Raw genomic sequence first — 70,119 nt, 5'->3', positions numbered from 1 at the left:
TGAGAGGTGTCCATGCCAGCAGCCGGAGAAGGGGCTGTGGCACAGGGGGCCGCAGGGCCGGGTGCCACAGCCTGGGGAGACTGGAGGTGGCGGTGCGTTTCCCTAGGGAACCTCAACGCTCTGCGTGACGTTCGCTAGCAGCTGTCGAGCTGGACTAGCTTCTGCCCGGGGGAGACGCGCAGCTGGAGAGACCCAGGGTCTGTGCCGGAACCTGGCGAAGAGGCCCCGGTCCGGCCATGGATATTAGACGGACGTCTATGCCGGGCTGATACTCGAGGGAGCCGTGAGGCCGGTGGGCTCGTGCACGTGGAGCTGGGGGTGTTTGCGCTGGTGCCCGGCAGGCATGCCCAGGGGCGAGGAGGAGCGGACGGGGCTCTCCGTGCCCCCGGCGAGGGGAGCGCTGCGCGGTTTGGTGGGTGCCAGCGCAGGCGCGCCTCTGTCTGGCTCAGGCTGTGTGGACTAGGAGGCAGCAGCTGGAGCGGGCCCTCCCCACGGCAAAGGCCGCCAGGCTCAAGGAAGCAGGAGCACAGCCCAAGCTGAGCTCCAGGCTGGGCCAGCCCTCAGGGAGATGTCTCATCCTGGCCATTCCCCCACGCAGAGTGCTTTGGCAGACGGCCCCCTTTGCTGAAGGTGCTGCTGAGAGCGGGCGCCTGCGCATGCCCTACAGCCCCCCCCGGCCCGAGGCAGGAGCAGTTTGGCTTTCAATGCCCTGGGCTTCTGGGGAAAGCAGGGCAGGGTTGCCCTAGCCTTACTGGCAGGAAGGTGCCTGGAGGTTTGATCGCTGCAGTTGCTACAGTGAGTGGAATATGCCGTTTGTTCTCCGAGGCCCTTCTTGCTGTGGGGTAAGCGGTGCGGTGCTTCTTGCCCACCCCTCCGGCAGCCAGCTGGGGCCCCCTTTGGAGACTCCGGCTGGGCTGGCGCCCTGCTCCCGCGCCTCTCCGTAAAGCATCAAAGTACCCAGCGGTGCTGACGGAAATGCCGCGCCTGCCCAGCTGCCCCTGGGGCTGACAGCACCGAGCGCTTCCGGGCAATGCCGCGCGCTGGCCCAGCTCCTCCTCACTGAGGATTCTGGAGCAGGGCCCAAAGCACGTGGGGCTCGGGCCCGCTCTGCCGGCGCGGACACAGAGCCCCAGCGGGGACAGCAGAGAGCGCGGCAGCGTTAGAAAGCCACCTCCCCGGGCCCTCCTTGGCGCTACCTCCGCCTTCCCTGTCTGCTGGGTGCCGCGGAAAGGCCTTGTGACCTCACAGGGCCTTTGGTGACAGCCACCTGGGGCTGATGACCTCATCCAGCCCGCACTGCGCCGATGCTCGGGGCAACCTCTCAGTGTCGGCGGTCACTGGCCGAGCTCGCTTGAGGGTGACGGCCAGCGCTTGCAGAGATTTGTCCTCGGCAGGCACCGGGACCATGCTCTGCCCGCCTCTCTCTGTGGCCCTTGCTCTGGTCACAGCCTCATTGCTCCCCGGCGGCCTGGGCCTTTGCGGCCGCCCCAGCTGGGCCCGAGTCGGGTGGGAAGTTCTCCCCGAGGAGCTGGAGCAACTGGGCACAGGCACGGCGCATCAGCGCTCCTGCCTGCCCTACCCCCTGGACCAGCTCTGGCCCTCCTGTGCCCAGCTGGAGATGACCCAGGTGACGCTGCAGGTGCTCTCTCTCTGCAGCCAAGCCCTGGGCCTGCTCGGCGCCCTTTTGCTTGCACGCTGGCTTGGGCGTAAAGCCATGAGACGCCGGAGACAGGTGAGTGCTGGAGGCGACGCAGGCGGGACGGTTGCCAGGGTGCTGGGAGCGGGGGACCGCAAAGGCCTGGGGCCAGGGCTGCTTGGAACGAGGGAGAAAAAAAAAACGGCTGGCCGAGAAAGCCTTGGCAGGACGCGGCACATCCGCTGCCTCTTGCCCTGGCCTCTTCCTACCCCCAGGTGGCAGAGGTTGGTGGCAGCCTCAGAGGGAGAAATGGGGACATAGTGCGCCAGCGGGGTTCGACCTGCCCGGCGGAAAACACACACGTGCTGCCTGAGGGCTTCTTAGCGCAACCTGCTGCCTGGAGCAGCGCCGGGAGGCTTGAGTTTCTGGAGACGAGGCCAAGCCCCGCCGGAGAGCTCTGAGCCCCGCAGGCCCCTGCCCGTTTCATCGTGCCCCTGCCCTGTCATTCCCAGGAGATGGGCCAGGCACCCGCAGCTCCTGCAGGCACCGCCTGCTGGGGCGGGAGCCCCTGCGACAGCTACGAGGTGCTCTGCCGGCTGGAGGCAAACACCGCCTTGACGGTCAAGCACCTGAGGCACCTGTGCCACCGGCACATGAAGGAAGGCGGGCTCCCGAGACCAGCCAAGGAGAGGAAGGTGGAAGATGCGGAAGCGGAGGAGAAGCTTTTCTCTGACCCCACGTACAGCCGCACCTCCAGCGTGGCTCCGGGCGTGGCGGGAGATTAAAGGGGCTGCTGCGAGCGCTGCTGTCCCTGTGCCTTGGGAGAAGGCTGCTCCGCGAGAGGAGAGGGCAGCCGTGCCTGGTCCCGCCTGCAGAGGCACGCTCTGCTCTTCTGGCTCTCTGGCTCGGGAAGGTTCTGTGCTGTGCACCCTCTCCGCCCTCCCCAGACCACGGCCCTCTGAGCTGAAACCCGAGTGGGCCCACAGCACGGGGGAAGCCCCCGGCAAGGACTTTCCGGCCCAGGCACAGCAGCCGGAAGAGCGGATGTGGCCCATCCTCTGCCAGCAGGCTGCCCCCTGTGAGGCGGCTTAGCAGAGCAAAGCTGCTCTTGGAGGAATGCAGTCTCAAGTAAAGGGAGTAACGGAGATGGTGCGTCCTGAGTTTATCTGTCTCGCGGGCGCAGGGCAGTTTTGCACAGGGCGAGAAATGAACCTGCCCCAATTCCCCGGGACAAACTCTAGCTTCTGAGAGAAGTCTGAGGCATGAGAGCTTGCAGCCCTGAAACACTTGGAGCCTAGTGCGGAGGTAATAGCAGCTCTCTCTCTGCCAGCTCCTCCTTGTGGCTTTCTTCAAACAGACTTGCTCTTCTTCTTCAACTTGGCTTCCTAGAAACGAGCCTTCTCTCATCAAGGGGTGTTTGTGTGTGTGTGTGTGTGCGCGCGCGCGCGCGCGTGTGTGTGAGAGCCCATCTAGTTCTCGTTGCGCCAAAGGCTTTTCAGGCTCCTGGGGAGGTCCGGAGGCAGCAGCCGCTGCACGTCTCTGCGGCAGCTGAACTTGGTCCTGTGCTGGTGCCGGGCTGCCCTGGGGAGAAGCCCTCGCTCTCGCTCCTGCGCCTGTGCCTGGGCAGCACCTGGGCAGAGCCGGTGCAGAGGCGAGCTGCCAAGCCACAAGGGCTGGGGCTGCTGCTTGCGCTGGTGGCACAACGAGAGGTGAGGGGAGGATCTTTTCCTTCTTTCGCAGGAGCAAAAGAAGCAGCAGAGAGCAGTGGCTAGCAGTGGCCCTCTGTGAGGCTGCTCGGCACCCTCCTAAGTCCCGGTGTTTCATTTTTCACATGTGCCTGCAAGATGGAAGACGGGAGGGATGGAGGCAGATGGGGGGAAGGACAGGAGTGGAGAAATGGAGAGGAGCCGAGTACGCCCGTCTGGCGGGGTGCCGGCCAGTGGCTGGTCCATGCGCTTGTCTGCCTGCGCCTCATTGCCGCAGTCTGCCCCATCTTCTCAGGAAAGCCGGATTTGCTACTCATTTCTGTGCAAGCTCAGTCTCTGCTCTGTGTGTGGGAGGGTGCGCTGAGAGGTGTCCATGCCAGCAGCCGGAGAAGGGGCTGTGGCACAGGGGGCCGCAGGGCCGGGTGCCACAGCCTGGGGAGACTGGAGGTGGCGGTGCGTTTCCCTAGGGAACCTCAACGCTCTGCGTGACGTTCGCTAGCAGCTGTCGAGCTGGACTAGCTTCTGCCCGGGGGAGACGCGCAGCTGGAGAGACCCAGGGTCTGTGCCGGAACCTGGCGAAGAGGCCCCGGTCCGGCCATGGATATTAGACGGACGTCTATGCCGGGCTGATACTCGAGGGAGCCGTGAGGCCGGTGGGCTCGTGCACGTGGAGCTGGGGGTGTTTGCGCTGGTGCCCGGCAGGCATGCCCAGGGGCGAGGAGGAGCGGACGGGGCTCTCCGTGCCCCCGGCGAGGGGAGCGCTGCGCGGTTTGGTGGGTGCCAGCGCAGGCGCGCCTCTGTCTGGCTCAGGCTGTGTGGACTAGGAGGCAGCAGCTGGAGCGGGCCCTCCCCACGGCAAAGGCCGCCAGGCTCAAGGAAGCAGGAGCACAGCCCAAGCTGAGCTCCAGGCTGGGCCAGCCCTCAGGGAGATGTCTCATCCTGGCCATTCCCCCACGCAGAGTGCTTTGGCAGACGGCCCCCTTTGCTGAAGGTGCTGCTGAGAGCGGGCGCCTGCGCATGCCCTACAGCCCCCCCCGGCCCGAGGCAGGAGCAGTTTGGCTTTCAATGCCCTGGGCTTCTGGGGAAAGCAGGGCAGGGTTGCCCTAGCCTTACTGGCAGGAAGGTGCCTGGAGGTTTGATCGCTGCAGTTGCTACAGTGAGTGGAATATGCCGTTTGTTCTCCGAGGCCCTTCTTGCTGTGGGGTAAGTGGTGCGGTGCTTCTTGCCCACCCCTCCGGCAGCCAGCTGGGGCCCCCTTTGGAGACTCCGGCTGGGCTGGCGCCCTGCTCCCGCGCCTCTCCGTAAAGCATCAAAGTACCCAGCGGTGCTGACGGAAATGCCGCGCCTGCCCAGCTGCCCCTGGGGCTGACAGCACCGAGCGCTTCCGGGCAATGCTGCGCGCCGGCCCAGCTCCTCCTCACTGAGGATTCTGGAGCAGGGCCCAAAGCACGTGGGGCTCGGGCCCGCTCTGCCGGCGCGGACACAGAGCCCCAGCGGGGACAGCAGAGAGCGCGGCAGCGTTAGAAAGCCACCTCCCCGGGCCCTCCTTGGCGCTACCTCCGCCTTCCCTGTCTGCTGGGTGCCGCGGAAAGGCCTTGTGACCTCACAGGGCCTTTGGTGACAGCCACCTGGGACTGATGACCTCATCCAGCCCGCACTGCGCCGATGCTCGGGGCAACCTCTCAGTGTCGGCGGTCACTGGCCGAGCTCGCTTGAGGGTGACGGCCAGCGCTTGCAGAGATTTGTCCTCGGCAGGCACCGGGACCATGCTCTGCCCGCCTCTCTCTGTGGCCCTTGCTCTGGTCACAGCCTCATTGCTCCCCGGTGGCCTGGGCCTTTGCGGCCGCCCCAGCTGGGCCCGAGTCGGGTGGGAAGTTCTCCCCGAGGAGCTGGAGCAACTGGGCACAGGCACGGCGCATCAGCGCTCCTGCCTGCCCTACCCCCTGGACCAGCTCTGGCCCTCCTGTGCCCAGCTGGAGATGACCCAGGTGACGCTGCAGGTGCTCTCTCTCTGCAGCCAAGCCCTGGGCCTGCTCGGCGCCCTTTTGCTTGCACGCTGGCTTGGGCGTAAAGCCATGAGACGCCGGAGACAGGTGAGTGCTGGAGGCGACGCAGGCGGGACGGTTGCCAGGGTGCTGGGAGCGGGGGACCGCAAAGGCCTGGGGCCAGGGCTGCTTGGAACGAGGGAGAAAAAAAAAACGGCTGGCCGAGAAAGCCTTGGCAGGACGCGGCACATCCGCTGCCTCTTGCCCTGGCCTCTTCCTACCCCCAGGTGGCAGAGGTTGGTGGCAGCCTCAGAGGGAGAAATGGGGACATAGTGCGCCAGCGGGGTTCGACCTGCCCGGCGGAAAACACACACGTGCTGCCTGAGGGCTTCTTAGCGCAACCTGCTGCCTGGAGCAGCGCCGGGAGGCTTGAGTTTCTGGAGACGAGGCCAAGCCCCGCCGGAGAGCTCTGAGCCCCGCAGGCCCCTGCCCGTTTCATCGTGCCCCTGCCCTGTCATTCCCAGGAGATGGGCCAGGCACCCGCAGCTCCTGCAGGCACCGCCTGCTGGGGCGGGAGCCCCTGCGACAGCTACGAGGTGCTCTGCCGGCTGGAGGCAAACACCGCCTTGACGGTCAAGCACCTGAGGCACCTGTGCCACCGGCACATGAAGGAAGGCGGGCTCCCGAGACCAGCCAAGGAGAGGAAGGTGGAAGATGCGGAAGCGGAGGAGAAGCTTTTCTCTGACCCCACGTACAGCCGCACCTCCAGCGTGGCTCCGGGCGTGGCGGGAGATTAAAGGGGCTGCTGCGAGCGCTGCTGTCCCTGTGCCTTGGGAGAAGGCTGCTCCGCGAGAGGAGAGGGCAGCCGTGCCTGGTCCCGCCTGCAGAGGCACGCTCTGCTCTTCTGGCTCTCTGGCTCGGGAAGGTTCTGTGCTGTGCACCCTCTCCGCCCTCCCCAGACCACGGCCCTCCGAGCTGAAACCCGAGTGGGCCCACAGCACGGGGGAAGCCCCCGGCAAGGACTTTCCGGCCCAGGCACAGCAGCCGGAAGAGCGGATGTGGCCCATCCTCTGCCAGCAGGCTGCCCCCTGTGAGGCGGCTTAGCAGAGCAAAGCTGCTCTTGGAGGAATGCAGTCTCAAGTAAAGGGAGTAACGGAGATGGTGCGTCCTGAGTTTATCTGTCTCGCGGGCGCAGGGCAGTTTTGCACAGGGCGAGAAATGAACCTGCCCCAATTCCCCGGGACAAACTCTAGCTTCTGAGAGAAGTCTGAGGCATGAGAGCTTGCAGCCCTGAAACACTTGGAGCCTAGTGCGGAGGTAATAGCAGCTCTCTCTCTGCCAGCTCCTCCTTGTGGCTTTCTTCAAACAGACTTGCTCTTCTTCTTCAACTTGGCTTCCTAGAAACGAGCCTTCTCTCATCAAGGGGTGTTTGTGTGTGTGTGTGTGTGCGCGCGCGCGCGCGCGTGTGTGTGAGAGCCCATCTAGTTCTCGTTGCGCCAAAGGCTTTTCAGGCTCCTGGGGAGGTCCGGAGGCAGCAGCCGCTGCACGTCTCTGCGGCAGCTGAACTTGGTCCTGTGCTGGTGCCGGGCTGCCCTGGGGAGAAGCCCTCGCTCTCGCTCCTGCGCCTGTGCCTGGGCAGCACCTGGGCAGAGCCGGTGCAGAGGCGAGCTGCCAAGCCACAAGGGCTGGGGCTGCTGCTTGCGCTGGTGGCACAACGAGAGGTGAGGGGAGGATCTTTTCCTTCTTTCGCAGGAGCAAAAGAAGCAGCAGAGAGCAGTGGCTAGCAGTGGCCCTCTGTGAGGCTGCTCGGCACCCTCCTAAGTCCCGGTGTTTCATTTTTCACATGTGCCTGCAAGATGGAAGACGGGAGGGATGGAGGCAGATGGGGGGAAGGACAGGAGTGGAGAAATGGAGAGGAGCCGAGTACGCCCGTCTGGCGGGGTGCCGGCCAGTGGCTGGTCCATGCGCTTGTCTGCCTGCGCCTCATTGCCGCAGTCTGCCCCATCTTCTCAGGAAAGCCGGATTTGCTACTCATTTCTGTGCAAGCTCAGTCTCTGCTCTGTGTGTGGGAGGGTGCGCTGAGAGGTGTCCATGCCAGCAGCCGGAGAAGGGGCTGTGGCACAGGGGGCCGCAGGGCCGGGTGCCACAGCCTGGGGAGACTGGAGGTGGCGGTGCGTTTCCCTAGGGAACCTCAACGCTCTGCGTGACGTTCGCTAGCAGCTGTCGAGCTGGACTAGCTTCTGCCCGGGGGAGACGCGCAGCTGGAGAGACCCAGGGTCTGTGCCGGAACCTGGCGAAGAGGCCCCGGTCCGGCCATGGATATTAGACGGACGTCTATGCCGGGCTGATACTCGAGGGAGCCGTGAGGCCGGTGGGCTCGTGCACGTGGAGCTGGGGGTGTTTGCGCTGGTGCCCGGCAGGCATGCCCAGGGGCGAGGAGGAGCGGACGGGGCTCTCCGTGCCCCCGGCGAGGGGAGCGCTGCGCGGTTTGGTGGGTGCCAGCGCAGGCGCGCCTCTGTCTGGCTCAGGCTGTGTGGACTAGGAGGCAGCAGCTGGAGCGGGCCCTCCCCACGGCAAAGGCCGCCAGGCTCAAGGAAGCAGGAGCACAGCCCAAGCTGAGCTCCAGGCTGGGCCAGCCCTCAGGGAGATGTCTCATCCTGGCCATTCCCCCACGCAGAGTGCTTTGGCAGACGGCCCCCTTTGCTGAAGGTGCTGCTGAGAGCGGGCGCCTGCGCATGCCCTACAGCCCCCCCCCGGCCCGAGGCAGGAGCAGTTTGGCTTTCAATGCCCTGGGCTTCTGGGGAAAGCAGGGCAGGGTTGCCCTAGCCTTACTGGCAGGAAGGTGCCTGGAGGTTTGATCGCTGCAGTTGCTACAGTGAGTGGAATATGCCGTTTGTTCTCCGAGGCCCTTCTTGCTGTGGGGTAAGCGGTGCGGTGCTTCTTGCCCACCCCTCCGGCAGCCAGCTGGGGCCCCCTTTGGAGACTCCGGCTGGGCTGGCGCCCTGCTCCCGCGCCTCTCCGTAAAGCATCAAAGTACCCAGCGGTGCTGACGGAAATGCCGCGCCTGCCCAGCTGCCCCTGGGGCTGACAGCACCGAGCGCTTCCGGGCAATGCCGCGCGCTGGCCCAGCTCCTCCTCACTGAGGATTCTGGAGCAGGGCCCAAAGCACGTGGGGCTCGGGCCCGCTCTGCCGGCGCGGACACAGAGCCCCAGCGGGGACAGCAGAGAGCGCGGCAGCGTTAGAAAGCCACCTCCCCGGGCCCTCCTTGGCGCTACCTCCGCCTTCCCTGTCTGCTGGGTGCCGCGGAAAGGCCTTGTGACCTCACAGGGCCTTTGGTGACAGCCACCTGGGGCTGATGACCTCATCCAGCCCGCACTGCGCCGATGCTCGGGGCAACCTCTCAGTGTCGGCGGTCACTGGCCGAGCTCGCTTGAGGGTGACGGCCAGCGCTTGCAGAGATTTGTCCTCGGCAGGCACCGGGACCATGCTCTGCCCGCCTCTCTCTGTGGCCCTTGCTCTGGTCACAGCCTCATTGCTCCCCGGCGGCCTGGGCCTTTGCGGCCGCCCCAGCTGGGCCCGAGTCGGGTGGGAAGTTCTCCCCGAGGAGCTGGAGCAACTGGGCACAGGCACGGCGCATCAGCGCTCCTGCCTGCCCTACCCCCTGGACCAGCTCTGGCCCTCCTGTGCCCAGCTGGAGATGACCCAGGTGACGCTGCAGGTGCTCTCTCTCTGCAGCCAAGCCCTGGGCCTGCTCGGCGCCCTTTTGCTTGCACGCTGGCTTGGGCGTAAAGCCATGAGACGCCGGAGACAGGTGAGTGCTGGAGGCGACGCAGGCGGGACGGTTGCCAGGGTGCTGGGAGCGGGGGACCGCAAAGGCCTGGGGCCAGGGCTGCTTGGAACGAGGGAGAAAAAAAAAACGGCTGGCCGAGAAAGCCTTGGCAGGACGCGGCACATCCGCTGCCTCTTGCCCTGGCCTCTTCCTACCCCCAGGTGGCAGAGGTTGGTGGCAGCCTCAGAGGGAGAAATGGGGACATAGTGCGCCAGCGGGGTTCGACCTGCCCGGCGGAAAACACACACGTGCTGCCTGAGGGCTTCTTAGCGCAACCTGCTGCCTGGAGCAGCGCCGGGAGGCTTGAGTTTCTGGAGACGAGGCCAAGCCCCGCCGGAGAGCTCTGAGCCCCGCAGGCCCCTGCCCGTTTCATCGTGCCCCTGCCCTGTCATTCCCAGGAGATGGGCCAGGCACCCGCAGCTCCTGCAGGCACCGCCTGCTGGGGCGGGAGCCCCTGCGACAGCTACGAGGTGCTCTGCCGGCTGGAGGCAAACACCGCCTTGACGGTCAAGCACCTGAGGCACCTGTGCCACCGGCACATGAAGGAAGGCGGGCTCCCGAGACCAGCCAAGGAGAGGAAGGTGGAAGATGCGGAAGCGGAGGAGAAGCTTTTCTCTGACCCCACGTACAGCCGCACCTCCAGCGTGGCTCCGGGCGTGGCGGGAGATTAAAGGGGCTGCTGCGAGCGCTGCTGTCCCTGTGCCTTGGGAGAAGGCTGCTCCGCGAGAGGAGAGGGCAGCCGTGCCTGGTCCCGCCTGCAGAGGCACGCTCTGCTCTTCTGGCTCTCTGGCTCGGGAAGGTTCTGTGCTGTGCACCCTCTCCGCCCTCCCCAGACCACGGCCCTCCGAGCTGAAACCCGAGTGGGCCCACAGCACGGGGGAAGCCCCCGGCAAGGACTTTCCGGCCCAGGCACAGCAGCCGGAAGAGCGGATGTGGCCCATCCTCTGCCAGCAGGCTGCCCCCTGTGAGGCGGCTTAGCAGAGCAAAGCTGCTCTTGGAGGAATGCAGTCTCAAGTAAAGGGAGTAACGGAGATGGTGCGTCCTGAGTTTATCTGTCTCGCGGGCGCAGGGCAGTTTTGCACAGGGCGAGAAATGAACCTGCCCCAATTCCCCGGGACAAACTCTAGCTTCTGAGAGAAGTCTGAGGCATGAGAGCTTGCAGCCCTGAAACACTTGGAGCCTAGTGCGGAGGTAATAGCAGCTCTCTCTCTGCCAGCTCCTCCTTGTGGCTTTCTTCAAACAGACTTGCTCTTCTTCTTCAACTTGGCTTCCTAGAAACGAGCCTTCTCTCATCAAGGGGTGTTTGTGTGTGTGTGTGTGTGCGCGCGCGCGCGCGCGTGTGTGTGAGAGCCCATCTAGTTCTCGTTGCGCCAAAGGCTTTTCAGGCTCCTGGGGAGGTCCGGAGGCAGCAGCCGCTGCACGTCTCTGCGGCAGCTGAACTTGGTCCTGTGCTGGTGCCGGGCTGCCCTGGGGAGAAGCCCTCGCTCTCGCTCCTGCGCCTGTGCCTGGGCAGCACCTGGGCAGAGCCGGTGCAGAGGCGAGCTGCCAAGCCACAAGGGCTGGGGCTGCTGCTTGCGCTGGTGGCACAACGAGAGGTGAGGGGAGGATCTTTTCCTTCTTTCGCAGGAGCAAAAGAAGCAGCAGAGAGCAGTGGCTAGCAGTGGCCCTCTGTGAGGCTGCTCGGCACCCTCCTAAGTCCCGGTGTTTCATTTTTCACATGTGCCTGCAAGATGGAAGACGGGAGGGATGGAGGCAGATGGGGGGAAGGACAGGAGTGGAGAAATGGAGAGGAGCCGAGTACGCCCGTCTGGCGGGGTGCCGGCCAGTGGCTGGTCCATGCGCTTGTCTGCCTGCGCCTCATTGCCGCAGTCTGCCCCATCTTCTCAGGAAAGCCGGATTTGCTACTCATTTCTGTGCAAGCTCAGTCTCTGCTCTGTGTGTGGGAGGGTGCGCTGAGAGGTGTCCATGCCAGCAGCCGGAGAAGGGGCTGTGGCACAGGGGGCCGCAGGGCCGGGTGCCACAGCCTGGGGAGACTGGAGGTGGCGGTGCGTTTCCCTAGGGAACCTCAACACTCTGCGTGACGTTCGCTAGCAGCTGTCGAGCTGGACTAGCTTCTGCCCGGGGGAGACGCGCAGCTGGAGAGACCCAGGGTCTGTGCCGGAACCTGGCGAAGAGGCCCCGGTCCGGCCATGGATATTAGACGGACGTCTATGCCGGGCTGATACTCGAGGGAGCCGTGAGGCCGGTGGGCTCGTGCACGTGGAGCTGGGGGTGTTTGCGCTGGTGCCCGGCAGGCATGCCCAGGGGCGAGGAGGAGCGGACGGGGCTCTCCGTGCCCCCGGCGAGGGGAGCGCTGCGCGGTTTGGTGGGTGCCAGCGCAGGCGCGCCTCTGTCTGGCTCAGGCTGTGTGGACTAGGAGGCAGCAGCTGGAGCGGGCCCTCCCCACGGCAAAGGCCGCCAGGCTCAAGGAAGCAGGAGCACAGCCCAAGCTGAGCTCCAGGCTGGGCCAGCCCTCAGGGAGATGTCTCATCCTGGCCATTCCCCCACGCAGAGTGCTTTGGCAGACGGCCCCCTTTGCTGAAGGTGCTGCTGAGAGCGGGCGCCTGCGCATGCCCTACAGCCCCCCCCGGCCCGAGGCAGGAGCAGTTTGGCTTTCAATGCCCTGGGCTTCTGGGGAAAGCAGGGCAGGGTTGCCCTAGCCTTACTGGCAGGAAGGTGCCTGGAGGTTTGATCGCTGCAGTTGCTACAGTGAGTGGAATATGCCGTTTGTTCTCCGAGGCCCTTCTTGCTGTGGGGTAAGTGGTGCGGTGCTTCTTGCCCACCCCTCCGGCAGCCAGCTGGGGCCCCCTTTGGAGACTCCGGCTGGGCTGGCGCCCTGCTCCCGCGCCTCTCCGTAAAGCATCAAAGTACCCAGCGGTGCTGACGGAAATGCCGCGCCTGCCCAGCTGCCCCTGGGGCTGACAGCACCGAGCGCTTCCGGGCAATGCTGCGCGCCGGCCCAGCTCCTCCTCACTGAGGATTCTGGAGCAGGGCCCAAAGCACGTGGGGCTCGGGCCCGCTCTGCCGGCGCGGACACAGAGCCCCAGCGGGGACAGCAGAGAGCGCGGCAGCGTTAGAAAGCCACCTCCCCGGGCCCTCCTTGGCGCTACCTCCGCCTTCCCTGTCTGCTGGGTGCCGCGGAAAGGCCTTGTGACCTCACAGGGCCTTTGGTGACAGCCACCTGGGACTGATGACCTCATCCAGCCCGCACTGCGCCGATGCTCGGGGCAACCTCTCAGTGTCGGCGGTCACTGGCCGAGCTCGCTTGAGGGTGACGGCCAGCGCTTGCAGAGATTTGTCCTCGGCAGGCACCGGGACCATGCTCTGCCCGCCTCTCTCTGTGGCCCTTGCTCTGGTCACAGCCTCATTGCTCCCCGGTGGCCTGGGCCTTTGCGGCCGCCCCAGCTGGGCCCGAGTCGGGTGGGAAGTTCTCCCCGAGGAGCTGGAGCAACTGGGCACAGGCACGGCGCATCAGCGCTCCTGCCTGCCCTACCCCCTGGACCAGCTCTGGCCCTCCTGTGCCCAGCTGGAGATGACCCAGGTGACGCTGCAGGTGCTCTCTCTCTGCAGCCAAGCCCTGGGCCTGCTCGGCGCCCTTTTGCTTGCACGCTGGCTTGGGCGTAAAGCCATGAGACGCCGGAGACAGGTGAGTGCTGGAGGCGACGCAGGCGGGACGGTTGCCAGGGTGCTGGGAGCGGGGGACCGCAAAGGCCTGGGGCCAGGGCTGCTTGGAACGAGGGAGAAAAAAAAAACGGCTGGCCGAGAAAGCCTTGGCAGGACGCGGCACATCCGCTGCCTCTTGCCCTGGCCTCTTCCTACCCCCAGGTGGCAGAGGTTGGTGGCAGCCTCAGAGGGAGAAATGGGGACATAGTGCGCCAGCGGGGTTCGACCTGCCCGGCGGAAAACACACACGTGCTGCCTGAGGGCTTCTTAGCGCAACCTGCTGCCTGGAGCAGCGCCGGGAGGCTTGAGTTTCTGGAGACGAGGCCAAGCCCCGCCGGAGAGCTCTGAGCCCCGCAGGCCCCTGCCCGTTTCATCGTGCCCCTGCCCTGTCATTCCCAGGAGATGGGCCAGGCACCCGCAGCTCCTGCAGGCACCGCCTGCTGGGGCGGGAGCCCCTGCGACAGCTACGAGGTGCTCTGCCGGCTGGAGGCAAACACCGCCTTGACGGTCAAGCACCTGAGGCACCTGTGCCACCGGCACATGAAGGAAGGCGGGCTCCCGAGACCAGCCAAGGAGAGGAAGGTGGAAGATGCGGAAGCGGAGGAGAAGCTTTTCTCTGACCCCACGTACAGCCGCACCTCCAGCGTGGCTCCGGGCGTGGCGGGAGATTAAAGGGGCTGCTGCGAGCGCTGCTGTCCCTGTGCCTTGGGAGAAGGCTGCTCCGCGAGAGGAGAGGGCAGCCGTGCCTGGTCCCGCCTGCAGAGGCACGCTCTGCTCTTCTGGCTCTCTGGCTCGGGAAGGTTCTGTGCTGTGCACCCTCTCCGCCCTCCCCAGACCACGGCCCTCCGAGCTGAAACCCGAGTGGGCCCACAGCACGGGGGAAGCCCCCGGCAAGGACTTTCCGGCCCAGGCACAGCAGCCGGAAGAGCGGATGTGGCCCATCCTCTGCCAGCAGGCTGCCCCCTGTGAGGCGGCTTAGCAGAGCAAAGCTGCTCTTGGAGGAATGCAGTCTCAAGTAAAGGGAGTAACGGAGATGCTGCGTCCTGAGTTTATCTGTCTCGCGGGCGCAGGGCAGTTTTGCACAGGGCGAGAAATGAACCTGCCCCAATTCCCCGGGACAAACTCTAGCTTCTGAGAGAAGTCTGAGGCATGAGAGCTTGCAGCCCTGAAACACTTGGAGCCTAGTGCGGAGGTAATAGCAGCTCTCTCTCTGCCAGCTCCTCCTTGTGGCTTTCTTCAAACAGACTTGCTCTTCTTCTTCAACTTGGCTTCCTAGAAACGAGCCTTCTCTCATCAAGGGGTGTTTGTGTGTGTGTGTGTGTGCGCGCGCGCGCGCACGTGTGTGTGAGAGCCCATCTAGTTCTCGTTGCGCCAAAGGCTTTTCAGGCTCCTGGGGAGGTCCGGAGGCAGCAGCCGCTGCACGTCTCTGCGGCAGCTGAACTTGGTCCTGTGCTGGTGCCGGGCTGCCCTGGGGAGAGGCCCTCGCTCTCGCTCCTGCGCCTGTGCCTGGGCAGCACCTGGGCAGAGCCGGTGCAGAGGCGAGCTGCCAAGCCACAAGGGCTGGGGCTGCTGCTTGCGCTGGTGGCACAACGAGAGGTGAGGGGAGGATCTTTTCCTTCTTTCGCAGGAGCAAAAGAAGCAGCAGAGAGCAGTGGCTAGCAGTGGCCCTCTGTGAGGCTGCTCGGCACCCTCCTAAGTCCCGGTGTTTCATTTTTCACATGTGCCTGCAAGATGGAAGACGGGAGGGATGGAGGCAGATGGGGGGAAGGACAGGAGTGGAGAAATGGAGAGGAGCCGAGTACGCCCGTCTGGCGGGGTGCCGGCCAGTGGCTGGTCCATGCGCTTGTCTGCCTGCGCCTCATTGCCGCAGTCTGCCCCATCTTCTCAGGAAAGCCGGATTTGCTACTCATTTCTGTGCAAGCTCAGTCTCTGCTCTGTGTGTGGGAGGGTGCGCTGAGAGGTGTCCATGCCAGCAGCCGGAGAAGGGGCTGTGGCACAGGGGGCCGCAGGGCCGGGTGCCACAGCCTGGGGAGACTGGAGGTGGCGGTGCGTTTCCCTAGGGAACCTCAACGCTCTGCGTGACGTTCGCTAGCAGCTGTCGAGCTGGACTAGCTTCTGCCCGGGGGAGACGCGCAGCTGGAGAGACCCAGGGTCTGTGCCGGAACCTGGCGAAGAGGCCCCGGTCCGGCCATGGATATTAGACGGACGTCTATGCCGGGCTGATACTCGAGGGAGCCGTGAGGCCGGTGGGCTCGTGCACGTGGAGCTGGGGGTGTTTGCGCTGGTGCCCGGCAGGCATGCCCAGGGGCGAGGAGGAGCGGACGGGGCTCTCCGTGCCCCCGGCGAGGGGAGCGCTGCGCGGTTTGGTGGGTGCCAGCGCAGGCGCGCCTCTGTCTGGCTCAGGCTGTGTGGACTAGGAGGCAGCAGCTGGAGCGGGCCCTCCCCACGGCAAAGGCCGCCAGGCTCAAGGAAGCAGGAGCACAGCCCAAGCTGAGCTCCAGGCTGGGCCAGCCCTCAGGGAGATGTCTCATCCTGGCCATTCCCCCACGCAGAGTGCTTTGGCAGACGGCCCCCTTTGCTGAAGGTGCTGCTGAGAGCGGGCGCCTGCGCATGCCCTACAGCCCCCCCCGGCCCGAGGCAGGAGCAGTTTGGCTTTCAATGCCCTGGGCTTCTGGGGAAAGCAGGGCAGGGTTGCCCTAGCCTTACTGGCAGGAAGGTGCCTGGAGGTTTGATCGCTGCAGTTGCTACAGTGAGTGGAATATGCCGTTTGTTCTCCGAGGCCCTTCTTGCTGTGGGGTAAGTGGTGCGGTGCTTCTTGCCCACCCCTCCGGCAGCCAGCTGGGGCCCCCTTTGGAGACTCCGGCTGGGCTGGCGCCCTGCTCCCGCGCCTCTCCGTAAAGCATCAAAGTACCCAGCGGTGCTGACGGAAATGCCGCGCCTGCCCAGCTGCCCCTGGGGCTGACAGCACCGAGCGCTTCCGGGCAATGCTGCGCGCCGGCCCAGCTCCTCCTCACTGAGGATTCTGGAGCAGGGCCCAAAGCACGTGGGGCTCGGGCCCGCTCTGCCGGCGCGGACACAGAGCCCCAGCGGGGACAGCAGAGAGCGCGGCAGCGTTAGAAAGCCACCTCCCCGGGCCCTCCTTGGCGCTACCTCCGCCTTCCCTGTCTGCTGGGTGCCGCGGAAAGGCCTTGTGACCTCACAGGGCCTTTGGTGACAGCCACCTGGGACTGATGACCTCATCCAGCCCGCACTGCGCCGATGCTCGGGGCAACCTCTCAGTGTCGGCGGTCACTGGCCGAGCTCGCTTGAGGGTGACGGCCAGCGCTTGCAGAGATTTGTCCTCGGCAGGCACCGGGACCATGCTCTGCCCGCCTCTCTCTGTGGCCCTTGCTCTGGTCACAGCCTCATTGCTCCCCGGTGGCCTGGGCCTTTGCGGCCGCCCCAGCTGGGCCCGAGTCGGGTGGGAAGTTCTCCCCGAGGAGCTGGAGCAACTGGGCACAGGCACGGCGCATCAGCGCTCCTGCCTGCCCTACCCCCTGGACCAGCTCTGGCCCTCCTGTGCCCAGCTGGAGATGACCCAGGTGACGCTGCAGGTGCTCTCTCTCTGCAGCCAAGCCCTGGGCCTGCTCGGCGCCCTTTTGCTTGCACGCTGGCTTGGGCGTAAAGCCATGAGACGCCGGAGACAGGTGAGTGCTGGAGGCGACGCAGGCGGGACGGTTGCCAGGGTGCTGGGAGCGGGGGACCGCAAAGGCCTGGGGCCAGGGCTGCTTGGAACGAGGGAGAAAAAAAAAACGGCTGGCCGAGAAAGCCTTGGCAGGACGCGGCACATCCGCTGCCTCTTGCCCTGGCCTCTTCCTACCCCCAGGTGGCAGAGGTTGGTGGCAGCCTCAGAGGGAGAAATGGGGACATAGTGCGCCAGCGGGGTTCGACCTGCCCGGCGGAAAACACACACGTGCTGCCTGAGGGCTTCTTAGCGCAACCTGCTGCCTGGAGCAGCGCCGGGAGGCTTGAGTTTCTGGAGACGAGGCCAAGCCCCGCCGGAGAGCTCTGAGCCCCGCAGGCCCCTGCCCGTTTCATCGTGCCCCTGCCCTGTCATTCCCAGGAGATGGGCCAGGCACCCGCAGCTCCTGCAGGCACCGCCTGCTGGGGCGGGAGCCCCTGCGACAGCTACGAGGTGCTCTGCCGGCTGGAGGCAAACACCGCCTTGACGGTCAAGCACCTGAGGCACCTGTGCCACCGGCACATGAAGGAAGGCGGGCTCCCGAGACCAGCCAAGGAGAGGAAGGTGGAAGATGCGGAAGCGGAGGAGAAGCTTTTCTCTGACCCCACGTACAGCCGCACCTCCAGCGTGGCTCCGGGCGTGGCGGGAGATTAAAGGGGCTGCTGCGAGCGCTGCTGTCCCTGTGCCTTGGGAGAAGGCTGCTCCGCGAGAGGAGAGGGCAGCCGTGCCTGGTCCCGCCTGCAGAGGCACGCTCTGCTCTTCTGGCTCTCTGGCTCGGGAAGGTTCTGTGCTGTGCACCCTCTCCGCCCTCCCCAGACCACGGCCCTCCGAGCTGAAACCCGAGTGGGCCCACAGCACGGGGGAAGCCCCCGGCAAGGACTTTCCGGCCCAGGCACAGCAGCCGGAAGAGCGGATGTGGCCCATCCTCTGCCAGCAGGCTGCCCCCTGTGAGGCGGCTTAGCAGAGCAAAGCTGCTCTTGGAGGAATGCAGTCTCAAGTAAAGGGAGTAACGGAGATGGTGCGTCCTGAGTTTATCTGTCTCGCGGGCGCAGGGCAGTTTTGCACAGGGCGAGAAATGAACCTGCCCCAATTCCCCGGGACAAACTCTAGCTTCTGAGAGAAGTCTGAGGCATGAGAGCTTGCAGCCCTGAAACACTTGGAGCCTAGTGCGGAGGTAATAGCAGCTCTCTCTCTGCCAGCTCCTCCTTGTGGCTTTCTTCAAACAGACTTGCTCTTCTTCTTCAACTTGGCTTCCTAGAAACGAGCCTTCTCTCATCAAGGGGTGTTTGTGTGTGTGTGTGTGTGTGTGTGCGCGCGCGCGCGCGCGTGTGTGTGAGAGCCCATCTAGTTCTCGTTGCGCCAAAGGCTTTTCAGGCTCCTGGGGAGGTCCGGAGGCAGCAGCCGCTGCACGTCTCTGCGGCAGCTGAACTTGGTCCTGTGCTGGTGCCGGGCTGCCCTGGGGAGAGGCCCTCGCTCTCGCTCCTGCGCCTGTGCCTGGGCAGCACCTGGGCAGAGCCGGTGCAGAGGCGAGCTGCCAAGCCACAAGGGCTGGGGCTGCTGCTTGCGCTGGTGGCACAACGAGAGGTGAGGGGAGGATCTTTTCCTTCTTTCGCAGGAGCAAAAGAAGCAGCAGAGAGCAGTGGCTAGCAATGGCCCTCTGTGAGGCTGCTCGGCACCCTCCTAAGTCCCGGTGTTTCATTTTTCACATGTGCCTGCAAGATGGAAGACGGGAGGGATGGAGGCAGATGGGGGGAAGGACAGGAGTGGAGAAATGGAGAGGAGCCGAGTACGCCCGTCTGGCGGGGTGCCGGCCAGTGGCTGGTCCATGCGCTTGTCTGCCTGCGCCTCATTGCCGCAGTCTGCCCCATCTTCTCAGGAAAGCCGGATTTGCTACTCATTTCTGTGCAAGCTCAGTCTCTGCTCTGTGTGTGGGAGGGTGCGCTGAGAGGTGTCCATGCCAGCAGCCGGAGAAGGGGCTGTGGCACAGGGGGCTGCAGGGCCGGGTGCCACAGCCTGGGGAGACTGGAGGTGGCGGTGCGTTTCCCCAGGGAACCTCAACGCTCTGCGTGACGTTCGCTAGCAGCTGTCGAGCTGGACTAGCTTCTGCCCGGGGGAGACGCGCAGCTGGAGAGACCCAGGGTCTGTGCCGGAGCCTGGCGAAGAGGCCCCGGTCCGGCCATGGATATTAGACGGACGTCTATGCCGGGCTGATACTCGAGGGAGCCGTGAGGCCGGTGGGCTCGTGCACGTGGAGCTGGGGGTGTTTGCGCTGGTGCCCGGCAGGCATGCCCAGGGGCGAGGAGGAGCGGACGGGGCTCTCCGTGCCCCCGGCGAGGGGAGCGCTGCGCGGTTTGGTGGGTGCCAGCGCAGGCGCGCCTCTGTCTGGCTCAGGCTGTGTGGACTAGGAGGCAGCAGCTGGAGCGGGCCCTCCCCACGGCAAAGGCCGCCAGGCTCAAGGAAGCAGGAGCACAGCCCAAGCTGAGCTCCAGGCTGGGCCAGCCCTCAGGGAGATGTCTCATCCTGGCCATTCCCCCACGCAGAGTGCTTTGGCAGACGGCCCCCTTTGCTGAAGGTGCTGCTGAGAGCGGGAGCCTGCGCATGCCCTACAGCCCCCCCCGGCCCGAGGCAGGAGCAGTTTGGCTTTCAATGCCCTGGGCTTCTGGGGAAAGCAGGGCAGGGTTGCCCTAGCCTTACTGGCAGGAAGGTGCCTGGAGGTTTGATCGCTGCAGTTGCTACAGTGAGTGGAATATGCCGTTTGTTCTCCGAGGCCCTTCTTGCTGTGGGGTAAGTGGTGCGGTGCTTCTTGCCCACCCCTCCGGCAGCCAGCTGGGGCCCCCTTTGGAGACTCCGGCTGGGCTGGCGCCCTGCTCCCGCGCCTCTCCGTAAAGCATCAAAGTACCCAGCGGTGCTGACGGAAATGCCGCGCCTGCCCAGCTGCCCCTGGGGCTGACAGCACCGAGCGCTTCCGGGCAATGCTGCGCGCTGGCCCAGCTCCTCCTCACTGAGGATTCTGGAGCAGGGCCCAAAGCACGTGGGGCTCGGGCCCGCTCTGCCGGCGCGGACACAGAGCCCCAGCGGGGACAGCAGAGAGCGCGGCAGCGTTAGAAAGCCACCTCCCCGGGCCCTCCTTGGCGCTACCTCCGCCTTCCCTGTCTGCTGGGTGCCGCGGAAAGGCCTTGTGACCTCACAGGGCCTTTGGTGACAGCCACCTGGGACTGATGACCTCATCCAGCCCGCACTGCGCCGATGCTCGGGGCAACCTCTCAGTGTCGGCGGTCACTGGCCGAGCTCGCTTGAGGGTGACGGCCAGCGCTTGCAGAGATTTGTCCTCGGCAGGCACCGGGACCATGCTCTGCCCGCCTCTCTCTGTGGCCCTTGCTCTGGTCACAGCCTCATTGCTCCCCGGCGGCCTGGGCCTTTGCGGCCGCCCCAGCTGGGCCCGAGTCGGGTGGGAAGTTCTCCCCGAGGAGCTGGAGCAACTGGGCACAGGCACGGCGCATCAGCGCTCCTGCCTGCCCTACCCCCTGGACCAGCTCTGGCCCTCCTGTGCCCAGCTGGAGATGACCCAGGTGACGCTGCAGGTGCTCTCTCTCTGCAGCCAAGCCCTGGGCCTGCTCGGCGCCCTTTTGCTTGCACGCTGGCTTGGGCGTAAAGCCATGAGACGCCGGAGACAGGTGAGTGCTGGAGGCGACGCAGGCGGGACGGTTGCCAGGGTGCTGGGAGCGGGGGACCGCAAAGGCCTGGGGCCAGGGCTGCTTGGAACGAGGGAGAAAAAAAAATGGCTGGCCGAGAAAGCCTTGGCAGGACGCGGCACATCCGCTGCCTCTTGCCCTGGCCTCTTCCTACCCCCAGGTGGCAGAGGTTGGTGGCAGCCTCAGAGGGAGAAATGGGGACATAGTGCGCCAGCGGGGTTCGACCTGCCCGGCGGAAAACACACACGTGCTGCCTGAGGGCTTCTTAGCGCAACCTGCTGCCTGGAGCAGCGCCGGGAGGCTTGAGTTTCTGGAGACGAGGCCAAGCCCCGCCGGAGAGCTCTGAGCCCCGCAGGCCCCTGCCCGTTTCATCGTGCCCCTGCCCTGTCATTCCCAGGAGATGGGCCAGGCACCCGCAGCTCCTGCAGGCACCGCCTGCTGGGGCGGGAGCCCCTGCGACAGCTACGAGGTGCTCTGCCGGCTGGAGGCAAACACCGCCTTGACGGTCAAGCACCTGAGGCACCTGTGCCACCGGCACATGAAGGAAGGCGGGCTCCCGAGACCAGCCAAGGAGAGGAAGGTGGAAGATGCGGAAGCGGAGGAGAAGCTTTTCTCTGACCCCACGTACAGCCGCACCTCCAGCGTGGCTCCGGGCGTGGCGGGAGATTAAAGGGGCTGCTGCGAGCGCTGCTGTCCCTGTGCCTTGGGAGAAGGCTGCTCCGCGAGAGGAGAGGGCAGCCGTGCCTGGTCCCGCCTGCAGAGGCACGCTCTGCTCTTCTGGCTCTCTGGCTCGGGAAGGTTCTGTGCTGTGCACCCTCTCCGCCCTCCCCAGACCACGGCCCTCCGAGCTGAAACCCGAGTGGGCCCACAGCACGGGGGAAGCCCCCGGCAAGGACTTTCCGGCCCAGGCACAGCAGCCGGAAGAGCGGATGTGGCCCATCCTCTGCCAGCAGGCTGCCCCCTGTGAGGCGGCTTAGCAGAGCAAAGCTGCTCTTGGAGGAATGCAGTCTCAAGTAAAGGGAGTAACGGAGATGGTGCGTCCTGAGTTTATCTGTCTCGCGGGCGCAGGGCAGTTTTGCACAGGGCGAGAAATGAACCTGCCCCAATTCCCCGGGACAAACTCTAGCTTCTGAGAGAAGTCTGAGGCATGAGAGCTTGCAGCCCTGAAACACTTGGAGCCTAGTGCGGAGGTAATAGCAGCTCTCTCTCTGCCAGCTCCTCCTTGTGGCTTTCTTCAAACAGACTTGCTCTTCTTCTTCAACTTGGCTTCCTAGAAACGAGCCTTCTCTCATCAAGGGGTGTTTGTGTGTGTGTGTGTGTGTGTGTGCGCGCGCACGTGTGTGTGAGAGCCCATCTAGTTCTCGTTGCGCCAAAGGCTTTTCAGGCTCCTGGGGAGGTCCGGAGGCAGCAGCCGCTGCACGTCTCTGCGGCAGCTGAACTTGGTCCTGTGCTGGTGCCGGGCTGCCCTGGGGAGAGGCCCTCGCTCTCGCTCCTGCGCCTGTGCCTGGGCAGCACCTGGGCAGAGCCGGTGCAGAGGCGAGCTGCCAAGCCACAAGGGCTGGGGCTGCTGCTTGCGCTGGTGGCACAACGAGAGGTGAGGGGAGGATCTTTTCCTTCTTTCGCAGGAGCAAAAGAAGCAGCAGAGAGCAGTGGCTAGCAGTGGCCCTCTGTGAGGCTGCTCGGCACCCTCCTAAGTCCCGGTGTTTCATTTTTCACATGTGCCTGCAAGATGGAAGACGGGAGGGATGGAGGCAGATGGGGGGAAGGACAGGAGTGGAGAAATGGAGAGGAGCCGAGTACGCCCGTCTGGCGGGGTGCCGGCCAGTGGCTGGTCCATGCGCTTGTCTGCCTGCGCCTCATTGCCGCAGTCTGCCCCATCTTCTCAGGAAAGCCGGATTTGCTACTCATTTCTGTGCAAGCTCAGTCTCTGCTCTGTGTGTGGGAGGGTGCGCTGAGAGGTGTCCATGCCAGCAGCCGGAGAAGGGGCTGTGGCACAGGGGGCCGCAGGGCCGGGTGCCACAGCCTGGGGAGACTGGAGGTGGCGGTGCGTTTCCCTAGGGAACCTCAACGCTCTGCGTGACGTTCGCTAGCAGCTGTCGAGCTGGACTAGCTTCTGCCCGGGGGAGACGCGCAGCTGGAGAGACCCAGGGTCTGTGCCGGAACCTGGCGAAGAGGCCCCGGTCCGGCCATGGATATTAGACGGACGTCTATGCCGGGCTGATACTCGAGGGAGCCGTGAGGCCGGTGGGCTCGTGCACGTGGAGCTGGGGGTGTTTGCGCTGGTGCCCGGCAGGCATGCCCAGGGGCGAGGAGGAGCGGACGGGGCTCTCCGTGCCCCCGGCGAGGGGAGCGCTGCGCGGTTTGGTGGGTGCCAGCGCAGGCGCGCCTCTGTCTGGCTCAGGCTGTGTGGACTAGGAGGCAGCAGCTGGAGCGGGCCCTCCCCACGGCAAAGGCCGCCAGGCTCAAGGAAGCAGGAGCACAGCCCAAGCTGAGCTCCAGGCTGGGCCAGCCCTCAGGGAGATGTCTCATCCTGGCCATTCCCCCACGCAGAGTGCTTTGGCAGACGGCCCCCTTTGCTGAAGGTGCTGCTGAGAGCGGGCGCCTGCGCATGCCCTACAGCCCCCCCCGGCCCGAGGCAGGAGCAGTTTGGCTTTCAATGCCCTGGGCTTCTGGGGAAAGCAGGGCAGGGTTGCCCTAGCCTTACTGGCAGGAAGGTGCCTGGAGGTTTGATCGCTGCAGTTGCTACAGTGAGTGGAATATGCCGTTTGTTCTCCGAGGCCCTTCTTGCTGTGGGGTAAGTGGTGCGGTGCTTCTTGCCCACCCCTCCGGCAGCCAGCTGGGGCCCCCTTTGGAGACTCCGGCTGGGCTGGCGCCCTGCTCCCGCGCCTCTCCGTAAAGCATCAAAGTACCCAGCGGTGCTGACGGAAATGCCGCGCCTGCCCAGCTGCCCCTGGGGCTGACAGCACCGAGCGCTTCCGGGCAATGCTGCGCGCCGGCCCAGCTCCTCCTCACTGAGGATTCTGGAGCAGGGCCCAAAGCACGTGGGGCTCGGGCCCGCTCTGCCGGCGCGGACACAGAGCCCCAGCGGGGACAGCAGAGAGCGCGGCAGCGTTAGAAAGCCACCTCCCCGGGCCCTCCTTGGCGCTACCTCCGCCTTCCCTGTCTGCTGGGTGCCGCGGAAAGGCCTTGTGACCTCACAGGGCCTTTGGTGACAGCCACCTGGGACTGATGACCTCATCCAGCCCGCACTGCGCCGATGCTCGGGGCAACCTCTCAGTGTCGGCGGTCACTGGCCGAGCTCGCTTGAGGGTGACGGCCAGCGCTTGCAGAGATTTGTCCTCGGCAGGCACCGGGACCATGCTCTGCCCGCCTCTCTCTGTGGCCCTTGCTCTGGTCACAGCCTCATTGCTCCCCGGTGGCCTGGGCCTTTGCGGCCGCCCCAGCTGGGCCCGAGTCGGGTGGGAAGTTCTCCCCGAGGAGCTGGAGCAACTGGGCACAGGCACGGCGCATCAGCGCTCCTGCCTGCCCTACCCCCTGGACCAGCTCTGGCCCTCCTGTGCCCAGCTGGAGATGACCCAGGTGACGCTGCAGGTGCTCTCTCTCTGCAGCCAAGCCCTGGGCCTGCTCGGCGCCCTTTTGCTTGCACGCTGGCTTGGGCGTAAAGCCATGAGACGCCGGAGACAGGTGAGTGCTGGAGGCGACGCAGGCGGGACGGTTGCCAGGGTGCTGGGAGCGGGGGACCGCAAAGGCCTGGGGCCAGGGCTGCTTGGAACGAGGGAGAAAAAAAAAACGGCTGGCCGAGAAAGCCTTGGCAGGACGCGGCACATCCGCTGCCTCTTGCCCTGGCCTCTTCCTACCCCCAGGTGGCAGAGGTTGGTGGCAGCCTCAGAGGGAGAAATGGGGACATAGTGCGCCAGCGGGGTTCGACCTGCCCGGCGGAAAACACACACGTGCTGCCTGAGGGCTTCTTAGCGCAACCTGCTGCCTGGAGCAGCGCCGGGAGGCTTGAGTTTCTGGAGACGAGGCCAAGCCCCGCCGGAGAGCTCTGAGCCCCGCAGGCCCCTGCCCGTTTCATCGTGCCCCTGCCCTGTCATTCCCAGGAGATGGGCCAGGCACCCGCAGCTCCTGCAGGCACCGCCTGCTGGGGCGGGAGCCCCTGCGACAGCTACGAGGTGCTCTGCCGGCTGGAGGCAAACACCGCCTTGACGGTCAAGCACCTGAGGCACCTGTGCCACCGGCACATGAAGGAAGGCGGGCTCCCGAGACCAGCCAAGGAGAGGAAGGTGGAAGATGCGGAAGCGGAGGAGAAGCTTTTCTCTGACCCCACGTACAGCCGCACCTCCAGCGTGGCTCCGGGCGTGGCGGGAGATTAAAGGGGCTGCTGCGAGCGCTGCTGTCCCTGTGCCTTGGGAGAAGGCTGCTCCGCGAGAGGAGAGGGCAGCCGTGCCTGGTCCCGCCTGCAGAGGCACGCTCTGCTCTTCTGGCTCTCTGGCTCGGGAAGGTTCTGTGCTGTGCACCCTCTCCGCCCTCCCCAGACCACGGCCCTCCGAGCTGAAACCCGAGTGGGCCCACAGCACGGGGGAAGCCCCCGGCAAGGACTTTCCGGCCCAGGCACAGCAGCCGGAAGAGCGGATGTGGCCCATCCTCTGCCAGCAGGCTGCCCCCTGTGAGGCGGCTTAGCAGAGCAAAGCTGCTCTTGGAGGAATGCAGTCTCAAGTAAAGGGAGTAACGGAGATGGTGCGTCCTGAGTTTATCTGTCTCGCGGGCGCAGGGCAGTTTTGCACAGGGCGAGAAATGAACCTGCCCCAATTCCCCGGGACAAACTCTAGCTTCTGAGAGAAGTCTGAGGCATGAGAGCTTGCAGCCCTGAAACACTTGGAGCCTAGTGCGGAGGTAATAGCAGCTCTCTCTCTGCCAGCTCCTCCTTGTGGCTTTCTTCAAACAGACTTGCTCTTCTTCTTCAACTTGGCTTCCTAGAAACGAGCCTTCTCTCATCAAGGGGTGTTTGTGTGTGTGTGTGTGTGTGTGTGCGCGCGCGCGCGCGCGTGTGTGTGAGAGCCCATCTAGTTCTCGTTGCGCCAAAGGCTTTTCAGGCTCCTGGGGAGGTCCGGAGGCAGCAGCCGCTGCACGTCTCTGCGGCAGCTGAACTTGGTCCTGTGCTGGTGCCGGGCTGCCCTGGGGAGAGGCCCTCGCTCTCGCTCCTGCGCCTGTGCCTGGGCAGCACCTGGGCAGAGCCGGTGCAGAGGCGAGCTGCCAAGCCACAAGGGCTGGGGCTGCTGCTTGCGCTGGTGGCACAACGAGAGGTGAGGGGAGGATCTTTTCCTTCTTTCGCAGGAGCAAAAGAAGCAGCAGAGAGCAGTGGCTAGCAATGGCCCTCTGTGAGGCTGCTCGGCACCCTCCTAAGTCCCGGTGTTTCATTTTTCACATGTGCCTGCAAGATGGAAGACGGGAGGGATGGAGGCAGATGGGGGGAAGGACAGGAGTGGAGAAATGGAGAGGAGCCGAGTACGCCCGTCTGGCGGGGTGCCGGCCAGTGGCTGGTCCATGCGCTTGTCTGCCTGCGCCTCATTGCCGCAGTCTGCCCCATCTTCTCAGGAAAGCCGGATTTGCTACTCATTTCTGTGCAAGCTCAGTCTCTGCTCTGTGTGTGGGAGGGTGCGCTGAGAGGTGTCCATGCCAGCAGCCGGAGAAGGGGCTGTGGCACAGGGGGCTGCAGGGCCGGGTGCCACAGCCTGGGGAGACTGGAGGTGGCGGTGCGTTTCCCCAGGGAACCTCAACGCTCTGCGTGACGTTCGCTAGCAGCTGTCGAGCTGGACTAGCTTCTGCCCGGGGGAGACGCGCAGCTGGAGAGACCCAGGGTCTGTGCCGGAGCCTGGCGAAGAGGCCCCGGTCCGGCCATGGATATTAGACGGACGTCTATGCCGGGCTGATACTCGAGGGAGCCGTGAGGCCGGTGGGCTCGTGCACGTGGAGCTGGGGGTGTTTGCGCTGGTGCCCGGCAGGCATGCCCAGGGGCGAGGAGGAGCGGACGGGGCTCTCCGTGCCCCCGGCGAGGGGAGCGCTGCGCGGTTTGGTGGGTGCCAGCGCAGGCGCGCCTCTGTCTGGCTCAGGCTGTGTGGACTAGGAGGCAGCAGCTGGAGCGGGCCCTCCCCACGGCAAAGGCCGCCAGGCTCAAGGAAGCAGGAGCACAGCCCAAGCTGAGCTCCAGGCTGGGCCAGCCCTCAGGGAGATGTCTCATCCTGGCCATTCCCCCACGCAGAGTGCTTTGGCAGACGGCCCCCTTTGCTGAAGGTGCTGCTGAGAGCGGGCGCCTGCGCATGCCCTACAGCCCCCCCCGGCCCGAGGCAGGAGCAGTTTGGCTTTCAATGCCCTGGGCTTCTGGGGAAAGCAGGGCAGGGTTGCCCTAGCCTTACTGGCAGGAAGGTGCCTGGAGGTTTGATCGCTGCAGTTGCTACAGTGAGTGGAATATGCCGTTTGTTCTCCGAGGCCCTTCTTGCTGTGGGGTAAGTGGTGCGGTGCTTCTTGCCCACCCCTCCGGCAGCCAGCTGGGGCCCCCTTTGGAGACTCCGGCTGGGCTGGCGCCCTGCTCCCGCGCCTCTCCGTAAAGCATCAAAGTACCCAGCGGTGCTGACGGAAATGCCGCGCCTGCCCAGCTGCCCCTGGGGCTGACAGCACCGAGCGCTTCCGGGCAATGCTGCGCGCTGGCCCAGCTCCTCCTCACTGAGGATTCTGGAGCAGGGCCCAAAGCACGTGGGGCTCGGGCCCGCTCTGCCGGCGCGGACACAGAGCCCCAGCGGGGACAGCAGAGAGCGCGGCAGCGTTAGAAAGCCACCTCCCCGGGCCCTCCTTGGCGCTACCTCCGCCTTCCCTGTCTGCTGGGTGCCGCGGAAAGGCCTTGTGACCTCACAGGGCCTTTGGTGACAGCCACCTGGGACTGATGACCTCATCCAGCCCGCACTGCGCCGATGCTCGGGGCAACCTCTCAGTGTCGGCGGTCACTGGCCGAGCTCGCTTGAGGGTGACGGCCAGCGCTTGCAGAGATTTGTCCTCGGCAGGCACCGGGACCATGCTCTGCCCGCCTCTCTCTGTGGCCCTTGCTCTGGTCACAGCCTCATTGCTCCCCGGCGGCCTGGGCCTTTGCGGCCGCCCCAGCTGGGCCCGAGTCGGGTGGGAAGTTCTCCCCGAGGAGCTGGAGCAACTGGGCACAGGCACGGCGCATCAGCGCTCCTGCCTGCCCTACCCCCTGGACCAGCTCTGGCCCTCCTGTGCCCAGCTGGAGATGACCCAGGTGACGCTGCAGGTGCTCTCTCTCTGCAGCCAAGCCCTGGGCCTGCTCGGCGCCCTTTTGCTTGCACGCTGGCTTGGGCGTAAAGCCATGAGACGCCGGAGACAGGTGAGTGCTGGAGGCGACGCAGGCGGGACGGTTGCCAGGGTGCTGGGAGCGGGGGACCGCAAAGGCCTGGGGCCAGGGCTGCTTGGAACGAGGGAGAAAAAAAAATGGCTGGCCGAGAAAGCCTTGGCAGGACGCGGCACATCCGCTGCCTCTTGCCCTGGCCTCTTCCTACCCCCAGGTGGCAGAGGTTGGTGGCAGCCTCAGAGGGAGAAATGGGGACATAGTGCGCCAGCGGGGTTCGACCTGCCCGGCGGAAAACACACACGTGCTGCCTGAGGGCTTCTTAGCGCAACCTGCTGCCTGGAGCAGCGCCGGGAGGCTTGAGTTTCTGGAGACGAGGCCAAGCCCCGCCGGAGAGCTCTGAGCCCCGCAGGCCCCTGCCCGTTTCATCGTGCCCCTGCCCTGTCATTCCCAGGAGATGGGCCAGGCACCCGCAGCTCCTGCAGGCACCGCCTGCTGGGGCGGGAGCCCCTGCGACAGCTACGAGGTGCTCTGCCGGCTGGAGGCAAACACCGCCTTGACGGTCAAGCACCTGAGGCACCTGTGCCACCGGCACATGAAGGAAGGCGGGCTCCCGAGACCAGCCAAGGAGAGGAAGGTGGAAGATGCGGAAGCGGAGGAGAAGCTTTTCTCTGACCCCACGTACAGCCGCACCTCCAGCGTGGCTCCGGGCGTGGCGGGAGATTAAAGGGGCTGCTGCGAGCGCTGCTGTCCCTGTGCCTTGGGAGAAGGCTGCTCCGCGAGAGGAGAGGGCAGCCGTGCCTGGTCCCGCCTGCAGAGGCACGCTCTGCTCTTCTGGCTCTCTGGCTCGGGAAGGTTCTGTGCTGTGCACCCTCTCCGCCCTCCCCAGACCACGGCCCTCCGAGCTGAAACCCGAGTGGGCCCACAGCACGGGGGAAGCCCCCGGCAAGGACTTTCCGGCCCAGGCACAGCAGCCGGAAGAGCGGATGTGGCCCATCCTCTGCCAGCAGGCTGCCCCCTGTGAGGCGGCTTAGCAGAGCAAAGCTGCTCTTGGAGGAATGCAGTCTCAAGTAAAGGGAGTAACGGAGATGCTGCGTCCTGAGTTTATCTGTCTCGCGGGCGCAGGGCAGTTTTGCACAGGGCGAGAAATGAACCTGCCCCAATTCCCCGGGACAAACTCTAGCTTCTGAGAGAAGTCTGAGGCATGAGAGCTTGCAGCCCTGAAACACTTGGAGCCTAGTGCGGAGGTAATAGCAGCTCTCTCTCTGCCAGCTCCTCCTTGTGGCTTTCTTCAAACAGACTTGCTCTTCTTCTTCAACTTGGCTTCCTAGAAACGAGCCTTCTCTCATCAAGGGGTGTTTGTGTGTGTGTGTGTGTGTGTGTGCGCGCGCGCGCGCGCGTGTGTGTGAGAGCCCATCTAGTTCTCGTTGCGCCAAAGGCTTTTCAGGCTCCTGGGGAGGTCCGGAGGCAGCAGCCGCTGCACGTCTCTGCGGCAGCTGAACTTGGTCCTGTGCTGGTGCCGGGCTGCCCTGGGGAGAGGCCCTCGCTCTCGCTCCTGCGCCTGTGCCTGGGCAGCACCTGGGCAGAGCCGGTGCAGAGGCGAGCTGCCAAGCCACAAGGGCTGGGGCTGCTGCTTGCGCTGGTGGCACAACGAGAGGTGAGGGGAGGATCTTTTCCTTCTTTCGCAGGAGCAAAAGAAGCAGCAGAGAGCAGTGGCTAGCAATGGCCCTCTGTGAGGCTGCTCGGCACCCTCCTAAGTCCCGGTGTTTCATTTTTCACATGTGCCTGCAAGATGGAAGACGGGAGGGATGGAGGCAGATGGGGGGAAGGACAGGAGTGGAGAAATGGAGAGGAGCCGAGTACGCCCGTCTGGCGGGGTGCCGGCCAGTGGCTGGTCCATGCGCTTGTCTGCCTGCGCCTCATTGCCGCAGTCTGCCCCATCTTCTCAGGAAAGCCGGATTTGCTACTCATTTCTGTGCAAGCTCAGTCTCTGCTCTGTGTGTGGGAGGGTGCGCTGAGAGGTGTCCATGCCAGCAGCCGGAGAAGGGGCTGTGGCACAGGGGGCCGCAGGGCCGGGTGCCACAGCCTGGGGAGACTGGAGGTGGCGGTGCGTTTCCCTAGGGAACCTCAACGCTCTGCGTGACGTTCGCTAGCAGCTGTCGAGCTGGACTAGCTTCTGCCCGGGGGAGACGCGCAGCTGGAGAGACCCAGGGTCTGTGCCGGAACCTGGCGAAGAGGCCCCGGTCCGGCCATGGATATTAGACGGACGTCTATGCCGGGCTGATACTCGAGGGAGCCGTGAGGCCGGTGGGCTCGTGCACGTGGAGCTGGGGGTGTTTGCGCTGGTGCCCGGCAGGCATGCCCAGGGGCGAGGAGGAGCGGACGGGGCTCTCCGTGCCCCCGGCGAGGGGAGCGCTGCGCGGTTTGGTGGGTGCCAGCGCAGGCGCGCCTCTGTCTGGCTCAGGCGGTGTGGACTAGGAGGCAGCAGCTGGAGCGGGCCCTCCCCACGGCAAAGGCCGCCAGGCTCAAGGAAGCAGGAGCACAGCCCAAGCTGAGCTCCAGGCTGGGCCAGCCCTCAGGGAGATGTCTCATCCTGGCCATTCCCCCACGCAGAGTGCTTTGGCAGACGGCCCCCTTTGCTGAAGGTGCTGCTGAGAGCGGGCGCCTGTGCATGCCCTACAGCCCCCCCGGCCCGAGGCAGGAGCAGTTTGGCTTTCAATGCCCTGGGCTTCTGGGGAAAGCAGGGCAGGGTTGCCCTAGCCTTACTGGCAGGAAGGTGCCTGGAGGTTTGATCGCTGCAGTTGCTACAGTGAGTGGAATATGCCGTTTGTTCTCCAAGGCCCTTCTTGCTGCGGGGTAAGTGGTGCGGTGCTTCTTGCCCACCCCTCCGGCAGCCAGCTGGGGCCCCCTTTGGAGACTCCGGCTGGGCTGGCGCCCTGCTCCCGCGCCTCTCCGTAAAGCATCAAAGTACCCAGCGGTGCTGACGGAAATGCCGCGCCTGCCCAGCTGCCCCTGGGGCTGACAGCACCGGGCGCTTCCGGGCAATGCCGCGCGCTGGCCCAGCTCCTCCTCACTGAGGATTCTGGAGCAGGGCCCAAAGCACGTGGGGCTCGGGCCCGCTCTGCCGGCGCGGACACAGAGCCCCAGCGGGGACAGCAGAGAGCGCGGCAGCGTTAGAAAGCCACCTCCCCGGGCCCTCCTTGGCGCTACCTCCGCCTTCCCTGTCTGCTGGGTGCCGCGGAAAGGCCTTGTGGCCTCACAGGTCAAAAGAGGATAGCGCTTTTCTGGGGCCAATTTCCTTGGGTAACTGTCTCAAAAGAAGTCTCAGCACCACACCTGCGTCTCTGACAGGGAGGCGGGAACTAGCTCTCACTGGAAACCCCGCCCCCCCAACCGCTGTCTGAGAAGGTTCGAGAACAACAGACTGCGCATGCGAAGTAATTAACATATGAGGCGGGACTGGAGGTGGGGAGTAGCCTATCGGCCAGCGGGAAAACCGCTGTCTCCGCTCGATCCCCCACGTACGTGCACAGGCTCCGTCTGCCTCACTGCCCCCTGCGATGGCAATGCAGAGATGGGGCCGGGCCTGGCTGCAGGCTGCCCCCCCGCCCACCTTCACGCCTTTCCTCCCCCCCACAGGATGGTGGAGAGACCCCCCCCCCCCAGCGGCCCCAGGGTGGCCTGGGAGGAGGAGGAGGAGAAGGCTGGACCCCCCAGGTTCCCCAGCATGGCCTGGGAAGAAGAGTAGGATGGAGCCCTCAGCTGCACCTGGGTGGCCTGGTGGCGGGAGGAGGAAGACAGCTGCCCTGGCCACCTCAGGGTGGGCTGGGAGGAGGAGGAGGAGGAGGAGGAGGAGGAGGAGGGAGCCGGCCTGAAGAGCAGCTCCCAGCTGGAGCCCCACAAGGTATGTGTGTCCCAGCCACCGCCAACGGGTGAGTGAGTGGGCACCGCTGGGCTGGGCAGGGCTGGGGGCTGCAAACCCGCCCTGCTCTGCCGTGGGCTCCCGTCTGCCCAGCCGGCTGCTCTCAGGGCTGCCAGGGCCCTGGTGCCTGAATGCCAGGGCATGCTCTGGGCTTGGGAGCCAGCCCCAGCACAGCATCATCCCCCAGGGGCAGGGGAGCAGAGGGCACTCAGCTCCTGCGTCGTGGGATGGGCAGGGAGAGGCAGCTCGGGTGGCACGAGGCAGCAATGCTGTGGGGCAGGGACCTATCCTGCCTGTCTGCAAGCAAGTTACTAGCCTGGATGTGCTTGGGGCTTTCCCCCACACGCTGTGCTCCAGCGTTGCACCCTGTCTGCTGGGCACCTCCCAGTCCTGACGAGCATGGGGCAGATGGGGTGTCCGTGCCCCATGCCAGTTCCCTGAGCCAGGGCTCACTGTGTCTGTGGAGCAGGGGTGCGCTTGGGCAGAGGGCTCGGTTCTTTCCTCTAGTCCCTCCTGTCAGCCCCTACAGCTCTGCCGGTTCTCTCTCTTTATCAGGTCCAGGCCTGGCTCCGCCAGGAGAGGAGGCGGAAGCCCTGCAGAACAAGCATACCTTTTCTTGGCTTCTGTAAAAGGCAACTGCAGCCACCCCAGCTCTGGGCTTGGCTAGTGCTTGGCTGATGCTCAGGGCAACCTCTCAGTGATCGCGGCCACTGGCCGAGCTCACCTGAGGGTGAGAGCCAGCGCTTGCAGAGATTTCTCCTCAGGAGGCACCGGGACAATGCCCGCCTCTCTCTGTGGCCCGCATCACTCCCCGGTGGCCTGGGCCTTTGTGACTGCTGCAGCTGGGCCCGAGTCGGGTGGGAAGTTCTCCCCGAGGAGCTGGAGCAACCGTGCGCAGGCACGGCGCATCAGCACTGCTGCCTGCCCTACCCCCTGGACCAGCTCTGGCCCTCCTGTGCTCAGCTGGAGATGACCCCGGTGATGCTGCAGGTGCTCTCTCTCTGCAGCCAAGCCCTGGGCCTGCTCGGCGCCCTTTTGCTTGCACGCTGGCTTGGGCGTAAAGCCATGAGACGCCGGAGACAGGTGAGTGCTGGAGGCGACGCAGGCGGGACGGTTGCCAGGGTGCTGGGAGCGGGGGACCGCAAAGGCCTGGGGCCAGGGCTGCTTGGAACGAGGGAGAAAAAAAAAACGGCTGGCCGAGAAAGCCTTGGCAGGACGCGGCACATCCGCTGCCTCTTGCCCTGGCCTCTTCCTACCCCCAGGTGGCAGAGGTTGGTGGCAGCCTCAGAGGGAGAAATGGGGACATAGTGCGCCAGCGGGGTTCGACCTGCCCGGCGGAAAACACACACGTGCTGCCTGAGGGCTTCTTAGCGCAACCTGCTGCCTGGAGCAGCGCCAGGAGACTTGTGTTTACCAGGGGCCTCAGAGAAGGAGTCTTAAAAAGCGGGAGGGAAGGGGGGGGTAACTGTTTCCAGCAGCTTCATACAAGAATGCTTATCAAATTGAACAAAATTTGAAACAAATATGAATTGTGGCTCTCTTGAGCTGAGATCATTATTTTAACAGTACCTGCAAGCCTGAGATTCCTTGTCTTCCTTTTTCTCCTTTTTGTCCCTTCAGAAAAGAAACACATCATTTTAAAATATACATTTACTTGGGAGAAATGATTAACCTATCAAAAATAATACAAATATGTAAATCCTAAAATCTCATCCTAAACCGAGCTCAATCAATCTAAATACTTATTCTTCAAGAGTTCAGAGTAGCACCTGTGCTGGCAAGATACAGTTTCTTCCCTGAACACACAGGAGACAGTTTAGCAACTTAGCAGTGACATGATACTCTCCTTTTCTTGTAGGTATGACAGTGGCTTTTAGCTAACAAGACAGATAATTTTAGAATATTTAAATTTTGGAATAATTAGATAACATCAGATAATTTTCAAATATTTTAAAATATTTAGATAATCCCACTGGTTACAATGTCACAGGTAGGCAGAGGCAGGGTGGTGTTGCTTGGGTTACGAGGGCTTATAGGTCCTCCCGTGACTGCGGGAGGCCGGCAGCCTGAGGCCAGGCCAGCCCCAGGATGGTCCCAGGTGGCCGCGCGACCCACAGCCAGAGCCCGCCCCAGTGTGGGGGCCACGCACGGGCTGCCCCGGTGCAGGCAGCAGGCTCACCCCCAGGCAGATGCACCGAGCGAGGGCGCAGCGCTGCCACCCGTCTTCAGCCACACCTTCCATCCAGCTTCATTTTTAAATTTCTCCTGAATCCACTCTTAACACATATTAATAGTGTTGGCAAATGATTTTGATTAGAAACAAAGCTGATATGCCTGGATACCACTTTCACCTTGGCTTCCTTTGTCCCCCTGTAAAATATTAGAAGAAAAGTCTCCGCTGTAACATGATTCATCTCACAGACATGTTGTCTCTGCTCTAATTTAATTCAGTAAATACAAGGGAAGTATCTAATAGCCTTTACTTATGCCGAATGAAAATAAATTACTTTTTATCCCTGTGTACACAAACAGTGAAGAAAGTACTGAGCATCATAATAAGAAGGAAATCTGTTACACAGAGAAGCAGTGATATTCATATGTCAAGTTAAAATTAAAAATAAAACATAATAAGGTGGCAAATCCAGTCGGTGTTCATCCAGTGATTGTATGAGAGTAGACAAGACACAGGGAGGAAGGGAAGAAGTTTTTGACGGATTAAATTTAGTTTGGATGTAAACCACTAAGTATGCTTGCCTTAAACAGAGAACAGCGTATAAATAATTTCTGTTACATTTACTACAAGCCCATTAAATGTGTAACTTATACATGACACAGCAAAGAAAAAAAAACAAGACTTTTTTAAACCAGAAGAAATATTCATATTTATATTTAATCAAAACTGTGCAACGACTAAGTTTCATTTTCACCCGTTCTTTTTTACTTTGATAGAGATTTTTATTGCACTTAAATCTTACTGGGGTGAATAGCAATAGAATGGTGCAAATGGTACTTAAAAGTCAGGCATCCGGGTTTATCTAGTTGTCTGAATACCATTTAATTGTCCATGGAGAGAAAAAGGCAACTCTTGAAAACAATTCATCCCAATTAATAAAAGAGCCGTAAAATATAGATACTTCCAGAAGGTGCCTATCTCTCATTATTACTGAGAAGGAAGCTTAAAGTTATGGGAGGTGACTCATGACCCAACTTTGACTCTGATAACAGACATGAATCAAAATGTTGGGTTTAAAAAACAGCAAACCATGAAACAAAAGATGGATCCATGGGGGCCATGCAAAATTGTTTTTCATAAGGAAAAGAAGCTGGGTGGAGGTTTTGTTTTGTCAGTTATCTAGTAAGAGACAAATATGTGTGTATGTGGTTTGTTTTTTGTTCTTTTTTAAGAGAGAATATTTAGTTAAATGCTAAACAGTAGCAGAGAGGAGATTTTGGCCATGGCAAATAGTTTCCTGATCAAAAATCCCTCAAGATAGGAAGGTATTTATGCCAGCTGTATTTGGGTGTATTGTACTTGAATATAAAATATTTTGTTTGGTTTCAAGTTTTAAAATCAGTTATAACTGAAGGGCTTCACTTTTATTGTCAGATGCCCAAACTGTACTTTTTGAGAGGCTGTCATACTTATGAGTTGTAACTTCAGTTAACCTGCAATACATATCCTGACTTGTTTCTCTGTATATAATGAATGTTTTTTGCAAAACAGACTTACCATCCTCAGTTTAAAATTTAAAGATGATCCATACAAAATCTCCCTTCTTAAAATCAGTATTACTGCTTTGGTACATATGCCCTACCTGACCCTTAGATATTGGAACTGAGCATAGGTTGATAATGAAACTAATTAAACTATTGTTATGATGCTGGCTCAACTCCCATCACTCTTACATTGGTTTCAGTGCATTGTGAGAGACTTAAGCCAGGAAGTCTTTGTCCTTATATACTCTAGAAATCACTGCCTCAAAAATTGTCAAAAGAATAATTTCTCCACATTTCACCTCGGAAAAGGGAACTCAGGTTGAGACACCGTCACCTAAATTTGGATTATTCTCTAGCTTCCCCTGACTGTAGTGACCAGGGACTTGCTTCAGTTGGCTTAGCATAGGCACACAGCGCTATTTAAGATGCTCCAGGCAACCTAAGGCATCCCCGTATGCATCTAGGACATTTGAAATGCTCTAGCCTAATATATCCGTACACAGCTGGCACATATGGCAGAGGACATCTGGTTGACCTGTGCCCTTCTGGAGCAGAAGCTAAAGTCTAGCAGAACAGCTCCGTGTGAGATTTTCCACAAAACCTCAAATACAACACCACTCTTCTAACTTACTGCTTCGCTCGCCCTGCTTCTTTCTATAGTAAAGTATCTGATTCAACTCGATTTCTGTAATGCCTATCACATGAAGGTCTTCACCTTCAAAAGGTGGTCCTCTATACTTCTGGTGTTTCTACACAGGCGTGTTATCATTTTTATTTTTGCGTAACTGCTTATTACTATCTGACACCTTACCTGAGCTTCCTTTGCTTTTACAGGACTTCCTGCTTATCCTGAAGTCTGTAATTTGAATATGTAATGGAGAAATCTTTGCCGTAGTTTACACTCCATTAGTCCCCAGAAAACACTGCTAAGCTTCTGACACAAGTGTCAGATACATGACCCAAACACACCTTATTTACTTTTATATAAATATTTCTACAAGCTTAAAGGTATAATTTGGGCTGATAACAAATACAGCAACATTTTTAACCTTGATAGCATGTTGCTTGAATAAATATCTAGCTTGAAAGGTTTCAGGTAGAGCTTGTTAATTATAACAAACTACATCCTAAGGAAACAAATCTGTTACATGACATCCAATCCAAAAACACAGTATAACAGTAAAAGAAGCCTCATATTCATATGCGCCAATTAAGGAACTCATTTTTACAAAAATTTTCTTTGGCCAATTTGTAATGTTTTCCCATAGAAATACAATGAAATACAGAAAGTAATAGCAGTACTCATTATCTTGGTAAACAATGAAACATTTAATTTTCAGGATATGCATATTGTTCCATGAAAGTTGTCCAGAATAAAAAAATTTTAAAACAAACACGTAATGAATACAAATCAGAACTTCAGTTACAATCAGAATTAATAGATTTGCAGCAATAGAATTATTTTGACTTAAACCAATTTTAAACCACTAGCGCTGCAAAGTCTTCAACACTGGAATTCTCTCCCCCAGTCATGTTATTGAAGATCACAGGGAACATTTTTTCCCATCTGTTTCAAAAAAACATGTAGTATTTCCTTCCCATAAATTTGCCTAAGAGCGTATGGAAAGGATAAATTCCTGAACTCTCTCTATTTCTTGGTTGAGTTATATAGAACAAAGGTGCCACCCCTGAAATAACATCATCTAGAAAATGCAGTTTTGTTAAATTCTGATAAAAATCTTTGTAGTTGCCCACAGGACATAGTGGATAGTGATTTTCAATTACTTCTAATTTTCAGCTTCTTAAATCCCATTCTGTAACTACTATACAGCTGATTTTTCCTCAAGAGAAATATTTCACACTCTAATGAGTTCTGTGAGCTACAGTAAGAGACAAAAAAGTTAGTATTTGAAAACCAGATTTATTCTAGGCCCTTTTTAGCTCCCAGTCAAACTAAAAGTACTGCCTTATTGGCTGACACAAAACTGGAACAACACATCTTGTAGAAGAAAACTTCAAAGGAAAGCACTTAATGTAATATCTTTAGATTATGCAAATTTCAAAAAAAAACCCAAAGATCTACATTGCCTATAATCTTGTCAACAAGAGACTCCTTAAAGACATGTGATTGATTGTCATAAAATCCTACATATGTACGCTTTAAAAATAAGAGTGACTATTACAAAATTCAAGCATCAATACTAAATTTTGTAATGTGTTCACAAAACAGTTCTTCAGCACTGAAGAATTTCAGTATAACCACGTCTCTAAAACTGTTTGATAGATACAATGCTGCGCCCAGAGACTGCGAGATCCTGAAGGCAAGATCTCTGCAAGAACTCAACATGCAAGAGGAAAAAACACAAGTTCTTATTTGAAAAGAAGATCCAGTTTCCAACATTGACCACAGAAGTGCAATCCATCTCACCTAATTTTTGCCATCTAAAATTTCAACATTTAATTTAGCTAATTGTCTAGGCTTCTTCTACAGTCAAAGGGGATAGTTAAGCACTTCCAGATGCATCCCATCCTAAGAAAGGCATATAATACTGATGTGAATGAATGACCCCCTGAGAAGCTCAGACTCCCTCAACTAAATATGGAGAGAACCTGGACTACTTGGTAAGATCAGATATCTAACTCTTAGTGGCTAAGGCTAACTGAGATGAATCTGTCCCAGCTGCCTACAGTTAATTGCTCCAGTTCTTAGGGGATCTCCACAAAAGACTTTGTAGAATAGACTTTGTATATACAGTACTTGCTATAAGAAGATATAATACGAAGTAAACCATAGAACATACTATTATATACTATAACTCATAATGAAAAGTCCATTAATACCTACTTCGTAACATTTTATTTTAACAGTTTCTCCCTTTTGATCATTCTCTCCTCTCTAGGAAAAGCGACTGGTTTTCTAGAGAACAAACCTTCCAAAATTTACCAACTATTGTCCTATAATAATGCTGTATTAAAGAAAAGGTTTTCCTTTAATAATGATCACTTATAGGAAAAGCATTTCCAATAAAAGCTGTAATTAATGTAAAACTAGAAAAAAACTGCTTACCTTTATACCTTGTGTGCCAGGGATACCTGGGTAGCCTGGTTCTCCTGGAGCACCTGATCCTCCTAGTTCTCCCTGAGTAATACAATAGCTCCATAAATATCAATGATGTGTTGTTGTATTGATAAATACATGTATTGCATGTTTTTCAAGATCACTTGATATGTTTTGGCTATGATATTCTGAAATTCTATAACTTAGGGTGATGAAAATGTCTGGAGAACTTGGGAAGGGATGCCGAATACAGACAAGCTGATTAATGTCACAAAAGATGCTCCTAATCCTTAATATTCAAGTACATATGCATTGTAACTAAGAAGGAAATCATGGAAAAGTAAATCAATCTCTCCTTTAACTACAGTACTTCCAGATTCATATTTACCTTGGCTCCTGATAATCCTGGTTTCCCCTGTATACCAGGTTCACCTTTAACACCCTATAAAACAACATGAGTGCAGCTGATGCATGGGCATATTTTGTCACGTGCAGTATGAACAGCAAACATAAACAGACACTGCTGGGAAATCTGCTCTTAAAAATAGTCAAGGCAAGTGACCAGAAGGCTTAAGTTCTGTCCTTGTTCTGCAAACCTGAAGTTTCAGCCCTCTTTCAGGAAAGGCATACTGGTGACAAAATAGATCTGCCTGCCTCTGCTCACCTGTCCCTCCCCATTTTCCTTGCCCAGTCATACCATATTTGTGTATACTGACTTCACATTTCCATCATCTTATTTAATAAAACTCTCAAAATCCTTGGACTTGTCTGAGCCAAAGTATGTTTATATTTTGCTTTTTATTGAAGCCTATAGAACTTGCCATGTATTTAGCATGAGGTTTTCATTAAAATCTAAGAACTATGGATTACTTTTTGATACTTTTCTGTAAGAATGAGATTTGGGGGGGGGGGAACACAGTTTATATTCTGAATGAGAGATAAATACATCTCTTTTGTACAAATGAAAGCATTTTTCTCAAATGAAAACACAACTAATTTTGGGGGGTTATTTCATAGGTGTTCAGTCTTCTTGACAAGGGCAAAATGTTGTCACCTTTAAATAGTGTTACCTCCAGCATGCAATTTTAAATAAGTATGTACTTTGGATATAAAATAATGTACGTGGAAATGGAGCTAGATGTAGATACAAAGTTTGGGAAATGGAATCTATATTCATAAATATTCTCCAGGACGTACAGTTCAGGACTTACTAGCCAAAACTCATCTCAGATTAAATTAAAAGGTTGCACTAACAGATAAGGATTTATAGTATCTGTTTTAGTTTCTGAGAGCATGGGTCAAATTAATTCTTGCTATAGCTGCAGTGCAATCAATTGTGTTACATCTGAAATACATTTGGCTCCCTGGAGGGAAAAAGCAGCACATCATAACTTTATTTAACACAATTAAAATATAAATAAATGTAACACAGGCCGAAAGTTCTGATGTATACTGAGAACTATCTGGCTTCTAGCACGGGAAAACATTTTCCAGGACTGTGCAGCTCAAACAAAATCTCACAACCATTTCTGGAGGAGTTGCAAACCTCATGAGATGACAGGCACCATTCGCTAAGCTATATTAAGCTCTCTTGAGCATAGATACTGAACTATCGTATAAGGTAATATATGGCAAACCTGTTACCGTTCTCGTTCTTACCGAGGAGGCACGGGGCCTTCTCCCCAGGCCCCGGACCATCACCACACAGACACCAATATGAGGAGTGGCAAAATGGCGTTTAATGAAGCGTGTCCTACTCTATTATAATGCTGTAAAGCCCCGCCTTCTTTTCCGGCAGCAGTGCTCCGCCCGTTACGACCTTCCCATGTTCCGCCCCGCAGTGCCTCCCTGCTCATCCTTTTTCCTCCACATCTCCCCCTCTCCCATCAACGGTGTTTCGGTAGATCGAGCGGGACGCAACAAAACACGCGGAAGTGCGGTGTGTCTCGACGGGATCGCCATCGGGTGGTTCCTTGCATCAGTAGCTTCGTGAGCGGAGCTGTGTGCTGCCTCCCCTTTTCCCGATTCTTAACGCAGGCGATGCCCTTGTCTTCGTCGTTCAGGGAAAACCTTAAAGGCATAGGCGGGATTGCTCATTTCCAACAGACTATATTCCCCCCCCCCCAAAGCCCAGCCATTCCTCCAGAATTTCTCCTTCTTGTTGTTGAGCAATCCAGACGCGGCCCGCTACTTTCAGCAAGGTTGCCTTAACACAGCTCAGTACTATACACAGGCATAAGGCTATAACTATGAGGATTAACAAAATGCGCAAGCCTTCAGCGAGCAGTCCTGTTAGCCACTGTGGTAGATTGCCAACCAGGTTAGTTAGCCATTCGTCTAAAAACCCATGGTTCTGATGGATTTTGCTGGCATGTTCCTTCAACCACTGCAATTGTTTGTGAATTGATTCACCATGATTAGACAAATTCATGCAACATATACCTTCAAAATCCTCACAACCATGGCCTTGGGCTAGTAGCAAATAATCAATTGCAGCTCTATTCTGCAGAATAGCATGTCGCAAACTACCTTGATCCTCTAATAGGCTCGCTATTATCTCAGTGGTGACGTTAGCCTGCTTCTCAGCCCAGCAAGCTAACCGGCCGATCTGGTTCAGAGCGTTGCCTGCCGCTGCTCCAGGCACGAAGAAGGCCAAAAACACTCTTTCAGTGGGACTGCGGAGGGAAACTTGATCATTACACTCAGGTGAGAGCCCTATGGCTGCTCGTTTACTGCGGACGGCAGTCTCATTCTCCGTGATATGTTTCCACCAATTTTGATCGGGTGCTAGTAATGTCAGCTTACCAAGATAACATGGACCACCCATTACCCTTTTTGGAATTCCCTGCCAGGCCCGGTCACCACATATCAAAAAGACGTCTGGTGGCAAGGCCTTTGGGGTACCATTGTTCCAAATTAAGTGCCCCTTTGTGGCCTCAGCCCCAAAGGCTCCCAGCCCCTGGCGGCTGGTGCCATTGGTGCCACAGAAGGAACCACGGTTTTGATAATCATAATAGACTGCTGTTGGAGTGACGTTCGTCCACCCTGTCCAGTTAAATAACCGGTAAGGGTGCACGCGTCCCCCAAAATATATACATGTTTGAGACCAATTGCCTGATGTGTTTCCAATTCTCATGGACCCCAACAGGTTTAACTCCTGTGGGTCCCATGGCAGCGTTCTGTTTAGGCCTGCAATGAGGGTGGCACTGCAGCTAGCAGTCGACAGACTGCCACTGCAGCTTCCCGTGCTGTACTCCTGGAAGCTGTTGACACTATAGCTGGGGACCCCTATTAAACAGGTTCTAAAAGGTTGGGTAGCGGAAGCTAGAGACAAACAGAAAGCGTGTTGCCCTGTCCTGTTCGCCCAGGTAACTCGCATATTTTGCCTGGGCTCAATCTGGTAGAGAGCCATTACCACTGGGAACAGTATCCCCAGAATCAGGATCTTCGCCGTCTTGTTCAGTAGATGAGTCATAGCGAGTCAAGACAGGCTTCACGTTCTTGCTGGGTACCTTCACTGGACCACGATCTGCAGAGACACATATATAACCTCGACCATTAAAAGCAATAGGGGCGGGCCCAATGCACCTTCCGAAGACGGGGGCAGTCCGCTGGTAGCACAGCCTATAGTTCAGGTGTCAGAGCTGTTTCGATGAGCTTCTATTTTGCGTAAAAGCGGCTTTACCCAGCGGGTGGGGACCCACCTCGCGGCCTCCGGGCCCCCTTCCGCGCTCGCGACCGCAGCATAACCTCTGCCTTGTGTTAGTAGTCTCCACCCGGTCTCCCATTCCCCCGTCGCGGGATTCTTGACCTGCACCTCGGGACCCTCCGTTGGGCTCGTCCCTCCCCAATGCTTTGCTACCGGTTCATGACTATTCTCCCCTCGGAGGTGATGGTTTAGGGCGTACAGTGCTTTTTGTAAAATTTCAGTTTGTTTCTCTCTGGGGATGACTGAGTGCTCAGGGATGCCCTCCCCCTCTCCCAACACATCAATTTTCTGTTTAAGAGTTCTGTTGGCTCTCTCGACTATGGCCTGCCCCGTGCTATTGTACGGTATGCCGTGGATTATTTTGATTCCCCATCGCTGCGCCCACCCTTCGGTGCTCGCCGATGTGAATGCGGATCCATTATCGGTTTTGATGGTCTGAGGTAGCCCCAGCACAGCTATAGCGTACGCCCAGTGCTTTTGGGCCGCTCGGCTCGTGGTTTTCCTGTGCTGCGTGGCTACGATCATGCCGCTGTATGTGTCCACCGTGACTGCCAGCCAGGGATCTGGTCGGAGCCTCTGACATAAGGTAAAGTCGGTCTGCCAGACTTGGTTCGCCATCAGGCCTCGGACGTTCGTCCCTCCCTCCTGCAAAGGCCGCCTGCAGCAGTACGGGCATGTGGCGACCACGCCTCTGGCTTCAGAGATGGGGATGTGGCAAGTCTTGGCCAGGGCTTTGGCTCCGACGTGCAGCCACTCATGGAGGTCCCTGGCCTCCCGCAGGGTCATCACTCTGCCGGCCGCCTTATCGGCTTCCGCGTTGCCTTCTTGATAGTAGCCCGGTATTTTGCTGTGGCTCCGGACATGCGTAATACAAACCGTGCCAGTCCGCGCCTGCAAGGCGTCTTCTAGCATTGTGGCGATCGGCGTGCCCGCCCAACCCTGCGTGGCCATTTGCCTCACCAGGTTGTACGTGAAGATGGAATCTGTGGTGATATTCAGGTGGTCATCAGGGAACATTCTCAAGGCCATCTCTACGGCCTTGGCTTCAAGGTACTGAACACTGACGTCTGCCGCTCGAAAGGTGGCCTCCTTCCATTCTCCATTCTCCTGCCAGGCGACGGCCGCTGTCTGGGTCTTTGAGGAGGCATCCGTGAAAACAGTGTTTCCCGGTTTCGGAGTAGGAAGCACTCGAGCAGGCCCGCCAACCTCTATGATGTCCAGGTGCCTCAACGGCTGGAGGTGTGGGAGGTGCTGGATTTCTCCTGGAAATCCTTCCACGGCCATTGCCATCGCCGCGGCGAAGGTCTCTGTCTGTGCATCGGTGCCCTTCTTGAAAGGCAGGGCAATCGCGTCCGGTTCACGTGCGAATGCAGAGATACATGTCTTCCGCCCTTTAGTGATCATTCGTGCTAAGAGGCTGGAATGCGGCACAAACGCTCCAGCCGGCCGCGTGGGCGTGACCCACCAGATCACTCGCATCCGCTCTGGTTGTCCTTGTCCGAGCACAGCCATGCCACCTTGCCGGTTCAGCACTGGGTAGAGCGTGATCTTATCAGCAGGGTCCCAGCGCTGCACCGATGGGTGGCTCAGCATCTCAGAGATGTTCTTCAGAGTCTCCTTGGCCTCTGCGGTCAGTCGCTTCTCCTCCCATGGGTTCCTGCCCTTCAGCATTTCGTACAGCGGTTGCATCTGGCTCGGTGTTATGGGCACCATATTCTGGAGCCACTGGAGGCTCCCCACTAGCGCCTGAGCGTCATGTAGGGTGCGGACGTCTGGGTTCAAAGTTATAGGCAGCGGCTTTATCTGCGAGTGTCCAATCTCCTGCCCTAGGAACTTAATGCCTGGTCCCTTCTGGACCTTTGCTTCGTTTATCGCCAGCGAGGCTGCAGCCAAGCACCGCCTCAGGTCGGCTGCCATTTCCTGCAGCCCTTCTGCGCTGGGTGCTGCCATCAAGATATCATCCACGTAGTGGATCATGGCCCCCGCCGCATGTTGTGTTCGTACCGGGGCTATTGCGTCGGCTACAATGCGTTGGCAAATTGCAGGTGAGTTCTTCATGCCCTGTGGGAGCACCGTCCATTGGTAGCGCCGCGCCGGCTCCTGCTTATTCACCGATGGGACTGTGAATGCGAATCTCTCCCTATCCCGTGAGTGCAGCGGGATAGAAAAGAAGCAATCTTTGATGTCTACTGCCATAGTCGGCCAATTCTCAGGAAGTGCCGTCAGTACCGGCAGTCCCGGTTGTAACTGTCCAAAGTCACATATCTGTTGATTGATCCGTCTCAGGTCATGTAATAGCCGGTAGCTGTCCTTAGTCTTTTTTAGGATCACGAAAATCGGAGAGTTCCAAGGGCTATTGCTGGGCTCTAGGTGCCCTTGCTCCAGTTCGCGAGCCACTATCTTCTGCGCCGCTTCCAATTTTTCTGAAGTCAGGGGCCACTGGTCAGTCCATATCGGGTCGTCACTTTTCCATTTTAAGGGTATAGCCCTGATCTCACTAGCGGCGGTCCCAGTGGCCCCCATCAAAAATTTTTGATCTTGATGTTGAGTTGGCTGAGCGCATCCCGGCCCAGTACTGGGTCAGCAATTTCGGTGACATAAGGTGTGATTGTCGCTTGTGTTGGCGCGCCATGCTGTTTTGCGTCAGGATCATGCAGGGTGAGTTTCAATGCGAACCGCGAGCGGTACGCCTTCGCATTGCCTCCCACCCCGGTGAGACTTCCTCCCTGGTCCGTCGGCCAGTTTTTCGGCCACATGCGGAGAGGGATGCACGTGACATCAGCCCCAGTATCCACCAACATCTTTAGCTGTGTGTTCTGGGGATAGGCCCAGGGGTTCTCCAGGGTGACCATGGCCCCAGGCCGGTGGTTGCAGTCTAGTACCAGGGCCACTGTTCCGGGTTCTCGCCGGTCGAGCTCCCCCTCTCCTCTTGGGTATACATGGTGGCCGGGGCTTTTCTTTGGGGGCGGGGAGGGGTCCCCGACTGGCCTCCCCACCTCCTGTTTCCCGGCGCCATGCGGCGACACTCCCGTGCCCGGTGCCCTGGCCTGCCGCAGGCCCAGCATGTTATCTGCGGGGCATGGGTGGTGCTCGGACCCTGACGCGCCTTCGGACAGGCCGCCTTGATGTGGCCAAGCTGGCCGCATCCGAAGCATGTCTTTGATCGTACGACCGCGGCCTGTGCCGCCATGGCTGTGGCGACAACGGTTCGGATCTCTCTCACGGGCAACCGGTTCTGTTCTTCCAGCACGTACTTCATTAACTGGGTAGGCCCCAGGTCCCTCGGGGCTCGGCGAATGATCTCTTTTATGTCGTCATTGGCCTGATTCTTCAGGCACTCGAGCATCAGTGACGCCTTCACCACTTCAGGGACTTCAGCGCTCTCAATGGCGGCATAGAGTCGATTGCAGAAGGCAGAGAACGACTCTGTCAGCTTCTGCTTTACTGCCACCCATGGGTCCGTCTTTGTCACCACGCGCGCTAAGTCTTCATACGCCGCGCGCGCTGCCGTTGTGATGGCTCGTATTTCACCGGCCGTCAGTAAGGCGGCCTGCTGTTGCGAAGTGGTCATGGCATTATCACTCCCCTTCAGGCGGTTCAGGGTCGACCCGTAAAGTGGATGATTCGGATCGCGAGTTCCCAGAGTCAACTCCTGATGCAATCGGCCAACCCACATGTCCTTGTATAGGAGAACTTGGGAGGGAGCCAGTACTGCACGTGCTAGCATTCGGCAGTCGGAGGGGGTCAGGGATGCTGAGAACACCGTGTCTAGTGCCGCTTGTGTGTCCCGGTGTCTCAGGCCCTGCTCCGCAATACACTTCGATAGATGGTTCACTGCCTTCGGGTCGATGGGCGTCCATTCTATGAGCCCTCCGGGCGCCAGGCGTACCGGCAGCGCCGACGGCGTTTCAGGGGGTGCCGTGAGTTTAAGACCTCGTAACGTCACCGCCCCCGCTGATAGTTGCCAATCTGGCAGGTATAACTCGGCTCGGGGCTTTTCGCCACTGGAATCGTCCTGGGATCGTGTGTCGGCCAGTCGCTGCAGCATCCGCTGTTGTTTTTGTACTTCTCTCTCCAGCCTCCGCAGGAGCCGCAGCGCCTGCTCTAGTCCTATCTCCACATCCTCCTCCACCTCCTCCGCTCTCACGCCTCCCTCGCGCTCCCCCCCCCGATAGACTTCTTGAAACCGCCTTGTAAGGCTGTCCATCTCATCCTCGCTCACCCGTTCCCTCCCACTGGCTCGTCTCGTACTATCGAAGGTGACTCTCCTCCGCCCTCTTTCTCTGTCCCCGGCGCCATCTTTGGCCGCTGACTCGCCCTGATTCCAGCTCTTATCAGGTACCATGAGTGCCCCGGGGAGCCACTCATTCGGTGTTCGTATTCTCCCTCGCTCATTCTCTCGCTCATTCTCTCGCTCATTCTCTCGCTCATTCCCTCGCTCATTCTCTCGCTCATTCCCTCGCTCATTCTCCCCCCTTTCTCCTTCCCCCTCGGGCTCACTGGGCGCGACAGGGCAAGGTTGTCCTGCTCTGTCTGCCTGTCGCAACTCGTCCCAGGGGTAGTGTGGTGGAGGGGCACGCGAAGCCTCTTCTCCCAGCCCGGCTGGCATCACCAAACCTCCGTCCCGTTGTTCCTCCCCTTGCTCTTCGACCCGCTCCTCTCCCCCCTCTGGCGCCGTCTCCTCCGCCGCTCCCTCTATCTCCGTCGACCCCACGCGTATCCCACTCCCTCTAAGTGCCTCTCTAGCCGCCTTCCACGTCTCCCGTTCCTCCCTCGCTCTCCGCAGGAGCATTCTTATCAGCCCCCACACCTTTAACTCCCTCGCGGATCCCCCATTCATCGGGAACTCCGCCAGCGCTGCTGTGCATTGCAGCCACAGTTCCTCCCGCAGAATCTCCATAGGAGAAGTAATCACTCCCTCCTTCACGAGCCTCTCTACACACGCTCGTATCGCGCTCGCCTTCAGCGGCGCCCGCCATTCCTTGGCGCAGGCCATTACTACCTTACATATGGCCTCCATAGTTCCGGATCCGGATCCCTTCCTCACGCTCCCGGTGCCTACGCCGGCCGAGCCGCCTCCTCGGTATCACGTCGGGGTCACCACTTGTTACCGTTCTCGTTCTTACCGAGGAGGCACGGGGCCTTCTCCCCAGGCCCCGGACCATCACCACACAGACACCAATATGAGGAGTGGCAAAATGGCGTTTAATGAAGCGTGTCCTACTCTATTATAATGCTGTAAAGCCCCGCCTTCTTTTCCGGCAGCAGTGCTCCGCCCGTTACGACCTTCCCATGTTCCGCCCCGCAGTGCCTCCCTGCTCATCCTTTTTCCTCCACACAAACCACATAGTTACTTTCCAATATTCAATATATTGAACAATTAGCTGCAAAACTCAAGAGTCCTGTCATTTTGTCATCGATAAAGCAGTCATTTATCAAAGTCACAATCAAAACAGCACAAATACTCACCTTAGACCCAGGAGCTCCAGGTAGACCAAATGAGCCTTCTGGTCCCATCAAACCCTCTTTATTTTTGAAAAGGCAGAGACTTTTCTAAAACAAGCTAGAGGAACAACGGTGTAAAAATATTATTTATCATCTATATTTCTATAATGAAATAAATGGATAGGAAATACAATCTTGCACAGTAGATTAGTTAGGCCTTCTGTGGCCAAAGGAAGTGTTACTACAAATGGAAAAAAAAACAATTTTTAGTAGGTTCTTAGCTATAATCGAAAGTGACACAAGAAAGAGTGTCTTAGTTTCCATTTAGGGTTCCCCAAAACAATGGAAGTATAACTGCTATTTCAGGACTCGCTTGCTTCTTTGTGACAGTGTGTCCCTCAGAGTTGTGATGCCTTCACTCCATCTCCAAACTCTGGGGAGATTGAGAGACAGCAGTTAACTTTGGGGGCACACCTTCACTTCTTCTGCAGAGCCTTCAGGATTGAGCCACTCATTCATGAACCCACCAGCTTCTGCCATTTCAGATCGTGACACTTCAGCACACGTGCACGGGCAGAGCATTGCCACACGCAAGTTCCTTGGACTCCTCTGACGGGCATGTGTTGATAAAGGCGTGTTTAGCCATCTTTGGTCCATGCACAAACTAAGAACTAAAGCATATTAAACCATCAAATACCTGGGTTTCTCCTTTTTTCTGTTTAAAGTTACTCTCAAGTATACTTCAGGAAAGAAGTCTTATTTTGAAATCATACTTTCCAAGGAGGAATTCCTGTTTTTATTATTTTCCACATCTGTTGTTAATATACGTCTCCCTCACTACTTCATCTCACTTCTTTTGACTCTAGAACTCCATGTGTCAACAAAAACAATGTATTATTATTGTTTTATTTGGACGTGCATATATAGTCTGAAATACAATCTACTAGTAAAGTTTACATAATAAGATACAGCCTAAAATACAAGCATACAGAAAGTCAAACATCTAAATAAGGCCATGAAATCGAATTTGTTAGAGATTAAGTTTTATCAGTGCTTCTAAGTGTTAGTATTTCCAAGAACCACTGTTATTTTTATTTAACCTAATCTCTGCTTTCATATATATAAAAACAACCACTCTCCATTCAGTACTAAATGTTAGGAACTATTCAGAATATATTGCCAATGACATTATCCCAGATCTTCTTCAAAAGTTATGTATGATCAAAAATAAATGATTACAGTAATTTGCTACAAAGATTGTAACTCAGTTTTGCCAAAAAAATTTCAATGCTTTTGCTAAGACTGAAAGGATGACTTTGTTTTTGCAAAAACAAAGAAAAAAAATCAAAATATTTGGAATATGAAGTAATTCATTGTACCAGGGTTTTAATAAGCATTTCATCAATTTTCTAGTATTTCACCTGTGAGGCAACACAGATAACTCAGACTTCTTTCTTGCTGTGTTGCAAGAAATTATGGGAGACCAAAACTTTTGCTTTCCGTCAATAAACATAGCAACTTGCTCTTTGGGCCACAGACACAGGGCTGTGAGTCCACAGAATAAAAGGTATCAATCACCAGAGCAAAACTCGAGTAACTTTCCTGCTAATTGTCCTGAGGGTCAGACTTTTCCCAGTCAGCCAGTTACAAATGAAAACTCTCCTATTAAACCTCAAATTCTCTATTATAGCTAATAATTTTATATGCGGCATCATTTCAAGCACTTTTCTGAACTTCAAAGATTAGATCTGCTTGTTCTCACTTATCTCAAAAATCATCTTATCAAAGATGATGCAATTACTCTAGTATAATTTATTCTTTCGTAAACCAAAGGTTTACTATACCCTATTCCATTTCTTTCATAGTTTTGGAGTAGGAATTATCCATTCCCCTCCAGCTGGAGTGAGGTATCCGAGTTCTACTTCCACCTATAGCTTAAGAGACAGTGTCGTCCCATTAGCCATTTGCTTGCAGCTTAAGTTCAGCAGCACCTTTGCTACAGAAAACATAAGAAAATATTCATTTGCTTTTGGAGCCTAGTGTCGATTGTTTTTAAGACCTGTCTTAATTTACTTGCATACCAGTCCTGCTTTTGCACTTTTTCTCTTTTTATTTGTATAACAAAATAAGCTTTTATTACTTTTTACTTCACTGGGGGGCTTAATTCAGCTTGGCTATCAACCAACTATTTAATCAACCTTCATGTTACGTATTGACCTCCTCACTTCTAAAATATAGCTTTTTTGTGTGATCTTCCTTCTGTGAAAATCCTTTTGATATTATTATTCTTTTCTCTTCAGATTCCTCTTCTGTGCTCATGTGCACATTACCCAGTAGGGAAAAGCAGGCTCAAGTTTGGGGAGAGAGAGTGTGGAAGAGATGAGAAATGAAACTAGCGGATTTCTAGCTTCTTTCACATTACTAGCTCAGTGGGGCCCTGTGTTTCAAGTCATGTAACACGCTGTTGAGAGCCTAAAATATATTGAGAGTCTGAAAATATATTCTCTCTGAAAAATAAAGTTATGATGCCATTCAGCCTTGAAGATCTCAAGCTCATCAACCTTCTGAGTAGAGGCGGAGGCAACCTTCACAGCAAAATGAAGAGAGAACAAATGGTCAGTGAAAAACAAGAAGTCTTCTTGCAGTGGACATAACACGCTAAGAAATCAAAGATCCACTCAGCAGATAGTCAGCTAGATAATCCTACATGAAACAGTAAAATCCTATGAAATTTGGGACGGAAAAAAATATAGACACACTCTCAGGAAGAGGGCAATGGGAGTGACACTCACTAAAAGGACTTTAACTGAACTGATGAACATAATCAAACCTTCAACACTAAGATATAATCAAAAATAGCAAGGATAGAGGGGACTCAGATTTAGATAAGCCTCAGGACAAGAACATACTCCATTTAGCCAGGTTGCCATATACTGCTCTCAGCTCTAGAAATAAGAACCATCCAGCATCCAAGCGTCATGAAACTGGGATTTCCCCTGAACCCTTCATTGTCAGGTCTGCTGGGTGTGAGAAGGGCATGGGACTCCTTATCAACAAACTCAGAAAATCCAGAAACTAAAACTGTCTTCACTGGCTAGGTGCAGGCAAGAGCTGGCAAGCTGCATCTGACTTTGTCTTTTGGTGTTCCTTGGACAACAATGGCAATATGGAAAAGGCATATAACATTATGTCCCTCTGTAACATCTACTCTATAATTCCAGAACTCTGTAAAACAGATTATTCTTCCAATTGAAAGCAAAAGATGCAAAACTTTGGAAAAACCCCACTTGTAAAAATGACACCAAGCGCAAATTTCTCACTCTTAATTCAATATTTGGGAGTAAAATTGTCTGACGCCCTGTTCAAGACTCATTAATGACTCAGATTTCTGACAAAACAGTAGCAAAGGTCAGTAGCTTGAATGTAGAATGTAGAATGAAGTAGCATATGTGTATATACACCCTGAGGAACCTTCCAGCACTGCAGTATATAAATGACCCTTAGGCTAATAGTCTTCATACTCAGATGGCTAATTTGGGAAAGCAATAGTGTAGATCCCTAATCAGAGAGTCCACAAATAGTCTGACATGCAGCCACACATAGTTATACGAGCCTGCACAGACCAAGATGGTCAGACATACGTGTTGCTGACCTCCATCAGAGCAAGGACACTTTCTCTAGGTGGGCAAATGATGCAGCGGGATACGAGCCCAAATAATTCTGAGTTCAGCTCTGCCATCATGGACTCTAGAAGATGGTAACATTAACTAGGATTTTAGAGTGATTCAGCAAGAAAGCCAGAGGATCTGAAGGCCCACAGTGAGATCCTTGGCATCCTATTTCTTCAGGGTTTCTCTCCCCCACCAAAATGATGGATGAGCTGTGGGAAGAGGCCTGGTAAACACCACTGGAAGCGCTGAGAACAGAAACAAAAGGACTCTGAACTGAGATTATTCTTGTCCTGCAAAGAAGGGTAGATACTGACAGTAAGATGGCTTTAGCAGTATGACAGTAGGCATCCTGATGATTAAGAAATGCAAATCAGTCCCCTTTCAGAGAGCCATTCACTGTCCTGTATTTGACCTTGCAGATATAAGCATGGATTTCTTGATGATTAGAATAAGCCTCTCCGTGTCTTCCACTTCAACGCTGGAAAGCAGCCATAGAGAATCTTTCTTCTTTTGGAATGGAGGTAATCTGGCCTGACGGCTCATGAGAGCAAAAGAAACTACTTCACTACTTCACTACTGATGAAGCATCTTCATATGGAAAGATCTTGAAAGGCGATGAGGTAGGTAAATTAGGAGACAGCAAAGTTATGAAAGTGAATGATCTCTGTTAATGATCTCCAAAATCCAAGAATCTATAGTAATGTTCTCTCACCTGCTGCCAAAATAGCAAGAGGCTTAAGGTGAGAGCAAGGGCAGCAGAGAGAACAGTTTACACCTTTCACCCAAAATTTCCAAACTTCAAAGTTGCCACTGAGCTAACAACCAACATTTGCCATAGACTTGTCATCTGTTATTGATAGAAGAAACATAGTGCCTTCTAAGCATAGCTTCCCTATTCAGGGATAAAAAGATCAGTGCCATTTGTACCTACAAAGCAGACATCCACTTCTAAACTGCTCGGTCTCTTCTTCCTTTTCATATGCTTATTCTTAAGGATTTTTCTGAAGCTCTGTCCAGAGTATTTTCCCCTTGCTGCTATTTAAGTCTCTCCAGTTAGACCAGTTAATTTATTTTACTGCTTCCTTTGATTTATCCTACCATTTCAGATAGACTGAATGACTCTTGTTCCAAGATTATTTTTTGCAAAATGCTTTACATGTTTAAGTGTTTATATGTTAGCTATGTGTTAATATTTTAGCTTATGTGTTTACATGTTAGACTCTAATTTATCAAAACAATGCTGTGAAAGTATTTATAGGAATCTGATATTTCTTGTCAGTTTAGCCATTAGAAAACTGATCACCATCCTTACCAAAATGAAAAACACAGATACAGTTGGACTCTACCTCCAATTCATTTTCCAGTCTAAATATGTTATATCTTATAGTTTCCCATGTTGTCATATTTATCCAGTAGTAACACCACAGAAACACTGAAATTTCCCAACTAAATATTTTCACTGTAATACCTTCCTGGCTTCCTGAGCAAATGAAGTCGCACATTCAGTCTGGACTGAGCGTGCACAATCCTGTTACATGCACGACATACATTGAGTCTCAAGACAAGGCAAGAAAACACGTCTCTTTTTCCCATTGTTGTCACACATCAGAATATTTCCACATATCAGTGAGCTTTGAATTAAGAAATACTACCTTATTTTTCCCACTGGCAAGTACTATTAATTCTGTATCCTGAGTACAATGACTTAAAATTATTTGTAGTTCCTGATCATAATAATACCAATATTACTTACAGTTTCCTCTGGAGATCCTTTTGCTCCTGGTTGCCCGGGTGGTCCAATTTCACCCTGTAATTTTTCACATAAATGCAATACTGTATAATTAATATATGTACAGTTTGTTAAAATACCCTTTAGTTATGCAGATTTGTTTAACTAGGATTATTTTTCAAAGTGTTAGAAGATTAACTTTGGTTTTTTTTTAAATCATGCACTCCTGGAATCACAGAAGTAAGACTAAATGAGAGATTTTTTTCAAACATTGCCACTATGAAAACTCTCCTTTCAGGGCAAACAGAGTCCATAGTTTGGAAACGGTACATATATGCACAGGTTGTAATTGAGTTTTGAACTATTACTAATACCTTTTGTCCTTTTGCTCCTTGATTTCCAGGGGTTCCAGGAATTCCCTGAGGGAGGAAAAAAAGAAAACCTTTTAAATAGATAGAATAGTTTCTCCAGAAAATAATATATATATAAAAAAATCCTTATAAATTTAACATTTGTGATTAGGGTTCAAAAATAGACAGGAAATAGAAAATTTAGAAAAATATATAAGAAAAAGGTTTCAGCTGCAAACATGCAAACCATTTCACCCAGGGATACAGTGAAACCATGATATGGAGCACCTGCCCAGTGCCTTCCTGCCAGGGCTCCGAGCCCGCAGGTGGGCAGCTCATGGCACCCTGGTTAACCACCACGGGCTACAGCGCTGCGCTGAACATCCTGACCAACACAGGGGAAGACATGGCTTCTCATTAACTGTAAGATTTCCCATTGCAGAAACTACAGGCCAAGTTTGGCATCATCGAAATCTTAAATAAGCAAGCTGGTTTTTACAGCTATCATAATATGTCTACATAGTCAGTATTTTGTGCTAATGGGTACTGTAATTTCATTCAAAATTTCTTTTGCAATATCATTACTTGTAGCTAGCTTCGTAAAATGACTATAAATCTTCACTTCATGCTACAAAACATAGCGTTTACTATAGACAGGAATATCTTAGAGCATTTCTCCTTCCAGCAAAGGTCCTGGTAAATAGGACACTGGAGTTGATGAGTGTTGAGGGAGCTGGTGGATGTTATTGCTAGGCCACTCTCCGTCATTTTTGAAAGGTCATGGAGAACAGGAGAGGTGCCTGAGGACTGGAAGAAAGCCAATGCCACTCCAGTCTTCCAAAAGGGCAAGAAGGAGGACCCAGGGAACTACAGGCCAGTCAGCCTCACCTACATCCCTGGAAAGGTGATGGAGCAGCTCATCCTGGAGGCCATCTCCAAGCATGTGGAGGACAAGAAGGAGATCAGGAGTAGTCAGCATGGCTTCACCAAGGGGAAATCATGCTTAACCAACCTGATAACCTTCTATGATGGAATGACTGCCTGGGTAGATGAGGGGAGAGCAGTGGATGTTATCCACCTAGACTTCAGCAAGGCTTTTGACACTGTCTCCCATAACATCCTCATAGGTAAGCTCAGGAAGTGTGGGCTAGATGAATGGACAGTGAGGTGGATTGAGAACTGGCTGAATGGCAGAGCTCAGAGGGTTGTGATCAGTGGTGCAGAGTCTAGTTGGAGGCCTGTAGCTAGCGGTGTCTCCCAAGGGTCAGTAGTGGGTCCAGTCTTGTTCAACTTCTTCATCAATGACCTGGATGAAGGCACAGAGTGCACCCTCAGCAAGTTTGCTGACGATACAAAACTGGGAGGAGTGGCCAATACACCAGAGGGCTGTGCTGCTGTTCAGAGAGACCTGGACAGGCTGGAGAGGCGGGCGGAGAGGAACATCATGAAGTTCAACAAAGACAAGTGCAGGGTCCTGCACCTGGGGAGGAATAACCCCATGCACCAGTATAGGTGGGGTGTTGACCTGCTGGAAAGCAGCTCTGCTGAGAAGGACCTGGGAGTGCTGGTGGACACCAAGTTAAGCATGAGGCAGCAATGTGCCCTTGTGGCCAAGAAGGCCAATGGTATCCTGGGGTGCATCAGGAAGAGTGTTGCCAGCAGGTCGAGGGAGGTGATTCTCCCCCTCTACTCAGCCCTGCTGAGGCCATATCTAGAGTACTGCGTCCAGTTCTGGGCTCCCCAGTACAAGAGGGATGTGGCACTACCGGAGCAAGTCCACCGAAGGGCTACAAAGATGATTAGGGGACTGGAGCATCTCTCTTATGAGGAAAGGCTGAGAGAGCTTGGCCTGTTTAGCTTGGAGAAGAGAAGGCTGAGAGGAGATCTTATCAACGTGTACAAGTATCTGAAGGGAGGGTGTCGAGAGGATGGGACCAGACTCTTTTCAGTGGTGCCGAGCGACAGGACACGAGGCAATGGGCATAAACTGAAACACAGACACTTCCATCTGAATATGAGGAAAAACTTTTTCACTGTGAGGGTGACAGAGCACTGGCACAGGTTGCCCAGAGAGGTTGTGGAGTCTCCTTCTCTGGAGATATTCAAAATGCGCCTGGATGCGATCCTGTGCAATGTGCTCTAGGTGACCCTGCTTGAGCAGGGGGGTTGGACTAGATGATCTCCAGAGGTCCCTTCCAACCTCAGCGATTCTGTGATTCTGTGATTCTGTGATACCATCCATTCCTCATTCCTGAAGAGCAAGGAAATTCCCTAAGACCAGGATGACTTTACTTCTACCTCTTCCTGAGAATATCACAGGCCTACTGACCTTATCAAATTTCTCACCAGCTTACTCTGGACGAGTAATGTATTCAATATTAAGATATCAAGTACTTCTCTAAAAATTAAACAAAACAAAACCAAAATAAATTGATTAAACGACTTCAGGCACTTTGATAAATGAGTTCTCATTTCAGATGAAGAAAGAATTCACTTTGTAAAAGCAGCTGGCAATTTAAAACACAAACCAAAAAATCAGTCCATTCCTTTTGGGAAACTTCCCAAAAGCTATTAAAAATTAACAGAGCTATTAAAATAGCTCTGTTTATAATATTGCTCTTTCTATTGTCCTCACAACTGTCAGATGTCAGGAATCCTAAAGCTTTTGCTATTAGTACTGGAGATATTTATCTGATGATTTGTCTTCAAACTCCCTTAAGCTATTATAACAGAAGGCTAAATTATAACTTGGCACTACCTGACTTGAAAAAATAAAAGCAAGATAAGTTGCTTTTTTCAGTAAACTGAATCTATTTCATGAGGACACAGAACCAGTCACCAAATCATTTTGGCCAATCATAACGGTTTCTCTCTGTTAATATCTGCTAACTTTATATTGGGCAATAGTTTTCAATTTGCTTAATGTCTTTCAAACATAAGAAAAGAATATTAAGCTATGCTCAGGATTTTGTTTTATATAGTATTTCAAGCTTGGGGCCAAAGGGCAACAGATAAGACCTCTCAGCAGTATTTATCAAAACCATTCATGCCTAAGCATATTTGAAGGTTTGTCACACATTCACAGGAGACAGGAACATGACCACAGAAATGACAGCTTGTCAGCTAATGCTATGAGACGTATCTCTCAACAAGTAAGTACTGAAAATAGGCAATACAAATGGAATGCAATTCAAAAAAGTCAGCAAAGTTTATAAATAAACTCATCATGCTTCCTTTGCTCCTTATTGCAAGAAGAATGGAGCCCCGATTTCTGCTTGTGAGTGGTGATTTAATTATTGGATAGACTGAAACACTTGGCAATGGAAATAGTTTTAAATTAGTTGCTATAGAAACTTTACAAGTAATGGGATGAAATTTAGAAAAATTAGGGTCAATCATCAGGAAAAAAATTCCAATGGCAAGACGTACTTTACAGTGGAAGAAGTTTTGTAAAAATGTGGTGGAAGCCCCATTTTTTGGCACATTTTAAACAAGGCTGGACTAAACATTAGGAAATATTCTATCCGTCAAAACCCTGCATTGACAGAAGAATAGTGGTTTTCTTCATCATTGATATCTTACTCTCTGCACATGGCCCAGTACTGACTGATCAATTAGATTAACGTAAGATTCCCTAAAGCACCAGAACACATAAGCACATTTTTCAGCTTTAATCATGCATTTGAGAATTGTGCTGAACAGTGAGGAATTTAAGGATCTGCTTTTAGAGTTAGGAACTTCAGAGGAAGGAAATTCTACAGTAAAATTTGGTTGGAAAACAAGTGCTCATTTTACAAAGAACAAACAAAAAACAAGCTTGTATCAAAATGAACTTTAAACTTTTCTAAATATACTTTCCCGAGGGTGAAAGTGTAAGAGAGCATGAGAGACGAGTGGGCACAGATATTCACATATCAAGGAGATCTGCCAGTAGCCAGTGGCTAGTTTATTCACTGTGTATATGCGAGATCCAGATTCAAGTTTATCCTGATTACCAGAAGGGACTTATATATGAGCTTCCACATCTGTCTTCCACAAGAATTTTTCCACAGAACACTCTGGTTTGAATTAGTCAGTATTTCCTGATAAAAAATGCCATCCAAAAATTCTTACCTAGCTCATCTGGATGCCCATTAATGAGAAAAAGGGTAAAAAGAGATAGAAAGTAACCATTCTGACAGATGTCTGTATCATGCTTCCAGGTACCCATATTTAGATATGCTTTCTAAATATAAATTATTCAGTGCAATAAAGGTGTTACTGGCAGTACTAAAGCCTATATAAACTTTATTAAATAAAGCAGACCACATTCAGAATTGAAATAACATTCTAAATTTAGAATTCTTATACCCTCTTTATTACCTTTTTAGTAAACAACTTTCACAGAAGCTTCATGTGGAAATATTGAGACTATTAATTGTACCAACCAAAAATGATAAGAATAAAATCTGTTTTTTTCTTTTCTTTTCCTTTCCTTTCTTTCTTTCTTTCTTTATTTTTTATTACCTTAGCCCCATCTGTCCCTGGCTCTCCCTTGATACCTGGTAAGCCACATGGTCCCTAAGAGAGAAAACATGAAAAACAGCTTCGAATACTAATACACTTTGACAAGGAATGAGACCACAAATGTAAGTATATGACACAGAGACTGATGTGTCCTTGTCTGATCACAACATTTTTGTAGCTGGATACAAAAGCAGAACCAGGCATAAAATGTATACAGGATGTATAAGGCATGCTGTTATAACCCATGACTGGGGAACACCAAAGCATTTCTTTGCTCTGAGGACCATACTGGGAAAGAAGGAGGTCACACAGTCTCCACTAATCCAGAGATGTCCCTTTCCTTTCAAATGTCCATCAGACAGTCTTCACATATATGAGGTTGCAGGCCAGCCCTTAGCCCCAGCATGTTCTCAGATCTTTACTTCAACACATTAATTAGTCCATGACTATTCAGCCATACTGGATCATGCCACATAGAAGATACAGCAAAATTCTGCATTAACTGTCCCAAGAAAGGCTAATAAATTGATACTGTGAAGAAAGCAAAAAAAAAAGTTCATGTCAGGCAATCTGGGCTTTATCTGAAATGTTCCTTTGAACCAGGGAATTGTAGGTAATTCGTCACCATGACACAGCATCAGATCATGGTTATCAATTCAACGAAAAACAGAAGGAACTACTGCTTAGCTTCTGGATCAGGATGAAAATGCCCATGCCCATGCCCAGTCCTGCTCACACGAGCCTTGGCTAGCAATGATTTGATTTCTCCATCTCATCGGAAGCCGAGGCCATGGGAGCACAAAAGCAATTCATCCAAGTGTGGCCCCTGATGTCGTGCCATCCCTAGAGCCCTGCTCATCCTCCACGCCTCAACTCTCAGTGACGAACAGTGGAAATAAGGAGCGAGGTCACAGGATTTGCCTCACATTTCCAGACTCTAGGAATGAAACAGGAACTTACTTGAACCCCTGGAGTTCCTGGGATACCTGGATTTCCTGCTGATCCTTGATATCCCTAACAAAAGGAAATGAAGACCTGTAACTTTTCATAACTTACATTCACAAATTTCCAATACCTATTTAAGGAAAACAACAATCCTCGTAGTTATTAGAGAACTTTTGTCATACCCTGTCATTTTAGGGCACAAAATTTTCAACAACTGCTATCGCAATCTTACATTTGAGATTTAGATTTCAGCTGTCTGAAGCTTTCATCTCTGCATCCGAAATCTGCAGCCTCCACACTTTATGGAAAGTGTTTTTTTTCAGGCAATAAGAAAAATCCATTACTTTAGAATTGTTACATGAGAATGTAACAAATGTATTGTTTTATCCTCCATTGTAAGAAAAGAACAAATTGACCCACATACTTTTTTCTTCTGTCTCCACAAAAATAGCTAAAGAATGCCAGGGCTTTTAAAGGCTTATTTCTAGGTACAGGAATAAGCTTTAACAAACAACGTATGTTCTAATACATTATGCAGCTAGTTTTTTAATATCTCTAAATAATAAAAATTCCATTCTGAATACCAAGAACTTAGATATGAACTTAAAGGTTGTGGAAGAATGGTTAAGTGAAAAGGGGCATGATCTCTTAGAAGTGAGCAATCCTGTCTTCACAATAGAGGGAGGATCCCGTGGCTATGTGAACTGTCCTTGAGCATTCCTAGACCATTACAGAAGGGGAAGATAAGTAGTGGTAAACAAGTAAAGGAGGGGGCTGATAAGCCCCTCCACATGAACAGCAACTTTGCACCAATCGTGTATTCGCTTTAGGCGCGTGAACAGAGACTGTAAACCAATCATACAGCTACTGCTAGTGCATGCTTATTGCTTGTCTATATATACTCTGTGTAAGCTCTAATAAAAGGAGAACGATCATACTCATATTGAGACTCATCGTTACTCCGGGTCCGTCTCCCACTCCGACAAAAGGTATGTAACAGGTTATACAAGTAAAAAAATAATTTGAATAACTGGAGCTAGGAAAAGAAACAAATAATTCGTGAGTTAAGGAGAGAATTTCAGGAACCCTTTACCAGAAATCAGCATTGGTAGAACAAGAGAACCTTGACAGAACCCAAAATATCTGCCCGAGCTGGTTTTGTAGATTGCATACAATGAGCATTCATCTTTGCAGTGAGCAAAGATGGCCATTTTTCTATGCAAAATTAGCAGTCTTTTAGAGGAACACTTTAATACAGGGAGGTAACTGAAGGATAGCGTGGGGTTACCTAACTCCATCGAAACACATGTAATTCCAATGGGCAAAATGAGCTACAAAGAGGGGTTCTTGTGAAAAGATGCAAAACAAGAAAAGGAATTGTCCCCACAAAAAATCCCTACAAAATTCTGAGGCTATTTGGCTCAGACCCATCAACAGGCAGCTCAAACTAAATGGAAACTTTATTTCATTGATAAATCCCATAAAATGGACTATCCAATTTCAGGAATCCGAAAATTTGATATTGATTTGATCTGAAAGAATAAAGAATCCCATTTTTAAATGAATTTTCAGTCTTAAAAACAAAAAAAGTACAAAATTTAATGGGGAGATTTCCACACTAGTACAAGGAAATAACAGTACCGTTTTATAAGGAATGCAACTTGTATGTCTGATTTGTTCTTTCTATCAGACCTGATCGGGAATAATAAACAGACCTAAAATTATCTGCTGGGTTAGATACAAGACAGTGATTGCCATGCCCTCTTCCCAAAAGACGTCCGAGCAGATGCCTGAAGAGCCAGCTGGTGGTGTTTAGCATAGAAGTAAACAGAATTCTAGGTCATACAGGGATCCTATACCAAGCATTTCACTTTTAGTGCCCAAGGCAGTTCTAGCAAAATCAGCTTTAGCTGAAAATGCAGTAGCATTCCCAGCTTGCTTATAAGCTTCCTGGGTAGCTGAAACAATTTACCAAGCCAAAAAATGCCTTTAAAAGTTGTCCTTTTATTTCTGCTCCAAAAAAAGCAAAAAGTTCGTACAACTTCCTATAGGATGTAGGCCTATATAAATAAAATTTTATTTCACATTTTAGATCTCTGAAATGCAATTTCCCTTCCTTTTCCTTCTCACTGAGCAGCAGCAGAAAGAGAGAAGGATAATTTCCTGGATGAACTGAATTTCAGAATTCAACAGAAGAATGGAGGATGGCAGAAGAGCTTTTGGGTTACAAAACTGTATATTTAGCTCAGAGCTAGATCTTGTAATGTGATTTCAGAGCAAATCAAACACATTGTCAGTGTGCTTGTGAAACGCAAAGCTGGAACAGAGAAGATTCAAAAGGAAATTCACTGAAATTTCAGAAAATGAGAATCAACATCTGACGGAAACAACCTGCTTTGACAAACTGAAAACACCTTTTATAAATTCTGACAATCCACTTCCATAAAAACTTATCACCTCTTTGTATGATTACCCCTTTGACAGATTATCAAACAGGAGCAGCATATTACTTTATTACTATCTATTTGCATAGCTTCCTTCTGTTCCCGTACATTAACCTTAATTACACGCTTAGCCGTCACCCACTTGATTTAAAAATACTTACATCCTAAATGACAATAGTCTTTTGCAGTACAGATTGCCAGCCTATATGCTAAAGTCTATTCTTTTTCTTTACAGTAAAGTCAGATTATGTCCTCTTTCCTTAACCTCAAAGGCCTCAGCAGAAGTAGGTACATGACAGATCCCTCCATGACCAGCTGTGCCATAGCAAACATTTTACGTAAAAGGGACAGAAGTGGAACTTCCCTCTTCATTTGACACAGAGACAGTTTGGGATTGTAGTTTCACTTTCAAATAAGGTGAAATCATTAAATTTGTCATGAAATAACTTTTTTATTTTTATTTGGGCTTGGTTTTCTCTCCTAAACTCATCAGACGGACATACAAATGGTGTGAAAGTATTATGGCTAACGCTGATATTCAGTTCTGGATCCAGCTGCCTACATTTTAGACACATAGACACCTATGCAGGGTTAGAAGATACTGGCACAAAATATGCGGGAGGCACTCACCCGTCTGAAACAGCAGCTGGAGGCAAGACAGAGCACCCTACAGCATATAAAATGACACTAGATGCCTACATTTAGGCAACTGAATCCCACCCCTTTTGGGATATATTAGTTAAGTATCTGTTGACTAATATAGGAACTTGGATACCCAGTGCCCGTGTACACATGTAAACACTAAATGTAGGTGTCGTAAACTGAATCCCACCTGTAATGTCTCATAATGTCAATGATAAACAACAAGACACTGAGATGCTTAGGTTTGTACCAGATGGCCAGGTATTAAAAAATTAGAGACAAAATTTAAAGTAATTTGGATATTTGAATAAAATGACAATAATTTACACATAACTGAAAAAATTGTAAGGATTATTTAGGCCAAAGAAATTATAGATATAAAGAGCACAGACAACTTAGCAATACTGACATAACCAGGGAAATAGGAGCGTAGTTGGAAAACTGAAGTTATTTTACCTATGGGGAAAAAACTCAGCAAGAAGGACATATGATAAGTAATAATTCCAAAGAACTTTTAGGTGCAATAGTAGATTAAATCTCAGAAGTATATCTTCTTTGCCCCTGCATGGCTAAAGGATGAAATTCAGACAGCATTCAAGGGTGCATCAAATCAGAGAAATACAAAAGAAAAACAGAGGAGGTCCTGATATGGCAGTGCTGGTTGCTCTGCACACTTCCTTACTGAAAAGCTGTTGGATTCACTGACCAAAACACACAAATGATCCAGGACGACAACAGGACTATTTGGGCAAGACTTACGAGAAAAAAGTAAACAAACTGAATTTGGCTAGGAAATAACCAAGGATCAACAGTAACAGTCTAAAGATATTTAAAGACTGTAAACACCAAGTAAACAGAACTATCTAGGGTGATGTAACTAAGCATAATGGAATTCAACTGTGAAAGAAAATTTGGACTTGATGTTAGGAAAACATCCTGCCAGAGAGGTCTACTGACTTAAACTGTGCAACAGTCTCTTGTGGAAAACGCTTAGTACATTTAAAACACAACTGTCTACAGTGTAAGAAGAGAAGCTTTTCATCCCTTTTTATAAAATACATTACATCTTCAAGGTGAAAAAGTCTTATAGCTATTCACCATATACCCATAACTCAAATTCACAGTCATGGTATGACCTTAATCCTCACGGGCAATATTCCTACAGCAAATAAAATTATTCCTGTGAGGCAAGAGAAATGTGAGGACGCATCTGATGTATTTGAATTAAGTGTTTTAGCCTTTGTCTGAGAAACTGTTTATCGTCTGATCTCTTTGCCCTTGGTCCTGCTTCCTTCTTCTCTCAAGGAGTTTCTTTTCTCCTCTCTCCCCCCCAAAAAACCCTCCCTAACGCTTTTTTATGCTTGTAGTCATCTGTCTACTGCTCTTCTTTTTTCCTGTCCCTCTGGACACACTGAACAGCCAGCTGGTCCTCTCTTTGGACCATGTGCCTTCCTCATTTCTCCAGGGTTTTCTTAAACTTTACAGTTCCGCTGGTAACTCAGGAGACCAAACGACATGTCATCTCCTCTCTCCTCCCTCTCTTACATAGCAGGGGCCCAGTAATAGGACTTCTCATGTTCATCTACTTCTGGAGGGTACCAGGACTGTCTCTGCAACGAAGACCCTACACCTACATGTATTAAAACACGAAAATGAAGGGCAGATTCAGCACTGGATCACAAAGCTAACTAAATGCAGTTTTTATCCTCCCACTTTAATGTGTGTGTGGGGGGGGGGGGGGCTCCTGACCAAAGATTTGCTATCACACGAACATTATTCTGGGAGTAGTACAGAAAATAGTTGCCCACTGCCCTGGGGTTTCTTGGCCTGTTTAACTCTTCGCTTTGATTACACCTCCTTCCATTGACCGTTCCATTATGGGCCAAGGCTTTCATAGCTCAGGTCTACCAGCACCGCGCTTTCACTGAGCCTGACCTAGTGTGATAAACATCTGCATGGGTTCAAAAAACACACAGAAGAAAAATCCCATCAAGATTATTAAGCACAAGGCCATGAAGTATGGCTTCAAAAGCTTTCCCCAGAATAGAGTACCATTTTACAGTTGCACTATCAACTGTGCTTGTGAAAGTTTCCTGAGAAATGTGGCTGCAGAGTTTTTATCAACTTAAATCCCCACATAGATCATCCAATGGCCACAGGTAATGTATATGTGAAACTATTACCCATTTTTCTTTCAAGAGCACTGTTAAAATGACTGGCCATTATACAAAGTTCATGATAAAAGATTCAATCTTCATTCGGTCAACAAATACGAATAAACTCTAGGTAGTACAGCTATAAAAGTATTCTATATTTAAAAAAAAAGAAATATTGAAATAACCCCAAATTATTTTATTATGTGAGACTTTTAATATGTTATGAACTGTCCATCTGGATATATCAGTAAAGTCAGTCTCCCCAGATTATTTTAAACTATTTATTGCTTACAGACACTGTAAAGACAAGGCAAATAGTTCTAAACTTTCATGAACTAGACAGTATACTGGAAAATTCCCCAGATTTGTCAGCCATGTGGTTCAAAACTGACAAATATTTTTGTTCAAAGTTCAAAACTGACAAATATTTTTCATTTCTTTCAACAAACTGATAACCTATCACCTTTATTAACCACAAGCGATTGCTGCACTCTCTTTTCTTTTTTTTCTCCTAAACTAGAGTTTTTCCTCTGTATGTCTAAAGCATCCTTTGGAATAAAAAATGGCTCTGTGACCACACACAGTGAGGCCGCTGAGTATTCTCCAGGCCAGTAAACACTCCAGCTGCTTCATTCTGATGAATAATGCCCATTAAAATAAGGTCCAAATGAGATCCAAATACTATTTTTACCCTCATCCTTATTTACCAGTGCTATCTCTGCTGACAAAACAATTTAATCATTTCAGGTCAAGACTGCCATTTTTGACTAAGAGGAAATGTATTTTTACTAGTTATTAAACTTCTCATTTCTGTACTTTTCTCCAGTTATTTCAAGGGATCCTTTGTGTATATATCAGAGCATGTAAAATAAACAGAGCTAGTGATTAAAGCAAAAAAAAAAAAAGCCTAAAACCAAAACTATTTTTTTTTAATTTAAGAAATGTATGACTTTGAGTCATGTTTTTATTCATTTTCCCCAAATATTACAGCAAACGATTTTACTCAGGGAACAAGTAAAACAAGGAGAACAATTATTTTATGGTAATATTGAACATATTCATGGGAATTGGTTTGAATTTTTCCAGACTAAAACTAACTTTAAGTGTTACAACCATCTAGTCAGCCCATGATCAATAAACTATTTTTTTTATTATTTTTTGCTTTAAAAAATCAATTACATATAGTAATACAAATGCATGCCTAAAACCTTTCTCAGAGAGAGAAGCATTTTCTTGAGCAGTTATCCTGTCAAAGAAAATGAATACCAGATAGGCAAACTGGAGTAAGTTTAGACAAGAATATAAAAATGTGTTTGAGAACAGAAAAGACTGACTTTCCAGGAAAAGCTTTTCATGCAAAAGCCACTTGATCAAACAACATTGACCGCAGACAGCAGCTACCTATAAGCCTGTAGTGCTGTCTGAATTGATAGCTTGCTTTTCAGGGTTCCCCAAGGGGATACAGCTAAAGAGATTCAAAGGAGTGAAGTTATCTCAAACAAGGAAAATCGCAGACAGTATAGATAAAGTGTAAGTAGTATTAGCAACAAAAAAAAAGGAAAAGAAAAAGAAAACTCAGAGAGAAAAAGACAGAGAGAGGGATCTGTTTTCCTACACAGTGTATGTAAAGGGTCTCCCATCATTCCTGGCTAAAGCTAGACTGGAAAGCAGTCGAGAGTCTACTGTAAGGAACAATAATCTACTGGCCAGAGCTGCAGATGATCTAACAGGATTGCAATTATCTCCTTACAAAGAACAAGTGCAAAAAGCCAGCTGGGCGCCAGCCCAGCCGGAGTCTCCAAAGGGGGCCCCAGCTGGCTGCCGGAGGGGTGGGCAAGAAGCACCGCACCACTTACCCCACAGCAAGAAGGGCCTCAGAGAACAAACGGCATATTCCACTCACTGTAGCAACTGCAGCGATCAAACCTCCAGGCACCTTCCTGCCAGTAAGGCTAGGGCAACCCTGCCCTGCTTTCCCCAGAAGCCCAGGGCATTGAAAGCCAAACTGCTCCTGCCTCGGGCCGGGGGGGGGCTGTAGGGCATGCGCAGGCGCCCGCTCTCAGCAGCACCTTCAGCAAAGGGGGCCGTCTGCCAAAGCACTCTGCGTGGGGGAATGGCCAGGATGAGACATCTCCCTGAGGGCTGGCCCAGCCTGGAGCTCAGCTTGGGCTGTGCTCCTGCTTCCTTGAGCCTGGCGGCCTTTGCCGTGGGGAGGGCCCGCTCCAGCTGCTGCCTCCTAGTCCACACAGCCTGAGCCAGACAGAGGCGCGCCTGCGCTGGCACCCACCAAACCGCGCAGCGCTCCCCTCGCCGGGGGCACGGAGAGCCCCGTCCGCTCCTCCTCGCCCCTGGGCATGCCTGCCGGGCACCAGCGCAAACACCCCCAGCTCCACGTGCACGAGCCCACCGGCCTCACGGCTCCCTCGAGTATCAGCCCGGCATAGACGTCCGTCTAATATCCATGGCCGGACCGGGGCCTCTTCGCCAGGTTCCGGCACAGACCCTGGGTCTCTCCAGCTGCGCGTCTCCCCCGGGCAGAAGCTAGTCCAGCTCGACAGCTGCTAGCGAACGTCACGCAGAGCGTTGAGGTTCCCTAGGGAAACGCACCGCCACCTCCAGTCTCCCCAGGCTGTGGCACCCGGCCCTGCGGCCCCCTGTGCCACAGCCCCTTCTCCGGCTGCTGGCATGGACACCTCTCAGCGCACCCTCCCACACACAGAGCAGAGACTGAGCTTGCACAGAAATGAGTAGCAAATCCGGCTTTCCTGAGAAGATGGGGCAGACTGCGGCAATGAGGCGCAGGCAGACAAGCGCATGGACCAGCCACTGGCCGGCACCCCGCCAGACGGGCGTACTCGGCTCCTCTCCATTTCTCCACTCCTGTCCTTCCCCCCATCTGCCTCCATCCCTCCCGTCTTCCATCTTGCAGGCACATGTGAAAAATGAAACACCGGGACTTAGGAGGGTGCCGAGCAGCCTCACAGAGGGCCACTGCTAGCCACTGCTCTCTGCTGCTTCTTTTGCTCCTGCGAAAGAAGGAAAAGATCCTCCCCTCACCTCTCGTTGTGCCACCAGCGCAAGCAGCAGCCCCAGCCCTTGTGGCTTGGCAGCTCGCCTCTGCACCGGCTCTGCCCAGGTGCTGCCCAGGCACAGGCGCAGGAGCGAGAGCGAGGGCCTCTCCCCAGGGCAGCCCGGCACCAGCACAGGACCAAGTTCAGCTGCCGCAGAGACGTGCAGCGGCTGCTGCCTCCGGACCTCCCCAGGAGCCTGAAAAGCCTTTGGCGCAACGAGAACTAGATGGGCTCTCACACACACGCGCGCGCGCACGCGCGCACACACACACACACACACAAACACCCCTTGATGAGAGAAGGCTCGTTTCTAGGAAGCCAAGTTGAAGAAGAAGAGCAAGTCTGTTTGAAGAAAGCCACAAGGAGGAGCTGGCAGAGAGAGAGCTGCTATTACCTCCGCACTAGGCTCCAAGTGTTTCAGGGCTGCAAGCTCTCATGCCTCAGACTTCTCTCAGAAGCTAGAGTTTGTCCCGGGGAATTGGGGCAGGTTCATTTCTCGCCCTGTGCAAAACTGCCCTGCGCCCGCGAGACAGATAAACTCAGGACGCACCATCTCCGTTACTCCCTTTACTTGAGACTGCATTCCTCCAAGAGCAGCTTTGCTCTGCTAAGCCGCCTCACAGGGGGCAGCCTGCTGGCAGAGGATGGGCCACATCCGCTCTTCCAGCTGCTGTGCCTGGGCCGGAAAGTCCTTGCCGGGGGCTTCCCCCGTGCTGTGGGCCCACTCGGGTTTCAGCTCGGAGGGCCGTGGTCTGGGGAGGGCGGAGAGGGTGCACAGCACAGAACCTTCCCGAGCCAGAGAGCCAGAAGAGCAGAGCGTGCCTCTGCAGGCGGGACCAGGCACGGCTGCCCTCTCCTCTCGCGGAGCAGCCTTCTCCCAAGGCACAGGGACAGCAGCGCTCGCAGCAGCCCCTTTAATCTCCCGCCACGCCCGGAGCCACGCTGGAGGTGCGGCTGTACGTGGGGTCAGAGAAAAGCTTCTCCTCCGCTTCCGCATCTTCCACCTTCCTCTCCTTGGCTGGTCTCGGGAGCCCGCCTTCCTTCATGTGCCGGTGGCACAGGTGCCTCAGGTGCTTGACCGTCAAGGCGGTGTTTGCCTCCAGCCGGCAGAGCACCTCGTAGCTGTCGCAGGGGCTCCCGCCCCAGCAGGCGGTGCCTGCAGGAGCTGCGGGTGCCTGGCCCATCTCCTGGGAATGACAGGGCAGGGGCACGATGAAACGGGCAGGGGCCTGCGGGGCTCAGAGCTCTCCGGCGGGGCTTGGCCTCGTCTCCAGAAACTCAAGCCTCCCGGCGCTGCTCCAGGCAGCAGGTTGCGCTAAGAAGCCCTCAGGCAGCACGTGTGTGTTTTCCGCCGGGCAGGTCGAACCCCGCTGGCGCACTATGTCCCCATTTCTCCCTCTGAGGCTGCCACCAACCTCTGCCACCTGGGGGTAGGAAGAGGCCAGGGCAAGAGGCAGCGGATGTGCTGCGTCCTGACAAGGCTTTCTCGGCCAGCCGTTTTTTTTTTCTCCCTCGTTCCAAGCAGCCCTGGCCCCAGGCCTTTGCGGTCCCCCGCTCCCAGCACCCTGGCAACCGTCCCGCCTGCATCGCCTCCAGCACTCACCTGTCTCCGGCGTCTCATGGCTTTACGCCCAAGCCAGCGTGCAAGCAAAAGGCCGCCGAGCAGGCCCAGGGCTTGGCTGCACAGAGAGAGCACCTGCAGCATCACCGGGGTCATCTCCAGCTGAGCACAGGAGGGCCAGAGCTGGTCCAGGGGGTAGGGCAGGCAGCAGTGCTGATGCGCCGTGCCTGCGCACGGTTGCTCCAGCTCCTCGGGGAGAACTTCCCACCCGACTCGGGCCCAGCTGCAGCAGTCACAAAGGCCCAGGCCACCGGGGAGTGATGCGGGCCACAGAGAGAGGCGGGCATTGTCCCGGTGCCTCCTGAGGAGAAATCTCTGCAAGCGCTGGCTCTCACCCTCAGGTGAGCTCGGCCAGTGGCCGCGATCACTGAGAGGTTGCCCTGAGCATCAGCCAAGCACTAGCCAAGCCCAGAGCTGGGGTGGCTGCAGTTGCCTTTTACAGAAGCCAAGAAAAGGTATGCTTGTTCTGCAGGGCTTCCGCCTCCTCTCCTGGCGGAGCCAGGCCTGGACCTGATAAAGAGAGAGAACCGGCAGAGCTGTAGGGGCTGACAGGAGGGACTAGAGGAAAGAACCGAGCCCTCTGCCCAAGCGCACCCCTGCTCCACAGACACAGTGAGCCCTGGCTCAGGGAACTGGCATGGGGCACGGACACCCCATCTGCCCCATGCTCGTCAGGACTGGGAGGTGCCCAGCAGACAGGGTGCAATGCTGGAGCACAGCGTGTGGGGGAAAGCCCCAAGCACATCCAGGCTAGTAACTTGCTTGCAGACAGGCAGGATAGGTCCCTGCCCCACAGCATTGCTGCCTCGTGCCACCCGAGCTGCCTCTCCCTGCCCATCCCACGACGCAGGAGCTGAGTGCCCTCTGCTCCCCTGCCCCTGGGGGATGATGCTGTGCTGGGGCTGGCTCCCAAGCCCAGAGCATGCCCTGGCATTCAGGCACCAGGGCCCTGGCAGCCCTGAGAGCAGCCGGCTGGGCAGACGGGAGCCCACGGCAGAGCAGGGCGGGTTTGCAGCCCCCAGCCCTGCCCAGCCCAGCGGTGCCCACTCACTCACCCGTTGGCGGTGGCTGGGACACACATACCTTGTGGGGCTCCAGCTGGGAGCTGCTCTTCAGGCCGGCTCCCTCCTCCTCCTCCTCCTCCTCCTCCTCCCAGCCCACCCTGAGGTGGCCAGGGCAGCTGTCTTCCTCCTCCCGCCACCAGGCCACCCAGGTGCAGCTGAGGGCTCCATCCTACTCTTCTTCCCAGGCCATGCTGGGGAACCTGGGGGGTCCAGCCTTCTCCTCCTCCTCCTCCCAGGCCACCCTGGGGCCGCTGGGGGGGGGGGGGTCTCTCCACCATCCTGTGGGGGGGAGGAAAGGCGTGAAGGTGGGCGGGGGGGCAGCCTGCAGCCAGGCCCGGCCCCATCTCTGCATTGCCATCGCAGGGGGCAGTGAGGCAGACGGAGCCTGTGCACGTACGTGGGGGATCGAGCGGAGACAGCGGTTTTCCCGCTGGCCGATAGGC

The 70,119-nt window shown here is 54.5% G+C and overlaps 1 long non-coding RNA gene across 1 annotated transcript; it reads right to left on the bottom strand.

The window, feature by feature from the left end:
* Positions 1–33,876: 33,876 nt before the first annotated feature.
* On the bottom strand, positions 33,877–38,744 carry LOC136995484 (uncharacterized). The gene is made up of 3 exons (XR_010887067.1): positions 38,712–38,744; positions 38,333–38,404; positions 33,877–33,918 (listed from the first exon to the last, which is right to left on the bottom strand). It is a non-coding gene; the product is annotated as an uncharacterized lncRNA (long non-coding RNA).
* Positions 38,745–70,119: the final 31,375 nt, after the last annotated feature.

This window comes from Apteryx mantelli, unplaced genomic scaffold (assembly GCF_036417845.1).
Source record: "Apteryx mantelli isolate bAptMan1 unplaced genomic scaffold, bAptMan1.hap1 HAP1_SCAFFOLD_104, whole genome shotgun sequence".
NCBI lineage: Eukaryota > Metazoa > Chordata > Aves > Apterygiformes > Apterygidae > Apteryx > Apteryx mantelli.
The sequence above is the reverse complement of the archived record's forward strand: the minus strand, read 5'-3'. Positions and strand labels throughout refer to the sequence as shown.